Source organism: Brassica napus, chromosome C9 (genome assembly GCF_020379485.1).
Source record: "Brassica napus cultivar Da-Ae chromosome C9, Da-Ae, whole genome shotgun sequence".
NCBI classification, from domain to species: domain Eukaryota; kingdom Viridiplantae; phylum Streptophyta; class Magnoliopsida; order Brassicales; family Brassicaceae; genus Brassica; species Brassica napus.
Genome location: NC_063452.1, coordinates 21,396,584 through 21,468,672, shown reverse-complemented (window position 1 = coordinate 21,468,672; position 72,089 = coordinate 21,396,584). Strand labels below are relative to the sequence as shown.

The 72,089-nt window shown below is 35.2% G+C and overlaps 5 protein-coding genes across 5 annotated transcripts; 3 read left to right on the top strand and 2 right to left on the bottom strand.

Moving 5' to 3' along the window:
* The first annotated feature begins 16,441 nt into the window (after positions 1-16,441).
* On the top strand, positions 16,442-16,954 carry LOC106417918 (fe(2+) transport protein 2-like). The gene is made up of 2 exons (XM_048767754.1): positions 16,442-16,787; positions 16,890-16,954. Exons 1-2 carry the CDS (start codon positions 16,442-16,444, stop codon positions 16,952-16,954), a joined length of 411 nt encoding a protein of 136 aa, XP_048623711.1.
* Positions 16,955-34,035: 17,081 nt separating this feature from the next.
* LOC106416934 lies at positions 34,036-35,592 on the bottom strand. The gene has a single exon (XM_013857809.2). It carries the CDS (start codon positions 35,590-35,592, stop codon positions 34,036-34,038), a length of 1,557 nt encoding a protein of 518 aa, XP_013713263.2.
* Positions 35,593-40,244: 4,652 nt separating this feature from the next.
* On the bottom strand, positions 40,245-41,437 carry LOC106417625 (BOI-related E3 ubiquitin-protein ligase 1). Its single transcript, XM_013858403.3, has one exon. It carries the CDS (start codon positions 41,363-41,365, stop codon positions 40,445-40,447), a length of 921 nt encoding a protein of 306 aa, XP_013713857.1. The 5' UTR covers positions 41,366-41,437; the 3' UTR covers positions 40,245-40,444.
* Positions 41,438-42,485: 1,048 nt separating this feature from the next.
* LOC125592534 lies at positions 42,486-44,188 on the top strand. The gene is made up of 3 exons (XM_048767753.1): positions 42,486-42,606; positions 42,705-43,714; positions 43,805-44,188. The coding sequence occupies exons 1-3, from the start codon at positions 42,486-42,488 to the stop codon at positions 44,186-44,188; spliced, it is 1,515 nt and encodes a 504-aa protein (XP_048623710.1).
* LOC125592433 lies at positions 44,184-47,013 on the top strand. The gene is made up of 5 exons (XM_048767577.1): positions 44,184-44,489; positions 44,574-44,705; positions 45,209-45,735; positions 45,818-45,902; positions 45,983-47,013. The coding sequence occupies exons 1-5, from the start codon at positions 44,307-44,309 to the stop codon at positions 46,646-46,648; spliced, it is 1,593 nt and encodes a 530-aa protein (XP_048623534.1). The 5' UTR covers positions 44,184-44,306; the 3' UTR covers positions 46,649-47,013.
* The last annotated feature ends 25,076 nt before the right edge of the window (positions 47,014-72,089 follow it).

The following is a 72,089-nucleotide window of genomic DNA, read 5'->3' as shown; positions in this document are numbered from 1 at the left end:
TGCAGAATCCTACTACCATAATGCCGGCTTTTAAAATTTAACTAACTAGGATAAGTCGCACGTTGAGTTTATTTGTATATATTATCGATAGTTTTTTTTTATATATTTGATTATTTTATTTATATATATAAAATATTTTTTGTTGTTATTATATAATTTCTTTCCGATGGATCAGATCAATTTTAATTAAAAATAATGGAACAAAAGTATAATTAATACTTCATAGGTTGATCGGATTGGACATTAAACAAATTATGACATAAAAACCTTATTTTTTCCATCAAACACATTCTTGAAAAAAGTGAACAATATTGTTTTCACAGTTGAATTATTTTAACTTTTATCTTCCATATAGTTTTGAAAGCTTTCAAATCAACCATCGAATTGATACATGTCATTTTAATGTTTTTATTCGTATACTTAAGGAAAACTTACATTTTTGTAATTTCAAGTCGTTTTAAAAAATTCAACATATAACATATAAGAAAAAATCTAACATATAAGAAAAATATAACATATAAGGTGTCCTCATTTTTGTATTTTAAATTCGTTTTTTAAAAAAAAATATAACATATAAGGTTTCCTCATTTTTATAAATTAAAGTCATTTTAAAAAATTCAAAATATAACATATAAGAAAATATATAATTTTTTATTATATGGTTAATGTAATTGTTTATTTTTTTTAATAATATAAAATTAAACAAAATGAAGAAGGATGCAAAAATTGTTATCAAATCTTTATTATTCATAATCATTAATTACCATATATATGTAAATAATATTAGGTACTTTCGTAACTTTTATTTAGGGAAAGAATACACACTTCTTATATTTTAGGTTAATATAATGTTCTTTAGTGGACATTAAACAAATTATGACATAAAAACCTTATTTTTCCCCTCGAACACATTTTTGAAAAAGTGAACAGTATTGTTTTCACATTTGAATTATTTTGACTTTTATCTTACATATGGTTTTGAAAGCTTTCAAATCAACCATTGAACTGATACATGTCATTTTAATGTTTTTAGTCGTATACTTAAGAAAAACTTACATTTTTGTAATTTAAAGTCGTTTTAAAAAATTCAAAATATAACATATAAGAAAAATCAAACATATAAGAAAAATATAACATATAAGGTGTCCTCATTTTTGTATTTTAAAATCGTTTTAAAACAAATATATAACATATAAGGTTTTCTCATTTTTGTAATTTAAAATCATTTTAAAAAATTCAAAATATAACATATAAGAAAACATCTAATTTTTTATTATATGGTTAATGTGATTGTTTATTTTTTTAAAAAAATATAAAATTAAACAAAAATGAAGAAGGATGCAAAAATTGTTATCAAATCTTTATTATTCATAATCATCAATTGTCATATATATGTAAATCATATTAGGTAATTCTGTAACTTTTATTTAAGGAAAGAATACACACTTCTTATATTTTAAGTTAATATAATGTTCTCTAGTGAACATTAAACAAATTATGACATAAAAACTTTATTTTTTCCATCGAACACATTTTTGAAAAAAAGTTAACAGTATTGTTTCCACAGTTAAATTATTTTGAATTTTTTCTTGCATATGGTTTTAAAAGCTTTCAAATCAACCATCGAATTGATACATGTCATTTTAATGTTTTTAGTCGTTTATTTAAGGTAAACTTATATTTTTGTAATTTAAAGTCGTTTTAAAAAAATTCAAAATATAACATATAAGAAAATTCTAACATATAAGAAAAATATAACATATAAGGTGTCCTCATTTTTTTATTTTAAAGTCATTTAAAAAATATATATATATATAACATATAAGGTTTCCTCATTTTTGTAATTTAAAGTCATTTTAAAAAATTCAAAATATAACATATAAGAAAAAATCTAATTTTTTTATTATATGGTTAATGTGATTGTTTAATTTTTTTAATAATATAAATTTAAACAAAAATTAAGAAGGATGCAAAAATTGTTATCAAATCTTTATTATTCATAACATTAATTGTCATATATATGTAAATCATATTAGGTAATTCCGTAGCTTTTATTTAAGGAAAGAATACACACTTCTTATATTTTAGGTTACTATAATGTTCTCTAGGGTTATATAATTATAAAATAATGTGACACCATTAGATTAAACTATACTTTATATTAGATGCTCTAGAATTCTTTGAAATCGAATTTAGAAGGCATTTAGAGTGCCACCTAGGATTTGAGGTTTTTTTTAATTAATACAAAATTAAGGTTCTAATTTTTCAAATGTTTCTCAATTAATATATAGGGGATCTATAGATCTATTAATAACTACTAATTTTAAAATATTTATTTAAAAATCATTTAAATTTTATTTTTTACAATTAAAATAGCTAATTGCTTTCACAATGCGAAATTTATTGAAGGATATGCAATATCAATGAATTCAGAATGAATCCACTTATGCAAACGAAATTTATTATTGTAATGTCATGATTAGTACTATTGGTTATTTCAATAAAACGTATTTTATTGAAAATAATACAATGTGGAAGTTATTATTATTATTATTATTATTATTATTAATAATGAAGTTGAAAATAATGTTATAATAATAATTAAATGTAAATGTACAAAAATAAGTATCACACTGAAAAAAATTGTATATTTTAAAAAAATTTGATGCAGTAAAATTACAAAAAAACTCCAAAAAGTTTTTATAAAGAGAACAACGGGTAGCATTGAAGTTATATGTTTTTATAAAGAGAACAACAGGTAGCATTAAAGTTATATTTAAAATATTGTTTAATTTTATGTATGTACTAAATATATATTTATGATATTAATAGGAACGCTTATTTATATGAATTTTTAAATTTTCATTACCTTAATATATTATCAAATTGTTCTATTTTAAATATTTTACTTAAAATAATAATAAAAAATCCTAATCTGTTGTGCTATAAATCTGTCAGATATTAATTTATACTTTTTAACAATAATAGCTTTTTATTCGCTATAGGTTAGGAAAAAAATAGTTTTGTTTTGATATGGTGTCCACAGATTATAAAAAATAAGGACACCTGGTTATAAGCATAACCATGTTTAAACACATAATTAGTTAAAACTATATTTCTGACCAGGTGATCTATTAATTACTTGTGGAGTGGAAAGTTAAATTGTAGTTTCTATTCATTTATATTGAGTAAAACTGAATTTTAATTTATTATTACAAAATGTTCATTGAATATCCAGAAATTAAGGAAGATACAAAGATGAGGACTCACCTGGCGAGGTGTACATGACTCATCCACCTAACTGTCGACCGTTAGTATCCGGCTAATTTTGTTTTTATGTTTACTTTTTTTTTTGTCAAAGGTTTTTATGTTTACTTATCTAGTTATATTTTATAAGCAATTACATAAAATGATGCATCAAGCTTTTTCCATGTGAATTAAAATATAGTCAAACAAAATGATAGACAATAATATACAGAAAAGTTCAATAGGACAATAATCAACAGATAATATATTTGTTACATACGCATGAGTGCACCATCAAATCATAAAATGTTTATTGTTTTGCATGTTGTCCAATCAAAATCTGTTCTTATGGAGCTTCACACGTAAGCCCCACCATATATTGTCTTCTTTGCCAGACTAAACTACATTCACAAAAATACAAAACCAGACCCATTATATTTCGTTCATTTATTGTCTTTCTCGTTAATTGTTATAGCAAATGTTATATACATGAGTCTATATATATTGTCGTCTACGTACATCAGTTCAGGGATTTTCTGCTCTCGGTTGTATATTTACTGTGAACAGATATATATTGTCGTCTACGTACATCAGTTCAATGTAAACCACTCGGTCCACTCCTATTTCAATTCCAATTGATCACTGACTTCGAGGAAATGCAATGGACTTGATTGGGTTTGAAGCAATGTTTTTAAAACCGGTCTGAACCGGATTCGATCGGGTTTTCTTAGATTAAACTAAATTTAATAATATTTTATAAATAATATGCATATTTTAAAAAAAAAAAATAGTTCACATCAAATAAAATGTTTACATAGTCATAATGTGTAAAAAAACTTAAAATCTAAAATCAATATGAAAAGCACATTTAAACTTTATTCGCAGATCTTATCACTCTAAATCTTCGTCACCTTTAATAAAAATATAATACATATTAGATAAAAGTTACATTTTGAAATACAAATTTCAGAAACGTAAGTATTTCAATTATTTAAAGTCTTCAAAACAAGGGATCATGAAATAAAAATTTAAACAAGGTGAGAAGTAGACAAAAACAATATCTTGACGTGAATATTAAACTTTATGAATCTTGTAATTTATAAGTTGTAGAAACGACAAAAGAAAAAGACGAGAGACGATACTTTATTAATTTGTGATAAATCTTATTTTTACTTAAAAAGAAAAAAAATTAATTGTTTCATTAACAAAAATTTTGCATATATACGAACCGGAGTTTGGGCGGTTCATTGGGTCGCCGGTTCCCGGGTTTTTGACGTTTCGATAGGAGTTTTTAACTGGTTCGATTTTAGTTGGGTTTTAGCACTAACCCAGCCCGTATTATTTTTGGTTCATTGTTCAACCCGGTCCGACACCGGTTCGGTCCGGGTTTAAAAACACTGGTTTGAAGATTGTCATAGCTTGCAAACATTATGTCGGTATTTAGACTCGCTTAAACATTTTTGTGTGCAAACATATTTAGCTGTAAATTCATGACCACTTTAGCGTGAAACTGCAAAAGGTGGAACAATATAATCAATAACTTTTTTTAGTAAGAGTATTATTCTGATCAGAAATCCGATTCCAGATTCAGTAATTATTGTTACTTAATTTTACACCCAAACCTATCAGTGGCACATAATATAACGACGTGTAATCATGCTTTGTACGATCTATCTGCCTCAACCCTTGTCAAAACTATCAATTGCATGTCCATTTCGGGATGGAACGTTCCATCCTAGACAGTTCCAAATTTCTTGTCCTAAATCATTTTTTTTCAAATAATTTTCTGTTTAAAAATGTTTGAATTTGATATAGATATTTTTTTTAAGAATAATTTAGGTCCCCAAAAAAATAAAACCGACGAGTAACTAAATAATAAACATCTACTTCACTTTTAATCAATAAATTTCACATTTCATCAGTGATAATGTAAAATAAAATTGGCAAAAAAAATCAATTAAGATAGTACATATTATACAATATTATAAACTCTAAAACCAATAGAATTTCTTTATATTTGTGTGATTGCTAAAAGTTTATGGATTGTTAATGTCAAATTGAAGTCAAGTAGGTCTTAGTTTCCGATTGCTAAATTTTGATTGAAATCTCTAGAGTTGGACCGTGTACAAATTTCAATGTAGTTCAAATGCTGGCTTCGTCTCTCTATATCACTACAGCACTCGTCCATGACAATGTTCGTTGCAATTACACAAATTTGGACACATACTCCGTCACGTAATCATATTGCTGTATTGGCTTCCATACACATTCCATAATTCGAATTACAGCCTTCAAAGACAATCCGGAGACCCGGAGTTAAAAGCTGATGTCTGGAAACTCTAATCATCATCCCCAAAAAAAAAACATTTTATTTGGCATATTTTAACCAAAGCAACCAGCACAGAAAAGGGGTGTCATTGTGCCCCTGATCCTCTGTATTAAGATCCAGCTAGAGGTATCTAAATGGGTAATCCAACCAATACCAAACCATATCCAAATGATTTTACGCTTATATGTATTATGAATTAATATAACACATTTGACAAATGAGTTGAGTTAATCCATAACTCATTTAAGTTAATAATCTAATGGTTTTAGTGGTTAAACTATAAATAATAATTTTATAATTTAAATAGTTAGTGAAGAGTTATTATTATTATTTTTTTTTGGGAGGGGGGGGGGGTAGGTTAATTAAAAAAAATATTACTTACATTTTAGGAAAACACAAAAGGTTTTCGATGAAAATTACAGTTTATGTTTTTCGTGGAAAACACGATTTACGGTTTTAGCGGAAAAGTGCAATTTTGCAGTTTGATGGAAAATATGTTTCACCAGTTTTAGCGGGAAAGTAATATATTATAGTGTCTTCTGGAAACACCCAAATTTGTGATTTTAACTGGAAAACATAATTTTATGATTTTGGCGATTGTTGGAACAAAAACAAAAAAAAAATTGATTTTGACAATAAAACACGAGTTTGCAAATTTGGCTGGAAAACATGATTTGTGATTTTGACGGGAAAACTAAAATTTGTAGTTTGTGTAGAGAAACATGATTTTAGGGTTTTGGTAGAAATATATGAGTTGTGACTTCGGCGGGAAAATTGATTTTGTGGTTTTGATGGGAAAACAACGATTTTATGGTTTTGATGGAAACAAATCGATAAGAAACCAGAATGCCTACTTGCTCGAGTCCTCCTCGGTAAGTACTGCAAAACTGACGGTTTCCTAGATGTTGAAGCATCAAACTCCTGTTCCCATGGATGGAGGATTATCCTATGTGGTATAAATGTGATCCGAGTGAACACTACCCATAGGTAATGGCGAAGATACAAAGGTCTGGCGTGAAGCTTGTTGCTCGACAGATGCAGTTATCAGACCCATGGGATCGCCTGAACTCTCTTCAAAGGACCTCAAGGTAGCAGACCTGTTCTGTCCCAGAACAAAGGAGTGGAATAAAGAACTTATCCAACAAATACTGCCACACGAAGCTCCTGATATATTGTGCATCAAACCAAGTACAACCGGAGCATCTGACACATATAGCTGGACCTTAACTTCGAATGGAGACTACTCAACGAAGTGATAGACCATGGATTTGACCCATTTTCATCCATGGTTTATAGGTGTTTTTACTATCTATTATTGTATTACAGAGTCTGTTTATTATATTTATAAGATCAAGAGTGATTTAGAGATAAGTGATGATTTTGGAGCATTTTGGAGATACTTGGAGCAAGCACCCGAGATGACCATCGAGCTGGACCATCGGTCGATATTGGAGGAGGAATATTGATCGATGTTCACACCTGAACATCAATCGACAGCGAAGCGTGCAGAAAGCCCGTTTGGTCACAGCCGACTTGAAGCCCAAGTCTTCACCAATTTACAAGATTACCCCTGACGAGTTTTAACCTAACTATAAAAGCTTTGCCACATGTTAGAGGCAAAGTGTGCTTTTCTGTGTTTTTAGTTTTATTACTTCCAGCAAAAGGTTTTAGGATTGTGATAGATTGGAGAGAAGATCCAAAGTTATATGTGATTGGAACTACATTAATATCTATTTTACTATTCTATGAAATTTTCTAACCTAATTGCTTTCATAAATTGCTTGGCCATGTCTGAGTAGTTCCACTGTTAGATTTAGGGTTTAAATAGGTTATGAGGGATTAGCCCCAACTATAGATTGATGAGTTGTGGTAATTGTCATTAAGATTGTTCATTAATGCCTATTTCTAGATTAGCTACCTAGAACTTGCCCTAGGATTGATAGATAAAAGCGAGAGCTCCATTCTTATCCTGAAAACATTCTAACTGAGCTAAGTTTCTTGCTAAGAGTAAGGCGAGAGCTGATCTAGTGAGCTTAGTAAGCATTATTAAACTCGCGCATAAAGCTTAACTAGAAGCGAGTAGATCGATATTCATATTGGATAATCGATCGACGGAGCAAAAGATGTATCGATCGATATCCCTATAGGATCATCGATCGACACTGCTATTGATCGAACACATTTGTTTGGGTCATTAGATCTAGTTAATAGACAAGTTCAAACATGCGATAGCTGACGGACTTGTTGAATTGATAATTGAGATTTACATTATCATGCATGCAACTCATTAGGCATCTGTAGGATTATAATTCCAAGTTTCCTGAATAGAAATCCTAAGTCTAGCTATTTCCTTTTAAGCACCAAAACCTCAACTAATCAATCGAGTAATTATTTGCTCAACCAAAACTGTAAATTTACATTTTAAATCTTAAAAACTTCCTACTTAACAAATCATATTAGATCCATTAAGTTCCCTAGCTCCCTGTGAATTCGATCCCTAAGTACTACAACTCGGCCACTTATTTGAGAGAGTATAAATCACTCCTTAGGGTAATTTGAGTGATATCACGAAGTCAGGTTATTACACAGCCTTGAACATCACCTACTCTGCAGAGCCGACAACAACAAACCAAGCCCACTGTAACTGGATCACTGATATATGGACCAATACCATTACCACCAAAAATTAGAGTGTTTCTTTGGAAGGCCATTAGAGGTGCGCTACCTCTTGGATCCATCTTGGAAATGAGAGGGATAACTACAAACACAGGATGTGTTTTCTACGGAAAGAGGGAATCAGTGAATCACCTGTTTCTATCATGCCCTTTCACGGCAAATGTATGGACCATGTCACCAATCTCAGATGCTCAAACCATCTCTCCAAGCCCGACATCAGCACTCCAAGGATAAAGCAAGCTCACGAACCTCCCCCCCCCCCCCCCCCCCACTGGAGTACATCTTGTATCTTTGTTCCTTTGGATTGTTTGGACGATTTGGTTAACTAAGAATCAAGGAATTTTCGAGAACAAGAAATTTGATGAAAAGGAGACACTAAAAAGGAAATTAACGACGCTTAGGAATAGCAAGAGGCACAACAGGAGATCCCACAACCATCAGTGCAACAGACGACACCAAAGAAGCGGACGACGGCAACTATCCTCATTAACACAGATGCAGCTTGGAAGGAGGAAACAAAAACTGCAGGATTAGCATGGATCTTCTACGACAACACCGGAAGCAGCTTCAACAAGGAAGTACTACAGAGGAGTGGGTGAGTTCACCACTTACTTCAGAGGCTCTAGCTATCAGGGAGGCTCTCTCTCAAACAAAAGCGCAATGCTACGACAACATCGAACTCAGATCAGACGCCCAGGTTCTAATCCGGGCTATCAATGGACGAGATCATCTCAATGGACTTTTTGGAATTATTCAGGACATCCACAACTTAACTTGTCATCTCTCCACCTTTTGTCGCATATCTCTCGCAAAGGCAATGTTGCAGCCGACAGCCTCGGTAAGAGGACGCTGTCGGATTTTTTTATCGCCATGAAATTTATGTTGGTTTTAATTAATTTTTCTTTATTGGTTTAGCTATGTATAACTCATTATTCATTCCAATCCAAACCCTTTTAACTCAGTTCACTAAATTCATTCACCCACTAATCCATTTGCATTCATTTTTCTATCCATTAAAACTTATGATTTCTTTTTAGCAAAAAAAATCCTATGTTTTCGATTGGGCTGGATTAACCCAACAGTTTTTATCCATTTTAATACCTCTAGATCCAACTTATTTTAGAAATAAAATCTATATCTGTTGATGGTTAGTCCTAATTAACCTTATTTGAAAGAATAAATAAATACTACTTACATATTGATCAATATTATCTTTTACTTTCATTATTTTTTTTAGTTGAACTAATCAAACTCCAGTGAAGTGTTATATTTAGCTGTCCTATAAACAATAAATTGTGTATAATTTTATGTATGAACTAGGGAATTGGCCCGTCCTACGGGCGGATGAGTTTACATTAACTATTTATATTTAAATATTATAAATAATTGAAACTTTATTTTATATTGAATATAATAAATATAATCTGTTTTTATTCTAAGATCATATCGTAATTTTTTTTTGATGAAATTTTAAATTTATTGAACTATCAAAAGAATGTTATATACAAATCAGGCCCTTTTAAGAACTGAAAAACTCATCTATAGATGTAAAAATTACTCATAAATTGTTACTTCAAACCATCTTCTTAATAACCCTTCCAGCTTATGATTTGGTTTGTACTGGACTGAACTAATCATGTTCTTCATTGCCTTGTTTATTAGCCCTCGCATGTTGTATATAGAAGTTCTCGGCTTCTTGTTTTTTACCCCTCGTATTTTGTAAATATTATTTTGTTGGTTTGAGTTGACCACTAACAATATTTTTGTTACAGAACACAAAATTAATAAATTAAAGAAAATAAAATGATTTCTATTTTTTATTTGATTTCTATTTCAATTTCATATAGTTGAAAAAAATATAAAGTAAGAATAGCTATTTTTTCCTAAGAGTATCAGATTTTTCAATAACTAATTTCATATATGTGAAAAAAATATATAAAGCAATAATTTCATATTATTACAATAACTAATTTTTTCACATTAATAAATTAATACACCAACTCCAAGCCAAATCATTGAAAATCAAATATAATGTGATAAAATTATAAAATTTAACTTTTAAAATAATAGACAAATAGTTTCAACAATGTCATAAATAATAATTAGTACATATTATGTAGCAACAAATGATGTTTTATAATATATTTTTGTTTCAGTTTATATTAGATTTTCAATTTATAAAAGGGTGAGTTTATTATTTTAGTTAAAAATGACTTCTGTAATATTTAAAAGTTACTTATGTAAAATATTTAGTATACATTAATAAATCAAATTTATTATAATTTGTTTAATATATATTTAGTAAAATATTTTTCTAGTTTGGAGACTCGAAACTTACGCTTTAATCTTGTTTATTTAAATCGTTGTGACAGGTAATGAGATTGTTTACTTGAGGATTAATGATAAATAGTTGTATTGTAAAGATAACTGTGTTGTAAAGGATAATGGTCTACTCATCAATATATCATTGCCTAAATTTTAAAATCTTTTATGTTTTTATCTGGAGGTTTAACATTTTTTATTATTATGATTTGGTTGTAGCTGAAAGAGTGTATTGACAATGATCTGCAACACTAAGCCGATAAGGCAAACTTAAATCTAGTTTTGGTGTTATATTATTATTGTCTCATGTACAAACTCTGAGTCTTTTGACTTTGTTGTGTTCTTAGAGAATGTACATAATCAATTGATTCGGATACAACTGCTTCTCACAATAGCTACCTTTGTTGCTGTCATTTTTTTGGCCGCGAGTTTTTGGGATATATCTCGTTGAAACTGTTTTTAGAGATGAGGCGATGTTTCAATGGTGGCATTCGTATAATAGTTTTATTTTTCCTAGTATAAGAGAATTTTTACCATTGGTATAATGGAGCGTAAGGTTAATCTCTTAAGTCAATTCTTAAAGATAAACAAATTTAAACGTGTAACTGTTTTTTTTATTTAATAATAATATGCTCCGTTCAGATTTAGATGCACCATAAGAGCAAACAAACATTAAGAAACGGCCAGGGGAACACTTTTTGGAATGAGTAAAGCTGATAATGGTGATGCGTGAGATGGTTAGGCTGTGAGATATATGTACGGTGTAGGTCTTCATCGATTCCAGAAGACTTATTTATAGGTCGAGCTTGTATATGTTACGTAAATCGTTCGTGAACCTGAATAAATGAGGCGGAGTGGGAGGAGTGGTGAGATGGAGTTTAATAACTGAATTAAAGCTGGTGTTTAAGAAAAAAAGAGAAAATGTTACAGAAAATCTAATCGGAGACCATGGCAAACGATAGGGTTATAGGGTCAAAGATAAAACTGATCTAACCCTGCCAAAGCGGACCACAATTATGAAAGTATGAAGGACCCAAAAATAACTAAAGTCCATCAATGCTTTGCACTAAACGAACATATTCATAAAGAATAAGAAGTTGTTTATCCTCATACGTGTCGAAAAAAAGAGATATGAGGGGTGACATGGCGCATTGTAAAATCTTTATCTTCTACTTTATTATTATAGATAGATAGATATCATTTATTAATATGTTCGTATTTGTACTAAAACTAAATCATGAAAGATTTGATCGGTATAATATATTTTGGTGATATTCTTTTACCTCCATGAGAAATATATTTTTGTTTACCCATACAATTTTTTGTCAATCAAAAACCTCTTAAAATAGTTTTTTTTTATTAACAAACATCGATGGGATAGATTGGTTAGGCTGAAGATAACTTTGTATCTTTAGTTTTTATCTAAACCCTTTAAAAGTACCAATCATTCTTTCAGTCAATTTACAACCAAAAAATAAAAAGTGATTGTAGAATTCTTATTTACTAAAACAATATTTTATGTGTTGTGCGAAAATATACAGTTACATCGGCTACATCTACAGCAAAAATAATACAAAAAAAAAAAATTACAGCACAAAATTTTAAATTACATCCCAACAAATCACTTCTGATAAACCCATCCTCAATGGAAATATTTCAAGTAATTTTTAATATTAAAAAAACGTAACATAAATGTGCATTATTTCTCATAGACTCTGGACACAACTGGTCATTTGCTATTGGTTCTGGTTTATTATAAATTAAATTTATATTTAAAATTAACTTATCTTTAAAATATTGATACCACCTGTTTCAACTTGTTTGATACTTAAACATGTTTTATTAAAAATTAAGTGATATTTTCTTTATTCTAGATAAAATTAATATAGTTTAACATTTGTAATCAATTACATAATATTTTATTCATTGATTTATTTAATTTCATTTGATATTAATATGTAATCAAGATAAATTTTATGAAATTGGTATTTTTGATCTTTATGCATTGAACTTACACCAATAAAATAAAATAAAGGGAGTATTATTTGTGAGAAACTATAAATAGTCTCTTAACCGATTTCGTCTATACTCATTCGGAGTGTTTTATGACGAAGAAGAGCAATTTTGGCGCCAAAGAAGCCGAATCCAATGGCTCAATTGGGGAGACCGCAACTCTAGATACTTCCATGCAGTTACAAGAGGAAGACGGGCCCAAAACAGATTCTCCGTAATAGAGGATGCAGCGGGTACGGCCTACTATAAGGAGGACCACATCGTTAATACCATAGCGAGATTCTACAGGGAGCTGTTTAGCTCTTCGTCTACGGGCCAACTCCAAGTAGTTCAAGAGGCCATCTCTGCGAAAGTCACCCCGGAGATGAACACATGTTTAATCTCTCTGCCTGATGATCAGGAAATTTAAAGGGCAGTGTTTTCTATCCATGCGGATAAGGCCCCGGGCCTAGACGGTTTCTCAGTGGGATTCTACCAAAGTTTTTGGGATATCATAGGAGAGGATGTATCTAAATACATCAGAGATTTCTTTGCCTCTGGATCCTTGAGTAACCGTCAAAACGAGACTCATGTTCGTCTTATCCCGAAGAGCCTTGGGCCAAAGCGGGTCTCGGATTACCGACATATTGCTTTGTGTGACATACATTACAAGATCATAGCAAAAATTCTGACGAAGCGCCTTCAACCCTTCCTTGCTCTATTATATCGGATCACCAGACGACATTTGTGCCCAATAGAGCCATCTCAGATAATGTGCTCATCACCCATGAAATCCTACATTATCTACGCACCTCCGGGGCTCGTGTTCGGTGCTCAATGGCCATTAAGACGGACATGAGCAAGGAATATGATAGGATTGAGTGGGACTTCCTTCGAGAAGTCTTGGCATGTTTCGACTTCCATGATACTTGGATTGGTTGGGTCATGGAATGTGTCTTCTCCGTCTCTTACTCTTTCCTAATCAATGGAGCGCCTCAAGGTCTTGTCTTGCCATCACGAGGGCTTAGACAAAGAGACCCTCTGTCCCCGTACCTATTCATTCTCTGTACGGAGGCTCTCTCCGGGCTATGTATCCAAACGCAAGCAAACGGTTCATTACAAGGAATTAAAGTGGCCAGAAACTCCCCCCCCCCCCCGATTAACCATGTTTGCGGACGACACGATGTTCTTCTGTCGATCAAACGTCACCAGTTGATCGACCTTCCTCTCCATCCTGAGCCGATATGAGCAAGCGTCGGGTCAATGCATCAATAAGTCTAAATCGTCTATTACCTTCTCGTCGAAAACGAGACCGGAAGTGAAGACCAGGGTCCGAGCTGCTCTTGATATCTCTAATGATGGAGTTATGGGTAAATATCTAGGGCTTCCGGAGCACTTTGGACGGAGAAAGAGAGATATCTTTGCTAGCATTGTTGATAGGATCCGACAATGCTCTCACAGCTGGTCGTCGAGATATCTTTCTAGTGCCGGAAAGCTAGTCCCACTCAAAACGGTTCTTGCTGCTCTGCCCTCATACGCTATATCATGTTTTAGGCTACCCAAATCCCTATGTAACCAGATTCAATCGGCTATGACCCGATTCTGGTGGGATGCTACACCTGCAGTCAAGAAACTATGCTGGGTAGCTTGGGACAAGCTAACTCTCCCCAAGACCGATGGAGGATTGGGCTTTAGGGACATTGAAGTCTTCAACAATGCGTTGTTGACTAAGCTTATTTGGAGATTGATCAGATCTCCAACCTCCCTCCTCGGCAAAACTTTACTGGGAAAATACTGCTCCTCTGCCAACATTATGGAATGCTCTATCTCGGGCTCCATATCTCACGGATGGCGAGGCATCATGGTAGGCAAGGAAGTCCTGAAGCTGGGACTGGGCTGGTCTATTGGGAATGGCGAGAACATAAGGATCTGGAAAGACCCGTGGCTGTCTGCAAAGCTACTGGTACGTCCCATTGGGCCGCCGACTGTCATTAACGAAAATCTCAGAGTTAGTCACCTCATCTCCCTAACCTCGCGAGATTGGAACGTATGTATGATCAGAGAACACCTGCCTCAATATGAGGATTGTATTCGAACACTAATCCCCAGCAAACTAGCAATGGAGGACTGTCTCCAATGCTTACCGGGAAAGAATGGCAACTACTCTACAAAATCAGGATATGCTCTAGCTAAGTTAAACTCTCACTCCCCTGATCCAATGGACTTTGCCTGGAAACGCAATGTCTGGAATGTGAAGTGTTCTCCCAAGGTAAACTTGTTCCTTTGGAAAGCTATAAGCGGGGCTCTCCCTGTTGGTTCCGCTTTGACCCGTCGAGGAATGTGAGCAGATACAACCTGTAAAAGATGTGTGGAAAGTGAAATTCATGTACTTCTGCAGTGTCCTTTTGCTACCCAAGCCTGGGAACTCACTTCATCACTCTTCAAACCAGACTCCTCTGTTAACTCAGTTCCTCAACTACTGCAAGCGTGCTCAAGAACAATCAATCTCCCCCCTACTGGAATTATTTTCCCCATCCACCCTTGGATACTATGGAGTCGGGCCTTCTCATCTATCTCCTTTTTTTTTATTTCTCGTTTGAACAATGTAGTTGCTGATAACCTTGCTAAGGCAGCTCTATCTTCTCTTTGTAATGCCTCCTCTATGGAGTGACTTTGACCTCTTTAATATTAGGTAAGGTTTGCCCAAAAAAAAAGTCTCTTAACCGATTAAGATACCCCAACATATTTTTGTCAATGGAAAAAACTTTAACAAATTGTCAACTTGTAACATTTCTTTAAATAGTTTATAACATTCATCATAACATCTATTAAATAATTCGTATTAATTATTATGTAAGAAACGTCACAAAATTATCTAACTTATGTGCCGGCCCGGTTATTATCACGACAAGAAGCTCAAACCAAACTTATGGGGGTCGTTTACAGATATATTTATAAAAATTATAATAATATGCAAGGCAAAAAATTCGAATACATGACATGTAAACAAAATTTACCATTACCACAAAGCTAAAAAGGGATAATAAAATTCAAGGCCGGAAGCTCAGGCTTCTAAAGCTTGGTATCAGGACCTGTACTGACTATCCTTGCCTCCCCCACCTACCCCCTCTCAAATAATTCAACATATAACTGCGACCGCACGCGTTAAACGACTTGGGTAAAGGCAAGATCCGTACAATTCCATATTACGTACGTGAGCAAGAATATTTCAATTACACCAAATCCAAAACATAAACAATCGTCTTTTCACCTTCGTGTCATTCTTCTTCCGTAATAAGATGAAACCTATTCAACGTCACCGAAACTCAGGCATGGGAGTAGTATGCTAATTTTTCCTATATAAGCTTAAGTCGTAAGAAAGCAAAATAGAACTCAAGAGTGCAAAACATCTAAAGAAGACAAAAACAAATAGAAGTTTCTAAAACAAATATAATGGCGGCTCCGGCAACAACACTCATCAAGCTCTTTTTATTTGCACTAATAGTTATCAGCTTCACCGTATCTCCGGCGATGTCAACGCGCCTAATGAATGTGAAGCCGAGTCAACAAACCCATGCGTCAACAAGGCTAAAGCATTACCTCTAAAAATCATATCGATCGTCGCCATCCTTTTGACAAGCATGATAGGCGTCTCAGCTCCTCTCTTCAGCCGAGATGTTTCTTTTCTCCATCCAGACGGAAACACTTTCACGAGTGTTAAGGCTTTTGCGTCAGGAATCATCTTGGGAACAAGCAGCTCCGGATCTGGGACAGCCGGATGAAACATTGGTCTCCGCCTCCAAAATTTTTGGAGAGATTTTACATAGTTAAGGCCTCCAAATTATGAAATTTTGTTTTATAAAAGTTCTTTACAAAATGTTTCAGACCCCTGAAATCTCAGATCCGTCCATGGGAACAAGTTTCATGCATGTTTTACCTGACTCCTTCCAGATGTTGCCGTCAGAATGTCTAGAGGATGACCCGTGGCAAAAGTTCCCATTCACGGGATTTGTCGCTATGTTGTCGGTGACTAGTCACTCTGCCATAATGGCTACTAGCTTCTACAGTAGCAAGACCGGTAGTGAAATTGTGCCTGCTGCTGGTAACGGTGATCAGGAGAGAGCGAATCCGATAATAGCTCATGGTCATAGCCACCGTCACGGAGTTACTTTAACTACTAAAGATGATAGTGGCTCACAGTTATTGGGGTACCGAGCAAATGGTTAGTACACCACTTAAACTTACCTTTTTAAAATGCTATAAGTTATAAACAATTAAATTAAGCATTTCATTTCCATATCTTTGTGCAAACACATATCGACAGGTTTTGGAGCTTGGAACTATAGTTCACTCTGTGGTCATTGCACTATCTCTAGGTGCAACAAATGACACATGCACCGTTAAAGGTTGAGACCTCTTTTGTTGCAAATCTTTGTTTTCACCAAATGTTTGAAGGCATGGGTCTTGGTGGCTGCATCCTCCAGCACTACAAGAAAACAGCGGTATTCTGACGGACATTCCGACGGAAAATGAAATCGTCGGAATATACCGAGGAATTTCCGAGGAAATTCCGAGGTAACACAAAATTGGGGTTCCTCGGAATTTCCTCGGAATATACGGACGGAATTCCGAGGAAACCTCAGTCCGTCGGAATATTCCGAGGAAATTCCGAGGAACAATGTGTTCCTCGGAAAAAACCGATGAATTCCGAGGAAATATTATAGCCGTTGGAGAGCTGTTGGGGGATTTTACAAAATTCCGAGGAAATTCCGACGAACTAGCCTTTTCCGTCGGAATTCCGTCGGAATTTCCTCGGTATGTCGGCAGGATTTAATCTATATAAACAAGCACTCCTCTTCCTCTTCATTCACTCCATATCTTCATCCTCCCTCTTACTCTATTTACACACGAATTTGATTCATAAAAAATATGTCTTCTTCAAATTATTTCCGTTCTTGGATCGATCGACCTCATTTGGATCCGAACACGAGATTGCTTACGGAAGAATACCAACGAGGTATAACCGAATTCATGGGGTTAGTTCACCGACAACCGGAAGCAAAAACAGGTAAGTTAAGATGTCCTTGCTCTAATTGTAAAAATAGAAAGGTTATTAAAGAGTGGGATGTTTGGACTCATCTATATTTGAGTGGGTTTACACGAAGTTACAAAATTTGGTATCATCATGGGGAAACTGATTATGAACATGGTAGTACTAGCGAACCTCAGCCAGCGGTTAGATTAGAAGAACCAATTAGAACGGATGTAGATTATGGTGTAGGTACTGAGCAGATGGTAAATGATCATTTTAGAGGGGAAGATTTACCCAATGCAGAAGCTAGGAGATTTTATGATATGTTGGATGCTGGAAAGCAACCATTGTACGAAGGTTGCAGAGATGGTCATTCAGCTTTATCATCTGCTACAAGATTGATGGGCATTAAAACAGATTATAATTTGGCTGAAGACTGTGTGGATGCGATTGCTGATTTTGTAAAAGGTATTCTACCCGAGGATAATGTAGCTCCTGGTTCATACTACGAGGTTCAGAAACTCGTAGCTGGTCTTGGTTTATCGTATCAGGTAATAGATGTATGCAGCGACAACTGCATGATTTATTGGAGGGCGGATGAACAGCGGGTTACATGCAAATTTTGTGGAAAGCCTCGTTATAAAGATACGAGTGGAAGAGTTCCAGTGCCATATAAAAGGATGTGGTATTTACCTTTGACGGAAAGGTTGCAGAGGTTGTATCTGTCTGAACGCACAGCGCAACCAATGAGATGGCATGCGGAGCACTCAACAGATGGTGAGATCAGACATCCTTCAGATGCAAAAGCGTGGAAGCATTTCCAATCAAAGTATCCCGACTTTGCGTATGAGAGAAGAAATGTCTACCTTGGATTATGTACTGATGGTTTTAGTCCGTTTGGCAAGAGTGGAAGACAATATTCTCTATGGCCCGTCATTCTTACACCATACAACCTCCCCCCAAACTTGTGCTTGCGACGAGAGTTTTTGTTCCTCTCGATTCTCGTTCCCGGACCAGAGCATCCTAAGAGATCACTTGATGTGTTTCTTCAGCCACTAATATATGAGTTGCAACAACTATGGGCTCAAGGTGCTGAAACATACGATGTTTCGTGTAAAGAAAACTTTCAAATGCGGGCAGTACTAATGTGGACAATAAGTGATTTTCCAGCATATGGTATGTTGTCTGGATGGACAACGCATGGAAGGCTATCATGTCCATATTGTCAAGATAACACTGATGCTTTCCAACTAAAACACGGAAGGAAAACGTGTTGGTTTGACTGTCACAGGAGATTCCTACCACCTGATCATCCATATCGTAGGAGTAGGAATTTGTTTACGAAGAACAAGAGGGTGTTTGACAGTCCACCTCCGGAAATTTGTGGGAAAGATTTGAAGATACAACTAAGAGATTTTGGTGCAGAAAGGACGCCAGAAGTCGGTGGACATGAGCGTTTTCCGGTAGATGCTGTTGGAGAACTACATAACTGGCACAAAAAAAGTATTTTCTGGGATCTGCCATACTGGGAGGATCATCTGCTAAGGCATAATTTAGATGTCATGCATATTGAGAAGAACTTTTTTGACAATCTCATGAACACGATCCTTAATGTTCAAGGTAAAACAAAGGATAATTTGAAGTCAAGACTGGATTTAGTCGATATATGTGCTCGTTCAGAACTTCATGTTGATGAAAATGGTAGGGCTCCTTTTCCCATATACCGACTTGATGCAGCGGGAAAAGATGCGTTATTTGATTGGATTTCAAACGATGTGGAATTTCCAGACGGTTACGCATCAAATTTGCGTAACTGTATCGACAGAAAGGAAGGAAAGTTTACTGGCTTGAAAAGCCACGATTGCCATGTAATGATGCAGCGCCTCCTTCCGTTCGCCTTCAAGGAACTATTACCACGAAATGTTCATGAAGCAATTGCAGGGATAAGTGGTTTCTTCCGCGATTTATGCACGAGATCAGTGACTCTTGAAGGTATTGAAAATTTGAAGACTAACATAGCCGTGATTCAGTGCAACCTTGAGAAGATATTTCCTCCCTCATTTTTTGATGTTATGGAGCATCTTGTTATTCACCTGGCAAGAGAATTGGAACTTGGTGGTCCTGTGCAGTATAGATGGATGTATCTGTATGAGCGGTATATGTTCCATTTGAAGAAGATGGTGAAAAATTTAAGTAGGGTGGAAGGTTCTATAGTCGCACAGATGATCAATGAAGAAACTTCAAACTTTGCCGAGTACTACTTTCCAGCAGAAGTTCAGACCAAAAACAGAAGACCTGCTCGGCATGATGATAGAGGCGAACGGGCAGCATATCATGTTACGGTTCCAGACATTTTCACAGATGTTGGACGACTTAGCGGAAAACCAAAGGACCGTCGACTTACTGAGCAGGAGCGCAGTCATTTGCAAACATATTTGCTCACCAACTGCGAAGACGTTCTTCAATATGAGAGGTAAATAAATGAGCTTACAAATTTTTATTTTAACAAGTTGAAATTTAAATCTTAATTAATTACATTATTGTCATCATATACAGGATTTTCATGGCAGAAAAGCGGTTCGAGTATAGATACGCCACAGAGGACGAACTAGAAGAAATGAAGCAGAGAGAATTTAGTGGATGGATGTTTACTTATGTGAGTGCTTTAAACAAATTAAAATATATTTTATCACATATTTATACTAATTCACATTTATTGATATAATATATATATATGTGCTATTAATAGGTGTCTGCTGGTTTGGCCAGAGGTGAAACATTTGACGATTGGATACGTGAGATGGTCGTTGGACCAAACTTTGTTGTGAAGTCATATCCGAGATTTTGTACTCGAGGATATGCATTCACAACTCAGAAGAGGAGACGTTCGAGTACGACTTATGATGCTGGCGTTTGTTCTGCATCAGGAGATGATGTATACTACGGACACATACATGAGATTTTGGAAATTAAGTATTTGGGCATGGTTGGATTGCGCTGTACTGTTTTCTATTGTGATTGGCACGACAACACCCCAGATCGAGGTGTGAGAACAGATGCATTTGGTGTTACATCAGTAAATTCGAGGCGAAAGCTGCAATATTATGATCCTTTCATTCTTGCTTCTCAGGCCGATCAGGTAATTAAATGTTAATTATTCAGAATGATTCATCATCATGTGTATTAATTTATAATTTTTCTAAATGTTACAGGTTTGTTATATCAAGTACCCCCGGGTAAGAAACAGAGATGATCCATGGGTTACTGTTACAAGACTCAACCCGAGAGGCCGAGTTCAGGGAAGTTCTGAGCTGGAAGACCCACTACAACCAAGCACATCCGGCAACTTAAGTGCAGCAGAAGATTTAGCTGGAGTTGGCCTTGTAGTCGATTTAACCGACTTTGGAGAGGAAGCCGTCGTTCACGTAGAGGATGAACCAGTGATTGGAGAGTTTCACGAAGATCCAGATTCAGATTCATCTGGTGATGATGACTCGGAAACAGACTACCATTGAACTTATTTGTTTTTATTTTTAAAGAAATACCGAGGAAATTCCGAGGAACACTTGATATAACCTCTTTCCTCGAATAATAGTTATTTGGTTTATCTAGCAAGGCAAAGCTGAATACGAATTAAAAACTACTCAGAACACAACCAAATAAAACGAAGAAACCATGTAAAAGAAATACGAACTCATAATTAAGAAACCCAAAAAAAACTCAGTTCAAAATTAACAGAAAATAAGACCATAAAACGTTAGAATAGAAAAGAAAATAAAATAGATGGTGATAGCTCCTACTCCTCGTCTCCTGCTCCAGATGTTCCTGCATCGTTGGGTCTCTTGGACCTCTTTCTTACCCTGTGTGTACCACTCGAACCCGAACCAGAGGTGGATGGAGAGTTGTCCCGATGAACTACATCATCCTTTTGGCAACGACACGGCCTGATACGTGAAATGGCAGCCCAGATCTTGTGTAGCATGTCGTTGTTTGTCTTTATGCTCTGATCTCTCCAATGTTGTTGCTGGCGCGAAGTGGCGTTCGGTGGAAGCTCTTGCAGCTTGTACTGGCTGGAGTCTGATGGGAGTAGCTGATGGGGTTGTGAATCATCTGGAATGGCTTGTGCAGCCTCATCTTCTCCTTCTTCATCAACCACGCCCTTGCCTTTGGTCTGATATTTTGGCGTGAAGAAGGATGGCTTGTCTACTAGTGCGGTAGCAGGGGGTAGGAACTCAACTGCAGCCTCTGAAAGTAGAGAAGTGAGACCGATCTGAGGTAGGTGGCAGTAGAGTGTTTTCTTCGCTCGGTCCTGGAATACGTAGACGTAAGGACCATCCCGATGGATCCTCGAGTGGGGACCAGCTATGAACTCCTTACTTACTAGAGAAATGACATCCAGGTAGTTCCAAGCAATGTTGTTCGATCTGTCCAGTGCTACCTCCTGGTTCTTGCAGTCTACACCCACATGTCTAAGGATCCGAGTAATCACTGCACCAAATCCACATGCATTGCTCTTTTTTTTGGTTACTTTCCCCTTGTATCCTGCTAAGTTTGCGGCCAGCACCGCTCCCATGTTGAAGGCAGTAGCAGGTGGGAATGTAGAGTTTCCAAATGCCGGTAGCAAATGCCTCACACCTTGGTACAGGAGGCACAACTCCCATTGCGTGACTGATGCGGCTGTGGTTGTCCCGTATAGCAATGAGCCAATGAGGCGTGTGGCATATCTCAGTACTGGGCTCCGGATAAGTGACTCCTTTGCCTGAGAAGATCTATAAACCCCTGTGCCAATCGTTTCCCAGAAGTTCAACAGCTCTGAAGTCCAATAAAGACCAGATGTCCTCTCCCCTGCACTCAATCCAAATAGTCCGCAGAGGTCTGTGAAAGTTACCTCATAGTATACTTTCTGCACTACGAATGCCAGAAAACCTTCCTGATGCCTATCATCGGGACGGGTGACGTATGCGGATGCTATGAACTGGCGTACCAACTCCGGATAAGTGGGTTCGTTGAGGTTGCATAGTTGGCCTAGACCCATGTTCTGGAACAGTCCTTCAATGTCTGCTTGGATTCCCAATATTGTCATCGTCTCAGGACATGCTAGTTGTGTAGCCGGAACGGCTACCTTCTTCATGTTGTTGTAGTGGGTGGTATCAGACTTATCCCACTTCTTTGGCCTTTGCTTCTCCAGATGAGACGAACCCTCTTCTTGTGGGTTCTTCTTTGCTGACATTTTTGTGCGCTTCATTCTCTACAAAATAGAATCATTGCTCTCAACATGGTTATAATCAATTAAGAACTCAAAGCAACATGAAAATGAAAAGCGAAATCGAGTTGTGATAAAAAAAAAACCAAATTCAAAAAAATTGTCAATCCGTAAATCATCTCAAATCCTGTTACAAACTCGTTGATCACAGACAATTGTGTTCTATTCCATGTTTAAACATCTGTTTCATGCATATTTGATCAAGGAATCAACACGGAAATAAGAAATACACAAAACCCAAAAAATTGCTCAAGAACACGATTTCAGAATGTGGAGATTCGCGGAGTATACCTGTCTTAGGGTGAAAACGAGTGTAGGAATCAGGTAGAGCTCGAAAAATCAAGGGGAATAGAGCCCAAAATTGTTCAAATCGGATGATTATAGAGAGAGAAAAAGGGGGGGGGCGAATTATAGGGGAAATCGGAGGGGATGAGAGTTCTGAGGTTTAGATCCAAAAAGGTCGGGTTTTGCCTTATAATTCTGTTCGCACACCCATCGATCGATGCGTTTTTCCACATAAACGCATCGATCGATGCGTTTATAAAAAAACATACAAGATTTTCCGAGGATATTCCGAGGAAGGCTTCAGATTTTGTTCCATCGATCGATTGTTCAATCCAATCGATCGATCACATTCTTACGGCTTTCGTCCATCTGGTGATCGATCGATGCGTTTTTCTAAACAAACGCATCGATCGATGCGTTTATAAAAAAACATACAAGATTTTCCGAGGATATTCCGAGGAAGGCTTCAGATTTGTTCCATCGATCGATTGTTCAATCCAATCGATCGATCACATTCTTACGGCTTTCGTCCATCTGGTGATCGATCGATGCGTTTTTCTAAACAAACGCATCGATCGATGCGTTTATAAAAAAACATACAAGATTTTCCGAGGATATTCCGAGGAAGGCTTCAGATTTGTTCCATCGATCGATTGTTCAATCCAATCGATCGATCACATTCTTACGGCTTTCGTCCATCTGGTGATCGATCGATGGGTTTTTCTAAACAAACGCATCGATCGATGCGTTTATAAAAAAACATACAAGATTGAAACCCCAAACACTAGTTCCTCGGAATTTCCTCGGAATATTCCGACGGAATTACGAGGAAGACAAGGGTTTCCTCGGAATAGTCTGAGGAAATTCCGAGGAAATAGGGGTTGTAAACCAAAAAAAACGTTTTGCGGTTTGAATAACACCTACATAACCCTTATTAAGTGTCTTACGTTACTTATGAAGTCTAAAATTTGTTCCTTACCCCTTAATTAACACTTTTCCGATTGTATGAACGAAATCCCACAACATAAGAGAAACACTTATACGTTTTAATGAATGGTATAGGGAATACTTTCAATTAGTTTTGAAATTTGTTATTTCATGGTTTATGCTAATCTATACAAAGAATCCTCAATGGTATACATTACAATTGTATAACAAATGAAAAACCCCAAAAAAATTGATGTTTTGAAACCCCAAACACTTGTTCCTCGGTATTTCCTCGGAATATTCCGAGGAAATTCCGACGGATACTTTACTATCCGTCGGAATTTCCTCGGCATATATTTTCATTTTACCGGGCAAATATTTCGCGAAAATTGAAATTAAATTCCGACGGAATTCCGACGGAAAATGTCCGTCGGACCCTAGGTTTTATAACCACGAGCCACTTCTTCTTCCCCATTTCTCTCTTCTTCCTCTGCGCGATTCCTCTCTTTTTTTCCGGCGATTTCCCCCTGAAATCCGACGATATCTCCGGCGATCTCCCCCTTTTCTTACACAAATCATGTAAGGACCCTATCCCACTCTCTTAGATTCTATTTGTTAGGTTTTTGTGGAGTTTTGATAGATTTTTGTTAAGGTGATTGGTTAGGATTGTGATTTTTGGTTGTATAATAGGTTTAGAATTGTGATTTAGTTGAATAATTTGTTTTGTTGAATTGATTTATAATTTTTTTATTATTTTTTTATTTTTTTGTATTTAGAAAATCGATTTTAGTATATAAAATCGATTTTTGTATTTTACAAAACGATTTTTCTATATAAATTCGATTTTTTGGATTTTACAAAAAAATTTTTGTATATAAATTCGATTTTTTGGATTTTACAAAACATTTTTTAATATCTATACAACTTTTTTTTTGATTAAAAACTATTATTTGGGATTTAAAAATATTTTTAATATATATATATATATTAAAAATATTTTTTGTAATTATTGAACTATTTTTTATTTATTAAAACTATTTTTTTTATTAGAACTATTTTTATATATTTATTAAATATTTTTAATATCTATAAATATTTTTTTGTGATTAAATTATTTGAGACTTTTAAAAAAAAATAATAATTATATATTTCTGTATTTATTAAATATATTTTTTTTAATTTACAGGTCTCATGATGATCAGATCCGGCCTCGACAGCGTCGTGGTCGTGGTGGTACGGGGAGCCAGTCTCGGGATTCCACCCATTTTCAGGATTCCCCTTCGCCCCACAGCTCCTACCATACATCTCCCTCTGCTGCACCCGCTCCTGCTCCTCTCGCTCCCGCTGCTGCACCCGCTCCTCCTCCTCCGGGTCCTCCAGGAGTGATGAGTGTTGCGGATTTGGTTCAACAGCCCGGTCGTGACCATCTTCCGTATCTCACTCCGTATCCACATGGACATGGTCAAACATGGTAATTAAACATTTTTTTTTCTTTAAATTTTGATTCATTATTAACCGTTTGTTCTTTTTATTAGGTTCAACCGATCCGGGAACGGGATCAGCGCATGGATCAACCGTATGATGTACTCGGCCCTCGACAAGGGACATCCGACTTTCACTCACTTCCCTACCGAAAAGCAGGTTCTGTGGTTTCGTCAGTTTGCGGTAAGTATTCTAATTTTTTACTTATATTTTTAATCTTTAATATTAATTTTTTACTAATTGTGTTTTTTTTTCAGCAAGAGTTCAACTGGAATTCCGATGAGACGCTCTTTATCTATCACCACTTCGTCCATAAAGTTATGGACAACTATGGGAAGCAGATCCACGAGTGGAAGAAAAAGTGGGAAATCAATAAGGTTCGATTTAATTTATTAAACAATTTTTTAATTTATTAAACTATTTTTAAATTTAATAAACTATTTTTTTTTATATTAAAAGGTACCAAAGTCGATGAACGACACGGTCTGGAAGGAGTTGTGTGCGCATTGGGATAAGGAAGAGACGAAAGAAACTTCTTCCACCAACTCCACCAACCGCAGGAGCGACCGTAAAGGGAAGGGCATCTACAAGCATAACTTGGGTGCTCAATCTATTGCCACTCTGGGAGATCGCATGGTAAGTTCAAATGTTTTTTCTTCAATTATTTGAGTTTCAGAATTTTAATTTATTGTGCATTTCTTCTAATTTCTAATGTTTCTTTAATTTATGTTTTTTTCAAGGCGGAAGAAAATGATGGCGAGCCGGTTGATGATCTCGCCCTAATGAGGAGGGCGTATACCAACAAGAAGACCGGCCAGATTGATGACGGTCTTGTGAGGGACGTGGTCGACCTGGTCCAAACTCAGGTGGTAGACGAAGTGTCTCAGCTTCAAACCGAGGATGACGCTTCGACGGCTTCGACCAACTTGTCTCGGTGTCGAATCAACGAAATCGTTGAATCCGTAAGTTCTTTTTTTTTTAAAGTTCAATTCATTTATTTTTTGGTTTAAATTTGTAAATTTGGCTATTTTCTATTCAGTCGGTTCCAAAGAAAAAGGGACGTTTGGTCGGTTTGGGTCGTCGCACCCGGTCGGTTCCTCCTTCTTCTGCACCACCGCCCTTTGTTGATCCAGAAGTACTTACGGCTCAGTTGAAGGACAAAGATGATCGTATATCTTTGTTGGAGACCCAGATGGCGGCTCAACAGGCGGGCTATGAGGCACAGAGGAGGCTGAACCAGCAAATGATGGAGATGATGCAGAGGATGTACCCGAACGAGGTGTTCCCGGACGTGCCAGACCCGTAGATTATTTTTTTTTTTCCAAAAACTCGGAATGTTTTATTTTTATTTGTGAAACTTTGAATATTAATTAATATGATTTTAATTTTAATTTTAATTTCATATTTTCGAATTTAAATTTCAGAAATTTTATTTTTTTAAAAAAATTAATATTTTTTACATTCCGAGGAAATTAATTATATTTTTCACGCGATCGATCGATGCGTTTTTGGACATAAATCCATCGATCGATCTGTTTACAAAAAAAACGTTTGAAATATACCGAGGGACATGTTCCTCAGAATATACCGAGGAACGGTTCCCTCGGAATATTCCGAGGAACGTGTTCCTCGGAATATTCCGAGGAAGATGTCCCTCGGTATAATCCGAGGGAACAGTTCCGTCGGTATATTCCTATCGATCGATGTATATATGTCTAAAACGCATCGATCGATGAACGTCCGAGGAAATATCCCGACGAAGTTCTCCCTCGGTATATTCCGAGGACATTTCCGACAAAATAATGGTCTTCGGAATTTCCTCGGAAATTTGTTTCCTCGGAATTCCGTCGGAAAATTCCGAGAGATTTCCGACGAAAGAAGAAATTCCGAGGAATTATTTCCGACGACTTGTTTCGTCGGTATGTCGTCGGAATAACGGTATTCCGACGAAATTCCGACGATTTTTTTCCTCAGAATCTTTGCTGTTTTCTTGTAGTGCAGGTAATCTGGAAGCTACATATTTATTGAGTTTTGATACAATACATATTTATACAAGTACAAATGGAATTGAGATAATGGTTTAATTACTCATGTAAATCCATTCTGTCTTTTAGATATAGCACATGTTTATACTGACAAAATATTGTATATTGTGACTAGGCGGAATATACAACTGTGGAAAAGTTGGTGATCGCCTTTTTCGCGGTTAAAGCATATTTTTATTGCTGACTCTTAAGTATCTTAAGATAATTATAATTAAAAAAAAAAAAGGAAGAAAACACAAGAGATAGCCAAGCAACGTCTCATACTGCACGTGTCCCAAATCAGTTGACTAGAGGAGAGATGTGTGGTTGCTTGTGTCTCCTTTCTTCTTTTCTTTCTCTCTCTCTTTCTTTCCTCTTTTCTTTTATGTTTTTTTTAAACTAAGAACCGACTTTAGGGATTATCCCAATAAACATACTCTTACAACACCATTTGGAATCGTTTTAGGGATTGCATTGTCAAGTATTTATAGAGATAACAGCCCGGCTGCATTGATCACTGTCGGGCTGTTCAACGCCTGCTCTCTACACGGCCCTCGTCAACCTTCTAGCAGCCGAGTTCATGGGACCAAAGCTCCAAGGTAGCATCAAGCTTCAGATTAAGTGTTTCTTTGCCGCTCTGCTTGGCTGCGGTGGAATGTCAATCCCCGCCATAAGAGCGTAAACAATGTTGGTGTTAATATTCTAAAAGAGTTTGGTTAATTAAGTTGGGTTTTATGAGAATGTTGTTTTATCTCATTGGGTCTTGCTGGACTCGACCGTGTGAAGTACTGTTTTCTTCCTTTGTTGTTTGTTTGTCATATTAATTACGTCATGCTGTGCGATGAATATATTGTGTAATGGAGTTAAAAAAATTGTGTAACGGGATTTATTGAAATGAAACTTCATGATTTTTAGTTTTACACAGTAAAACAAGCTTGAATGATTATCCCCTGCACATTAGAAATGATTTGCCACATAATAACTTTCAGAAAAAAAATTCTGACGTGATTATTAAAATTGATGACAATGACATAAAAAATTATATTTAATATTAATGTATGTATTTGATAAAAAAAATTAAAAATATGGTAATAAATCATACATCACCGTTAAAAGAAATATATTCAAATATGACACTATAAATTTTGAAATATTTTTTAATAATATTTTTTATAATTATACAATTTTTATTACGTAAATTTTATATAATTTTTTAAGAAAATTATTAATTTTTAATCGTAAAATTATTAGTTTCTTTTATATTTACATATTTTTAAATAATGTCTAGTTTTTTATTTTTTGATAATTATATAATTTTATATCAATGTTATTAATCTTATATAAGTTGATTTTATATATTTAACCAAAAGAAATAGATGTAAAAATGTATAAGATTATAATTTTAAATATATGCCTATATTATTAAATATAATTTTAAATAAAAATTTATTTTTATCTTAATTTTATGTTTAACTAAATAAAATTTATATTAAAATATTAGTAAGAAAATAATAAAATATACAATATTAATAAAAATTTATTTTTAAATTCAGAAAATTATACTACACGGGTGCAGGAGAACACCCAGTTACCTATGGAAACATAAACATTAAAACTGATTAAAAAAAGTGTATGGATTACGAAATTATAACGTCTCTCGGAGGCAAACATAAAAAAATGTGAATTTAAATGGCGTTTTGATATGCAGTTAAATGTAGTACATATATATTTGAATTCACTTATTTTATTATCTGATCCAGTCGTATCAATAATGATGAGGGCTTTTGTCTATATGCATTGCACAAGATACGACTCCAATTTTAAAAGTTTACACGACAAATAATAATGATTTCGAATTGTAAATGTCGTTGAAGGTATCAAATTCAGACTACTGCTTTTTATAGTTGGGGATAGCGAGATTTGATTCGTGTTAGAAAATGAATATATTTACGTTTTTGTATGTTAAACATCACTGGACAATTTCATTATTGGTGATTGGGACATATATACATTACATTTTAGAAAGTAGCAATTTAGAGGATTAACATCATAAGTTTCTCATTATAAAAACAATGTTCAAATTGGTATCATACTATCATCAGTGTGCATAACTCGATTTATATTAAAAATAGAAGCCGGAGAAGGCAGAGATTATATCATATGGGTTCCTCGACATTTTAATCAAGCAGCTGGTCGATTAGCAAAAGTATTTTCAGTTTATCCATCTTTTATATAGTTTTATGTTCCTTTTTCTTGTATCAGTTTTACATGAGGTACAGTCTTGATTTAATGGAAGTTGGATGATGTTAAACATAAAACAAAAGAAATAAAAAACGTTTTAGTTTTGAAAGATTCAGGCAATTTATAAGAAACGTTACATACACTTGTTATGTTATAGATTTTAATGTCAAATTTATGAAATTTTAAAACAAGTATTTTAATACTTTTAAGTATTAAAATATATTATCAAAAAATGGAAAATAATCTCTAACCAAAAATGATGCTCGTATTCTTATTTAGAATTTATCAATGAAATATATGAAAAATACAAGTAAAAAAATACTGAAAAATCAATATTATTAGTGTGTTTCTGTATAAGTACCATTATACATTTTTTTTTTTTTGTGAATACAAGGGAGGAAAACCTCCCAAGTTTAATTTATTTCAAAAAAAAAAAAAAAAATGTACTACTCGACCACATGCCTCAACTTAGGCGGGTCTGAACCATCTTCAATCAACAAGAGACTAACTTCTACTTGGAACAACATCAAAAATATGAAATCCTAACACTAGAGAAAAAGCATAAGTAGCCAAGCCATCTGCAAGACCATTAACTTCTCTGTAGACGTGTTTAAAGCGGACTATCCAGTCCCTAGAGATAAAGCCATAGCACAATCGTACTAGGAAGGACAAAGGATGCGTCTCCGCAATCCCTGTCTGAAAGAAGCCAACCACCACAGCAGAGTCCACTTCTACCTCCACACACCTCACTCTTTTTTGCCAAGCAATCAACAGACCATAGTAGACACCCCAAAGCTCAGCCAAAGGTGCAGAGCAACGCCCGATATTCAGACCAAAACCACAGAGCCAACTACCATTCTCATCTCTCAACACACCGCCAGCCGTAGCAAGCCCTAGATTCCCACGCAAAACCCCATCCGTATTCACCATAAACCATCCTGTTGGCGGTTTCTCCCACTTAATCCACCTCTCTACTCTCGTTATCCTCACCGCTTCTTTCTTCGCACTGCACATGTTGATTTCCTTGGCCTGTTCTTTAACAAACTGCACTCGGTCCCTACACAGTCGCTTCACCCCAAAGACGTTCCCACACCGCCACTTCCAAGCCCACCAAATTGCTACTGCAAAAAGAACTACCCAAGGACCCGTCTCAGTTTTAACCTCCGAGCTCGAAAGGTTATCATAAGTCCATTCAAACAGAGACTGCTGAAAGAAACTTTGCCTCTTAACCCTCGGTATAATACGGTCCCATATACCTTGCATAGCTGGACAATCCCTATGAACATGAATTATCGACTCCACACCCCCTCTACACACTTGGCAGACATTAGAAACCCCAATATGCCTTTGAAATCTCTCCTCATTTGTCATGATAGCTTGCTGAGAAACCAGCCACAAGAAAACGCGTATCCTCTCCGGTACTTTCAGCCTCCATATACAGTTATAAAACTGTTCCATATCCTGTGTAAGGACATTTTCTCTTGTTAACAGTGCGTAAGCTGATGCAACTGAGAAACTACCATCCCGAGTCTCTCCCCAGACCAACTTATCCTTAGCTCCTGTTACTGTGTCGAGAACCACTGATCTAAGTTCCAGCCTCTTATCCTCATCAACATACTGCCCAATAACATCAAAATTCCATCCCCTATCCGCCTGCCACAACTCATTAGCCTTGATATTCATGAGCGCGTCTGGAAGATGTCCATGCACAGAATCTACCAGAGCTTCATTACCCAACCACTTATCCGTCCAAAAACGAATGCTTGCACCATCACCAACAACCCAAGCATAACCCTTTACGATCACCTCTAAGATTCCGAGCCCCACACTCCGCATAGTCGAAGACCATGAGCCAGTAGAAGCAAGCCAAGATAAATCTTGTAGATCACCGACGTTATACTTACAACGCAGAACTTGGGCCCAAAGGCTAGTTCTATCATTCAACAGTCTCCAACTTACCTTTGCTAGTAACGCCATATTCATCTCCTTAGCATACCTGATCCCCAAACCACCGTCCTGTTTTGGTTTACATATTCGATCTCAGGCGACCAAATGCTGCTTTCGTTGTTCACTCGTGCTTCCCCATATAAAATCCCTTGATAACTTATCCAAAGCATTAAGTGTAGATACAGGTAGCTGAATATTGCTCATACTGTGAACTGGGGTAGAGGACAACACAACTTTAGTTAAAGTAATCCTACCAGCCCGGCTCAACATCTTCCCTTTCCACCCTGCTAACCGCGAGGAGACTCTCCCAATAACTTCACTAAATGTATCTTTATTGATCCGTTTATGAAGGATCGGCATTCCCAAGTACTTCCCAAGATCAAGTGTGGATTGAATACCGCTCTCAGATGTGATACTATTACTCAAATCCAGAACCACATTCTTGGAGAAAAAGATCTTGGACTTCTCTAAGCTCACCTTCTGGCCTGAGGCATTGCAGAACCTCTCAAGGACTCTGCGAATCACTCTGATCTGCGCTACAGATGCCTCCGCAAACAATATCAAGTCATCAGCAAAGCAAATATGAGAGAGTTTAGGACCTCCACGAGAGAGCTGAATCGGTTTCCATATCTTCGCTCCCACCGCATCTTTAATAAGGTGGCATAGTCGCTCCATACACAGCACAAACAAATATGGGGATAAGGGATCTCCTTGTCTTAGGCCCCTCGCTGGTTTAAAAGGCTCTGTCTTCTCGCCATTCCAGAGCAAGCGCATAGATGGTCCTGCAACACACTGGATGATCCAGCTTACCCATCTGTCTGACAAACCCACAGCATGCAAAGTATCTTCCAGATAGTCCCACCTAATCCGATCATAGGCCTTTTCAAGATCTAACTTTAACATCATCCATCCTTTTTTACCCTGCTTATGCCTCATTGAGTGAATCGCTTCTTGCACAACCACTATATTATCATTGATCAGCCGCCCTGGAATAAAACTCGACTGAGCCGGTCCAATCAATTTCACCATCACTTGCTTCAGTCTTCTTACCATGGCTTTTGTAATTATCTTGAAGAGAACATTACAAAGGCTAATTGGTCGGAATTGAGTAATCTTCTCTGGACTTGCTACCTTGGGAATGAGTACGATCAGAGCATCGTTAGTCTCCTGCGGTAACTGGCCCGACTCGAGGAATTCCAAAGCAAATTGTATCACTGATTCACCCACTACCTCCCAACTTCTTTGATAGAAAATGGGTTGATATCCATCCGGTCCCAGAGCTTTAAAGCTTCTCATACTTCTCACTGCCAGCTCTATATCCATCCCAGAGAACGGTCTACTCAATTCCACCTTATCATCTCGAGAGAGACTCGGGAAACCTTCCTGCGGAAACTTCTCAACAACAAGATCAACATTTTCCAAAGAGTCAAGGCGAGTGAAATACTGAACCGCCATACTCTCTAACTCCTCTGTATCAGAAACCCACTTATCTTCATCATTCCTCAGAGTTTCAATACGATTCCTTCGCCGTCGAATCACTGTGGATGTGTGAAAGAACTTGGTGTTTCTATCCCCAAAATTTACCCATTTTTCTCTTGATTTCTGAAACCACACCATTTCCTCCTGTTCGAGAATAACATCAAACTCCTTTAATAACTCATCCTCCCTGCTTAACAATTCATCCGTCTGGTTCCTATCAATTTCCTCCTGCACTTCTTTGATCTCTTTCATAGCTTTCTCCTTCCGAACTTGAATTTCTCCAAATACCTCCTTGTTCCATTTACGCAAGACAACTTGAAGATTCTTCAGAGCAGCCTTCGTGTCTATGTTCCTATTCCATGAATTCTCCAACAAATCTTTAAAACTCGGATGCTGCAACCAGGCAGCCTCGAACCGGAAAGGCCGTCTACTCGCATCCATTCTCACCGGTGGTTCAAGTCGGAGGAACAGTGGTGCATGGTCTGAAGCGAGAAATGGTAGGTGAGAAACTAACGCACTTTGCCACTTCAAACGGGTTTGAGCACAACACAACACCCTATCCAAATGCTTAGCTACAAAGGAACTCCCCTCTTTCCCTCGTTTCCACGTAAATTGATTTCCAGTGAAACCCATATCAATAAGAGATAAGTCATTAATCCACTCCCCAAAAACCAAAGAATCATCTGAGAGCTGCCCATTACCTCCTGTTCTTTCATCCAATCGAATAATTGTATTAAAATCTCCTCCAATCACTAACGGTCCATCTATTCGAAATAACCGGGGAAGCCTGCTATTCGAGATTCTCCCTCACCTCCAGCTCCATCTCGGAGTGCCCCAGCTTCTCAGTGCACTCTGTATGCTCAACAGCCACCGTCGGAACCAGAGGAGTCTCCATGCCCTTCGCCTGCTCATGTTGACTCTCCTTTCCCGATACTAGGTTCTCATTGGCAAAGCACCCTCCTGAACGGCCCACATCTCCAGGTTCCACCCTCATCCTCTTCCCCGTCGACGAAAGTTCTGAATCCTGATGTGTTGGGCCGTAAACCAGACCCCTAACAGGCTTCATTTTCGCTTGAGTCTGGACTCGATTGTTAGTCTTTGTCGGCCCATTCTTCCTCCACTTTCCGTTTCTTTGATTTCCAGCAATGGGCTTTAATGGACCTGCCTCAAACACAACAAGCCCTGTTTGCGAAGCACGCTCCACATTCACATCTCGATTTTCTTTATTCCCATCTCTACTCTGTGTATCTTCACGAGGATTGACCGAATCTAAATCCTCCCTTAACCGTTCAAAACTGTTGGAAACAGTAATATTCTCCATATTTTTCTCCAGCCGAGAATCACGGCCACCAAGATTCACATTTCCTCTTTGGCCCCTAGCAGCAACTGCCACATCCATCGACCTCACCGGCTTCCAACCCGATCGCTTCACCTGAGTATAACCATCTTCCACTTGACTTGGATGCATCTCAGCCACATTACTCTGAGCTCGAGGGGCACTCATCGGCTCTCTTGCTCGAGCCGACGACGGACACGTATGAATCATATGCCCATAAAGACCACAGCCCGAACAAATATTGGATAATCCCTCATATGAGACATAGAATCTTGCACCATTAACCATAATCGAACCCTTCAATGGTTTCTTAAGGTTAACCTCCCCACAGACCCGTGCAAACCTTGCTCTCTCCAGGTTTGACGTGGTTGCATCTACCCTGATTGGCTTCCCCACTCCTTTAGCAATACCAAAAAGAATTGCTTTGTGATAAAAGTTAACCGGTAGATCAGAGATACGCACCCAAACTGGCGTTGTAGTTATATCATCCTTAACTGGATCAAACTCTGGGTTCCAAGCCTGAACCATAAGATAGCTCCCAAACGCTCTCCACGGTCCTCCTGTTAAAGCATTCATGTAATCTTCCTCCTCTCCAAAACGAATCATGAAGTACTGACGGGGTAGGTCCATAACGACCATCGCTCCCTTAGGTTTCCATAATTCTTTTAGTCGCCGATGCAAAGGCATAAGCGGCACATTCCGTCCAAGGACTTTGACGATCATGCACTGCTTCCATAAGTCATTCATAGCCTCCAGCACATCCGTTCCTATGGTAATCACTGGTTCCCCATCCACCCCATCAGGGAATTCGAGAGTAACCCTCTCTGCCACAAACTTCTCATCTAAAACATCCTCCGGCCTGCGCATCCCACCACCACTACTCCCTACCAACTTCCTTGCCCATGAGTCAGGGATATCCGGGGGATCACCCAGAGGCCTCCCCTGCCCTCCGGAATCATCCATCATCACATCCTGACTCGTCACCCCTAAAACCCTAGTTTCGCTTAACATCGCCTTGCGAAAAAAAAAAACTAGGTACCATTATACATACACTAACTAGGAAAATCCTTAATGACATTTTGAGTGAAAAATAAATCCCAAAGCTTAAATGTAAACAATCCGTAACCAGAAGTGAATCAAACAAAGATATTTCAGGAATAATATTCAATTAAGTTCGATTTAAATTACTCAATAACTTCCTGAAATTAAAAGCAATATATGTTTTTTTCCTATTTTTGTTATATGTAAATGCAATTGATTGGCCAGAGAATAAGTAAAGGGCTAAGGACCACCGGTCCACCAAGCATGTTTTGGAAAAACTTCAAAATTTCGTTTCCCAATTCAATTATTGTGTCGTCTTTTGCAACTTTCATCTTTGGCTTCCATTGAAGTTTCCAGGAAAATAAGCATAGATATTTTCTAATATCAATAATAATGACGATAATAATGTCAACAAATACCCCTATAGCACACGATGGGACGTGCTTTCAAGTTCAAAACCAAACCGATAAAGACGATTAATTTCAGCATCGAATTCTGTTTAGAATAAACCAAACCAGTAAGACTGTATCATGATTTTAACCAAAAATTCGAAAACAAATTAAGAAATCATTTTTTTCTGCCTAATGTACAAACTAGATTTTGATCTGCGCAATTGTATTGGGTGATTTTTCATATTGAATTTACGAAGTTGTAAACTATGTTGGATGCGTATTTCGGTTTTGCACGTTGAAACAATCAAATTGATATATTAGATAAGTAACTTGTAATTTGATAATTTTATACAAAGCAGAATTTTTTTTAATGTTTTTGTTTGAAAAATATATTTACTTTGCTTTTAATATATGACGTTTTAGAGATTTTTTTACTCCAAATTAGATGACATTTTCAAATTTTAAGGCAAGTTTATTCATTTTTCTTTTTATATAACTTTTATATTCTCCAGTTAGCATTTTTATTTGTTGAATTATGATTAGGTGAATAGTTAATGATGTTTTTGGTTACATAAAATAGAAAATTAATTTTTTTCTTTAATTTCTCTGAACAAATCAAATTCAAAGTAAAAAAAAATGAAAATATTGTCATTTAGTTGATTATATATATTTGTAAATACATTTGTTTCACAGACAAAATATGCTATATTTTCTCTATTATATAAATTAAATTCATTTTATATTTAAAATTATTTTTCAATTTAGATTTAACGTTTGAACAGTATTCTAGAGAATGGTATTAAATATATATTATTAAATATATTTAAATTTAGTTATATAATTATAAATGAATTATATTAATATGATAAAAATTGTTCAAAAATTAAAGAACAATCACTTGTTGTGATACCTTTTTGACATCATCAAAATAATAACATTAATCATATGTTATGGTTGCATAACATAATACTAAAAATAATATACACAATCATACGTATCTATAATCATATGTTATGACTGCATAACATATGAATTTGTTTTTGTTAATGACCTGACCTACAAAATAGTTAATGACTTACAAAATAATTATATATGTTATTAATAATTATTAGATTAATAGGTTAAAATATGTTTTATAAATCAGTTGGTATAATTAATTATATTTTATTGATTGGTCTTGAATACATATTTTTGAATTTAGCATATTGTTTATTTTATTAAGATATTAATAAGATATATTTGTGATTATATTTAAATGTGATGATTTCTTAAGAGATTGCCCAAAATAAAATCTCACACATGAAAGAAGTCATGACTTTTATTTTAATAAATAATATTTTTAAATTTAGCATGTATTAACAGTAAACAAATTTGAGATTCTCTTTAAAATAGTATATTGTTGATGTTATTAAGATATTAATAAGATATATTTGTGGTTATATTTAAATGTGATGATTTTAAAAAATTATCAAAAATGAAATATTACACATGAAAAAAGTTATGACTTATGTTTTAATAGATAACTAGTCTTTGACCAGCGCGTCCGTGCGGATGTAATTTTTTGTATAAACTATATAAAACATACATTTAATACTATAGATATATAACGTTTACTATATTACATATTTTTATATATAACATGTCTACACATAACATTCTTATTGTATTTGGATCATCAATATATTATTTTTGTTTATTAATCTTCTATATTAGTAGGGTCTATATTAGTAGGGTGTCAAAATGAGTTAGCTCGCTCAACTCAGCTCAGTTCGTAGTGAGCTCAGATTTTTCATGAGTTAGCTCGGCTCAGTTCATTTATTATATGAGCTTCCATGTGAAATCGTACTTATATCATCTAGAGCATGAGTTAAATGAGCTAACTTGCTATCCAATTTAAAAATAAAAAAAAAAAAAAAATTATATAGAATGTAGAATAACATAATTTTCATAATATAATTAAAATTTAAATGTTAAAATCCAAAACATTAATAGTAAATACTGAATAAAAACAAAAACTAATAATAAATTAAATAAAAGTTAAATTAGTGATCCAAAAATCTATTTCACATAAGAGTCTTGAGATGATTCATCTTCAAAATCTTCATCTATTAAAATCATAAAAATATATATTCCACATGAGAGTCTTACGAATATTTTGTTTTACATTTTAATTCTAAAGATATATGACAGGAGGATTGATATCAATATTTTTAAACACTTTTACGTATATTTAAAACATTTTGGTTTTACATTTTAATTTGAGAATATAAATATGATTAATATAGAATCTATTCATAATAAAAATAGAGGTCATTTACACACACACACACACATATATATATATATATATATATATATATATATATATATAAAGTATAAAAACGACTAAGCTCATGCGTTAGTTCATGTTCATAAAAAATCATTCATATAACTCGTGATCTAATTTAAGTTCGATCATTTAGTTCTTTTACTAAATAAACCTAAAAAACAGAGTTCATGCTCATGAAAAATCGAGTTGAGTTGATCCAGCTCATGAGCTTTAACTCATTTTGACATCCCTGTATATTAGTATGGTTCTCTAAATAACCACAATTTACATTTTTCATAATGTAAATTTATATTGGTTTGAACATAAATATTTATTTGAAAATGTACTTTTCTTGAAGTACTTGTTCTACAAGAAATTAATCATAATGTAAAAATATGTATAACATACTCCCTCCGTTTTATATTGTAAGTAGTTTTAGCAAAAAATGTTTGTTTCACAATATAAGTAGTTTTCATATTTCAATGCACATTTTCTCTTTATTGGATATTGTGTAACCAATCAAATAATGCTAGCTTTTTTATAATAGGTTGAGTTTATTAATTAAATAATATTTTTTACAAAAACAACAATTTCTTAATATTAGTGCTTTTAACTAAAGTTACTTAGAATATGGAACAGAGGGAGTATTTATTATGATTACAACGAAGTGAGAATTAACATTATATATATATATATAAAATATAGTAATATTTAAAAGAAAAGGATGGATCCGTTGAAATCATTTTTTTTGGAAAAAGTTTGGCCTAAAATTTGTCTTAACTCTTAATGTTAAATCAAAAGGTCTGTTTAGGTTCACTCCGGTTTTCTTGCGAGTTAAAAAAGGTAGGTTGGTCTAATTCAAGTCGCACGTTTAGTACGAAATAAAAACTGATGTGTTTTATCTCAATGACGATCCCCTGTTGATATTTAGGAAAAGTCATGGTTAAATTCTAATTGTAATTCTGTTTTAATAGATTAGATGTGTTTTATACCAGTGATAATCCCTTGTAAATATTTAAGAAAAATCGGGGTTAAGTTCTAATTGTAATTCTGTTTTAATAGATATAGATATATATTGTTAATGTTGTTTCAAGAAATCCACACGTTTTAAAACAAGCTTTCTTTTTTACTGTGATTCCACTATTCAATTCTACACATTTCTTTATTTTCACATGCATACAACGTTAAGAATTACAAAACATGATATACATTCTATATTTCAAATTTTTATTTACAACTTATGGCGAATCACTCCGTTATGTAACCTTGCATGCAGTGTTAAACTGTTAGTTTGCTAAGCGTGTCATTATCCGGTTGGCAAGTTCGACTATAAAATTACGAGAATTGCATCATTCTGCGATTTGAACAAGATATCCGGTGGCGGTAACTTAACATATTATTAATTTTAAAATACACTTTACTAAAAATAAGATCGCACTGATTATTAAAAAGTATATTATTTCCATCTTTTCTGGAGTATATAATAATTTTTGTTAGTATTTTATTTGTTTTAAAAGATAATTTAAGAGATTTTTTTTTGAATTAACCATGACAACCGAGGTGAACCGACTATTCTGTGGATTTTAAAAATGCAATGTTAAATTATCTGGTGGCCAATAAAAATCAAACTGTGAATTCACCGCATTGGGGTTATCCCTCATATGCTACTATCAGTCAAGGTAGGTTGGTTAAATTTTTTTTTTAAAAGATTTTTAATAGACATATTATTAGTTTTTTTTGTAAACTAAAAAAAAAAAAACTAATAATATGTCTATTAATAGTAACAGATTTCGAATATAAAACAAAATTCACTTCTATTGGTTAGAATCATAAGATATTATTTAACTGAAGTTGTATACATTATAACTGATTAAACATTATAATTTTTTTAGATATGGTCGTATGGATGATTTTTCTCTGAACAAAAATGTCTTTGGAAACGGATAAAGAGTAATATACTTACGTACGAATGAAGAAATTACTAACGGTTGTACAAAGCTTTAAGCAAATAAATCAATTCCATAATTAAATATCCCAAAAAATTATAATAGTATTACTTTTACTATGCTATGAAATCCTTCACTAAAAAGAAAATTAAAAAATTAAAAATGGGTCATGAGTCTCATGACATGTTAACATGAACACTAGCATTCATGACCGTATCGCATACAGGGCACGCCTGTAACAGAGCCGATCCACAAACTGTACACAAACACAAGTGACGGCAAGGCAGCACCAACACACTAGCCGTCCTTTCACCGCACCGTTTACATCCTCCTGTCCCCGCCGTGAAATCATTACCATCAGCACCGTCGCAGCTTCCGCAGCTCGATACAGCATCCTCTTCTAGCGGAGGATGAAAAACATCTCCGCCGGTTGCTGCGGTCGCCGGTAACTCGTCGACCTGAGCGAGAACATGTTCAAGATTTGACCGGAGAGTGTTAGCTGTAGCTTCATTGGTCTGAGCGAGGTCACGCAAGATCTGATTCTCGACGTAGAGACTCTTCACTCGCTCTTGCAAAACATAGTTTAGTTTACCCATTCGGACAATCTCGTCGTCTCTCTGTTTAAGCTTTTTGACAATCACGGACTGAACCGCTGACACTAAGGACAACGTTTGCGTTCTCTGCCTCGCTTCTAACTCCAATCTGAGCGTTTGCGTTTGCTGAGCGACGAACAGATCGATATCTGTTTGTTGCTGCTGGATTTGAGAAACGAGTTGTGCCTCAATTAGAGACTGCGGCGGGACAAACGCAACGGACCTACGTTTCCGAGCTGTCATTAGAGCGTCGGAGTCAAACGCATAATCTCTCTGTCGTTTTAACATCACTGGAGATTGGTTGAAATGATATTTATTGAAGCTCGGTGCGGTTTGAATCAGATCTATGGCGCGAGACTGCATGTATTGTAACTGCCGGTCTCCCAGTGTCACCGGAAAATCGTCGGCGATGATTTGGTTGTTCATGTTAAGAGATGTAGTTGAGAGAGGGTTGTGGCTACGATAACAAAGGAAGATGGTTTTATATAATGAGGAGAGAGACATAAAAAGGTCAAAATATTTAAATAGAGAGATTTGTTCATATTATTTTGTTTTTAGAAACAGAATAATTCATGGTTTCCAACTTTACATTATTAAATTATTTATTTATTAGTATAATCAGAACAAGCACCAGCACACATATGACCATATATATCATTTTGGTTGACTTGACTTGTAGTGTTATGGACTTATCGTGCGTCCATAGAATATGTATGTATATTTTCTTTGTCAATAATGTTCAAACAAAAAAAGTGTTACCATAGGTATTGAGAAGACTTTTTTTTTTTACTCACATTTGAAATATGATATGTTCCCATGTGTAGTAGGCATGATTATTGGGGGTTTTTGCTCTTAGGTTTTTAATACACATATATTTGTATGTATATATTCGGTTTGGGTTTTCGTAAAGTCCTTAACCCGTAATTATATACACATATATAATATATACATACAAATATATGTGTATTAAGGATTTGAGAACAAAGACTTCCACTAAACATGCTCTTATGCAATTTTCAATCTTGTTATTTTCTAAGGCATAACATAAGAAAATTAAATCTGTCTAATTTAAAGATTTTATTTCAGTTTTGATTTGACTACACGAAAATTAGGAATCATTAAGCAAAAATAGTTGAGAGAAAAATTAAAACGCATCTTGCAGAAAATAAAAGAATGATTTATTTTACTAACCAAATATTTGAACAATGATATGATTGGTTAGTGTCCATCATTTCAGAATCTTAAGGGGTACTTCCGTAAATTTCCTATGTTTCCTTTTTAATTAAGGAAAAATTGGCAAATTGGGGAAATTGCAAGTTTGATATTAAGGAGTTGGGCGACCTCGAGTTTAAATTAGAAGATTGGACGAATCGCCTTTTCCAGACTTGTGAAATGTCGACAGAGGGCGCGCGTGGTTCTTGATATTACGACCGTGCCACCTCTTGATTTTTTATTTAAAAATCAAAAAAAGACCTAATAAAAGAATAAAAAAGAAAGAAATTAGAAAAACCAAAACATCCCTTATATCAAAATATACCAGAACTACCTCTAAACAGCTGCAATTGAGAACCAAACATAAGAAGAATCCCACATAAGAACCACTCTCGACTGTACCCAGATCGGCATGGTATCCCCCTCCAGCGTAACGCCCTCGAGGAGGGTGACTCGTAGTCAATGCGCCAGTGATAGAGAAGCAAATCCCAAGAAAATTCCCCGACTAGGCAAAACTGCGTCTCGTTATGCAGGTATCTCCTTTCGCTAAGCTTCGCTGTGAAATTCTTTGGAAAAAGTTTTTAAAAATAAAGCGTTGGGTAAATGTCTGGATTTGGTCATTGTATTTCAGTATCTAGCACGGAGTCCGAACTAGAGGAACCTGCATCCACCGACCAAGAAGAAGCTGCATCCACTGAACAAGACGAAGCTGCATCCACCGAGCCGGAATTTATTGTCACCACGCCGACTTTCCCGGAAAGACTGTTCGCACGTAATTGCTATCCTGGCAAACCTCGACTGAACATCTATTCAAAGGCGAGTATCATTGGATCGTTAGTGAAGTTGCTAAGAGGCTCCCCTGAAATGAATTGTCTGCTAGGAAGTCAGTTTGGAGCTCTGTTCCACTTACCTGTATCGCGCTGCTCAAACTCTGCGAAACTTGTACATTCTCTCCTCAGCCGTCAGCTGGTTACGATGCGCCTATATGAGCTCTGGTTCTTGTTTGCAGACAAGCCACTACGCTTTTCTCTGCGTGAGTTCGGAGACATCACGGGGCTGAAATGCGAGCCTGAAAGGGAAAAAGTTGGAAACGGGTCAGAATCTATCGATGCCACACCTGGACGTATGTGGAAAGAGTTGTTTGAAACTGAAGATGAAGACGTGACTGTACCAGATGTTCTTCGTATGCTTGAACAGCCTAGTCTTCCTGAGTGGAAGCGGTTGCCACTAGCTCTCATTGCGCTTGTAGATGGGCTCCTGGTTTGTGGTCACAAACTTCTTCGTGTGACGCCTGCTTACGTCGAGATGCTGGAAGACACCAGATCATTTCTTCAATATCCATGGGGGAGAGAGGCATTCGTCAGCACTCTGTCTAGATTGAGACCACCTCAACCTTCTGATCCTTCTAAAATGGATAAATCCCTTTCGGTCATGCGCCTTCGTTTGAAACAGCAGTCAACAGCGTGTTATGGGTTCCCTCTGGCGCTGCAACTTTTTGCTTTTAAAGCTATCCCCTCATTGCTTGAGAAAATTCCCGAACCTAATAAAACCACTTCTTTCTTGCAAGAACCAGAAGGATGCGACTCAACAAATGCACTTCTGAATTTTGAAGACATACTTCTGGTGGAAACCCAAACTGAGGTACAATGCTGTTGTCTATCTTATTTGCAAAACAGAAGTTAAGACGCTCAAACTTTGTGTACTTATGAATGTTTGTGTTCTTTGTTTGAGGTTATTGTTACGTATTCAATCCCAGATGAAGGTGGGGATCCAAAGTGGAAGAAAGAAGTAATCGATCCCCAAATAGATAACTTAGTTCGTCGAATGCGGGAAGGGCACGAGTTCAAAGCAACAGACTTTAGAGGAGGTGATTCATCCCTTCCACCTCTGAAGCCAGCCGAAAAGGCTGAAGGTGTTGGTGTCAAAAAGAAGTGTCAAAAGCCGTCTAGGCGGTTTGGGAAAGCATGTGATGAACCTGGAAGTTCGACTCAGGCGCCTCAGCGTCCTATTCGACCTCGTCGTGGGATATGTAAACAGGCTGAACCAGGAAACTTATCAGATAAGGAGCAAGAGCTGAAAGAGTGGATACGAGTTGAACTGAAAACAGTTGGGTAAATTGCGGAACGAGATTTTTGACTGGTTGCATCATGATAGGGGAGGCTCGTTCACGGTTCCGCAAAACACAGCAGCCGGTAAAACAAACAGAGACAACAGTCACGCTGACCCTACCGGCATGGAAGGTCCAAAGAAGCGACGTCCGTTCAGTGGTGATGGTAATGATGAAGCTGAAATATTTTGGTCTGATAGTAAGAAACACAAGAAGAACAACGGCGATGGGTTTAGCGACGATGAGACGATGAGAATGCATGATAATCATTGTGATGGCCGTACGCCAAATGCTCGCTTCTGGGAAAAGGTAATCAAACTGCTCCTACAATTTTTAATGATAAACAATGCCTGAATCCCGGTCTAACTTTTTTGAGGAAAATTCAACGTGTAGGTAGATTCAATGGCGGGCGAAGGCCCCTCTTTCTCGAAGTCGGCAAACATTCCAGAAGTCGATGTTTCAACGCCGATTGGACCAGAAATTGTATCAAAGCCAGCAAAACCGACTCTCCCGGAACCGTTGGAGGTAAATAGATTATAACAATGAATTTATAGGCTCTAGATATATTATGTTTTGCTGTTCAGCTTGGTTTGGCCAGGTATTCAGCGTAGATTATCAGTTGTTCGTTTTAGTTAGTGAGGTGTACAGGAATACTGATTTGTTTGGTCAGGTATTCAGGTTATTTAGTTAAGGTATTCAGGTTAATTTTTGAGGTGTACAGGAATACTGATTTGTTTGGTCTGGTATTCTGGTTAATAGTTCAGGTATTCATGTTAATTTATGAGGTTTACAGGAATACTCATTTGTTTGGTCTGGTATTCAGGTTAATTTAAGAGGTGTTCAGCTTAAGTAGTCAGGTATACTGATCTGTTTGATAGTTTTCAGGTGAGAGATCAGAGGTATTCATATTAGTTAGTCAAGTGTTCAGATAATTTTGCCAGGTGTACAGATTATGTTGATTAGGTATTTTAATGTTAAACTACATCTGAATCGAAGTATTTGAATGAGCTATATCTGAACGTTGTCAGGGCGAGGGGGGAGATGAGTCTCCAATATCAGGGCTAAATTTGTTAGCAGAAGAGGTTGAAAAGGGGACACGGAGTGACAATGTCTATAAAGATCCACAGGAGAACACTTGTAGGATGCTTACCGTTTGGTCTCATCCTGAATCTTACGTCCTTCCGCCGGAGGAACAAGGTGGTAAAGCGTCACCGACAAATTCTGAAGATTACAAGACACCGCCAGAGGATGATCCGATGACTGAATGTCGCACACCAGACGTTGGGAATTCGAAGCTGAGTCGATATCTGACTAGGTCATTAAAAAAAGCAGAGCTAGAAGGGAAATGTATTCCAATAAGCTCAACCAAAAAAGATGACCTCCAGACGAAGCGTATTCCGAGACGTTCAACAAAGATTGGAGGAGTGTACACCCCAGACAAGAGATTGAAGAAGCTTTTCCAAAGCTGCAAGAAACCCAAATATACGCCCTTAGCAGACTTGGAGAAAGCGCAGTTTCAAGAGTTTCAGTCAATTCTCCGCGAGAAACCGGCACAGTAAGTTGTTTGGATATACTGTATAAATTTCTTGGACTGTCAAATGTTTAATATTGACTTTTGGTTTGTTCTCAAATTTCAGGGAATTCGAAATTGTTATTGGGATCCATGTCTCAAATAAGTTCTTCCTGTCGTTGGCGCGGCCAACAAATTGGGTCAGTACCGAGGTATTCCATTCATCAGAACTTAATCCGTTTTTTCAAGTGGTTTGTACATATTTTTCTAATGGTTTGTACATATTTTTCAGCACATTTCTGTGCTAATTAGTATGCTAGTAAGGCGACATGGACGCAATTATCTGAGTCGGAGGTGCAGATTTGTAGACTACTTCAGTATTGCGGGCATCATATCAAAGTTCGCAGAGTTCGAGAAGGCCTCAGATAAATTGGGATTCAACTGGGGAGGGCTTGTCAGTTTCAGTTTCACCGGAAAAACGCCGCGTCGGAATGACAAGAAGGTGTTGTTGGTTGATGTGGACAGGGTGTACGCCCCAATGATGTGGGGAAAAGATCATTGGGTTGGTCTTGTGATCAACTTGACATGCAGACAAGTGGAGATTTTGGACTGCAACATTCCCCTTAATGAGTCCGATAATGAGGTGAACAAGCACATGGCTTATCTTCTACGCGCATTGCCTCATGTCTTAGCTGCGTTTTCGCCTCCTTCCGATAGTAGTCATCCTGAAGAAGACCAAGCATTTTCATGGGTGCGTCCAGACAATATTTACTTCAACGAAAGGTCTGGCGACTGTGGACCATGCGCGGTCAAATTTCTGGAAATGCATGCAGCGGGATACTCCTATGAGGATATGGGGCAGATCGATGACAAAAAGGTGGACATATTCCGTCAGAAATACGCGATGGATACCTATGAAGAATTTATTGGAAACGCAAAAGTTCAAAACGATGGTTGAAGACGTGTATACTGCCTGCTTCATTTCGTTTGTTAAACCGAATTGTTAACGGTTATTGTATCTTTTCATTCATCCAGACACTATAATTCAAACAGATCAGTTTATCTTTGAAGGTTTTATATCGTATTTCTTATATATTTAGGGTTTAGGGTTTAGGGTTTAGGGTTTAGTGTTTAGGGTTTAGGGTTGCATGTTTAGGGTTTAGGGTTATTAGAGTATAATATCCATGCAAGATCTCACCATAGTGTGTTAGTTATTTGTTTCAAAGGAAAACAATTTCAGAAGTAGTTGGTGTTTTTACTGTTTCATTTAATAAGTATTAGTGTAAAATTTAAAAATTGATTGCAATAACTATTTCTCTGAGAGTGTTAGGTACAAAATGTGGGAGGGGACAATAACTTTCCTAGTAACTCATAAGACTCCTTTGTTTATTTCTTTATTCTATATATACATATTCAATGCTTCTGATAAACATCTCCAACAGAACTCAATAGTATGGCATCTCTAAACATCCCCAATCTTCCAGAAGAAATTTTGTGTAAAATAATAGAGATGGTGGGAGTGGATTCATTCTACTATCTTGGTGGTATTTTGCAGGCTGGGGTTATGCATTTGTCCACGAACCCTCCGTCTTAAGGAAGTGTAATGTTCAGCCAATGGTCACCTTTGCAACATGTCAAATCTGCACTGGTGGTCAGTTTCGAGAGTTTTTCATCAAGTGCGTAACAGCTGGCAACACAAACGCTATCTACTATGAAGGGCTCTATGCAGCACTGATCGTAGGTCCTGAGAAATGTATTAGAATATTGCAACCAAATGTCCCAAATCATGATTTATCAACTTTAGCAGTCGGCATTTTCAACGTGTGTATTGGCAATGACAAGGAAGCCAGTAAACTGTTTCAGCAGTTCGAAGCTAATCACTATGACCTTCGCTCGGATGCGATAGTTGGACTGGGAGCTGATCTAGAGTGGCGATTGATATCATTTGGAGCGCCATACATGAACAGATATGGTGCATCTTTCAAATTTCCGGATGATGAGGTAATCAAGTCACCAAGCTGCCTTTATGGCCATGATTACACAGTCGATTTTGAAGGTTCTTGTAAAAACTGCAGGCTATTTTGGATATGCTGCAACATTTCTCACATCCTCTAGGACTTTATTTATGTTATCCTCGATGTTATCTGTTTTCTATCGTATAGCTTAAGTATTCGTAGACCTTAAGTATTCGTATACCTTAAGTATTCGTCAATGTTATCTGTTTTCTCTCGTAGACCTAAAGTATTCGTCAATGTTATATGTTTTCTCTCGTATACCTTCAGTATTCGTATACCTTCAGTATTCGTATACCGTTTAATCAATGAAAAGTGAGTAAAGATAAATATTAATGGAATTATGAAGAGATGTCAATTGGGCCTAATATGGTCAGACCATTTGGGGTTGGTCTTAGTTAACCCATGGTCATTAAGCCCATTTGACATCCCTAGTTATGAATGTTGAGTAATAAAAGTGGGTAATTAATGGAATTATTCGTAGACCTTAAGTATTCGAATACCGTCAGTATTCGTAGACCTTAAGTATTCGAATACCGTCAGTATTCGTAGACCTTAAGTATTCGAATACCGTCAGTATTCGTACACCGTCAGTATTCGTATACTGTCAGTATTCGAATACCGTTAGTATTCGTATACCGTCAGTATTCGTTTACCGTCAGTATTCGTATACCGTTTTCTCTGGTATACCTTCAGTATTTGTATACCTTCAGTATTCATATACCGTTTAATCAATGAAAAGTGAGTAAAGATAAATATTAATGGAATTATGAATAGAGATGTCAATTGGGCCTAATATGGTCAGACCATTTGGGGTTGGTCTTGGTTAACCCATGGTCATTAAGCCCATTTGACATCCCTAGTTATGAATGTTGAGTAATAAAAGTGAGTAATTAATGGAATTATTCGTAGACCTTAAGTATTCGAATACCGTCAGTATTCGTAGACCTTGAGTATTCGAATACCGTCTGTATTCGTATACCGTTAGTATTCGTATACCATCAGTATTCGAATACCGTAAGTATTCATATACCGTCAGTATTCATATACCATCAGTATTCGTATAATTAGCAATTCCTAATTTTACCAATATTAAACATGCAATAATAAACAGAAATCATAAATTTTATTATAAAATATAATAAAGAGTTCAAAAAAAAAAAGAGTTCAACATAATTACACAAAACAATAAAATTCAAAATATTTAATAATATTAAAAGAGGAGGAGGTTTCCAGTCGGAGTCGGAGGTGCTGGAGTCGGTGCCGGAGCTGTCTGGGTAGTTGTCCATTCTGAACTGCCCAGAACCCAATGTGTCGTCGGTCCAGTCGGAAGCGTCGTCATCCACGTCCGTGTCCATCTGCATCCACTCCCAGTAGTCACCTTCTTCATCGTCCTTTAACCCCGTCTCTCCTTCGCCGGGGTATCCATAACCCTCATCCTCCGGGTCACCTTTTTTCTCCGCCTTGCGAGCACGTTTGCTACTGCGGTGATCGGGGCTTGTGCGGCGGTGTTTGCCAGGGCTGGATGGAGGTGTTTCCTTTAACCCCTCCTCGACTTCCTCCGCATCCTCGAACAGGGCCTCGAGTGTGGCGAACTCCTCAGTTTCCAGACCGTCGCGGATCTCTTCCTTCAAACCGGCCTTGGCCAACAGGATCAACTGCTGCTCGGTGCGTTCGCCGACTATAGGCAAACTGTAAAAGAATTGTTTGTATTTTGCGACGGTCATTTTGCCCTGGCTGATATCAGACACCATTTTTGGAATGAAAGAGTTTTGCAGAGAAAGAGGTTTGCAGAGAATGTGTTTAGAAAGATGAAAAAGATATTAAATGACAACAGAGTAGTATATATATTACGAAAATAATTAATTAATTTTTTGGTAACAGACGCGGCGTTCCATTACTACTCCTCGGTTTAAACCATGCAAATTAAATCGTTGCGACTCCTCGGTAGAATTAAATCTCCGACTGATTAGACCATATGAAATGAAGTAGGAAACTTTCTTGTCATAGACAGAGTTCACTTAAATTTATTTTCGTGTTAAAACCATTAGTGTACGCGTGTTCGTACACCAACGAAGAGAGAGATGAGAATACCTTAAGTTCATACATTAATTAGTACAAATATGTATAAAGAAGATGTATTTTCCGTGTCAGAAGGTAGCCCTAATTTCAAACTATGATATGAAGCTTACGTAACCGAGGGGATATAATGATGACTTCGTACACCTTCACCGAGGGTGTATAATGATGACTTTTGTACACATTATGAAATTACATTAATTCAAATGGGTTTGCTTCTTAATTGGATATGGATAGGCCCATTATGAGATAAACAGTTAAAATTTGATAGAAGAGTACAAATTAACCTTCAAAAGCATTTCTACTTAAATAGTAGAATATAATATTGAGAGGGATATATTCACCATTTTTTTTTTCAAACGTGTTTATTGGTTCATAGAATTTTAGTAGAATCATAAAAAAATGACACATTACAAAAAACCACATCAAGAGTTCATTACTCATCCGATTTATTACATTACAAAATAAAGAGTTACTTGAATATGATCACCAACCCAAGTAAAACTAATATAATAACCATTCCACCAACAAAGTATTCGAAGCCATTGGTTAACCTTGTTCTGTTTTCAGCTAACTCAGACACTATCTTCTCTAGCCTAACCAGCTTTTGCTCAGTCTCATTCTGGAGATCCTTAAACTTGTTAAGTTGTGGGTCATAGTCATTCCAAAAGGTAAGATAATCTACCTTTTCAGACAATTGAAGTGTGTGCGAATCCCTGGCTCTCATCTCCTCCATAACCGCCTCATCCCACCATTTATGAACATGACAGTCTCCATCATTAACATAATCACACGTGTAGTATCTTCTACCTGGATCATTTACAGTGCGAGATGTTGCTAGCTTAGGCCGACCACCACAGTAGCATGTCTGCGGGAATCCAAATTCGACCTCGGGTTGCGGAGGGTACTGAACCGTCGCAACATAATTATAATTTAGCTCAGCTTGGTCCCGACGAATAAGATCTTCAACCTCATGGTCTTCTGTGTGGCTGGAGTCATTCCCACCATAGTCCTCTGATTCGGAAGGCTGGCTATAGCTATAATCAAGTCCCATCTTTAGTATAAAAATAGAGTAAAGAGAGAATCGCTAAAAATCTGAAATATAGACGACACAAGCAGTCATACTTAAATAGATTGAGATTGTAACGGCTATATTATTATTGGACCACAATACAACGGCTACATTGTATTTAAATGTCTTTCTAACGGCTAGATTGGCTACACAGATATCGTACACCTCAAGTTATAAACAAGTTACATCAAATCATAAACATGAACACCATATTTAGGAATGACAATAAAACCATACATATCTAATAAATTCAAGAAGAAGCACTGCGTAATCCATATCTCATCAGTTCGCAAAATAGCATTATAGATGTGTTATTAGGAAACACCTAAACAATAACTCCCTTGTCAACAATACATAAAATCTCCTCCATCCATAACCCATCATTGTAGCGGTTCTTTACAAGACTTTTTGTTGTGACCTGAGATATGACATCGACTACATGTGTTTAGTTTCTTCTTCTTCGGCCCCTCCTGAAAAAAACATAACAGCCTTTATTCAGAAAATATCCATGACTACAGTCAGATGAGATTAGGTCGTACCGGTATTTCTCCTGCAGAACGTTTACGCTTGGTCGGTGGACGTCCTGGTGGTCTCTTCGTCTTTGGTGGTAACATGATAAGGTCACTAACCTCCGAAGGTATGAAAAGATCTTGCGGATCTGGAACCGGGAGTGTAACACCCTTTGTTGTTTCATTCCATGTCTTTTTTAGATAGGCGTCTGCAACGAACTCTGAGTGCTGCAAGTCCCGAAACATAGCCGCAGCAATGGCATGTCGACATGGTATTCCAACTTTCTGGAATTCAAGACATGTGCAAGACCTGGTTTCCAAATTAACAGAACTCCCGAAGCCGGTTGTTTTTAGAGTTACCTCAAATTCAAAAGCAGACAGAGGCATCACAGCGTACGCTCTTGCGTCTTCTAGATTGTTCTCCATCAACTCGTCAACAGCCGGGGGGATCTCACCACTCATTTTCGATATCTTTCGCTGTCTACTCACAAACCAACGACTAATCATGCGTCTGATGAACTCAAATAGCGCCATTATCGGGGAATCGCGCGCAGGAACTAGTGCTTTGTTGAGAGACTCAGCTATATTCGAGCTCATTAGATTGTACCGCTCGCCCTCAAAGTGTGACCTTGTCCAATGTCTAGGATCGATCTTCTCAAGATAATCCCAACAGCGCTTATCTGTAAGTTTGATCTCCGCGTAAAGTCTCTTAAAGTGGGATACCTTGAATACCTCGGCTGCCCTGCCAACCATTTGCTTCTGATTCCTTTTCTTGAATTTTGCGTCGACGTTTCTCTGTAGGTGTACGAGGCAGCACCCATGGTGTGAAAGAGGATACCACTTATCTTTAGCAACACATATTTGATTTGCTCTATCAGACACAATAGATAAATCGGAGCCATCTTCTACGATCTCTGTCAGCTTCTCAAAAAACCAACTCCAAGACTCGTTTGTTTCATTGTCTACAACAGCAAACGCTATAGGGAATACCTGAAAATTGGCATCTTGCCCACTTGCAGTTAGTAAACACCCTTTGTACTTCCCAAACATATGAGTACCATCCACCACAATAACCTTCCGTAGATGCTTCCACCCGTCAATGCAAGCTTTCAGCGCCATGAACGCGTACTTAAACCTTGTCTGACCCTTATCATCTTTTTCAGTTTTGATATTAGTAATGGACCCAGGATTTGCATACTTTACAACATAAAAATATTTCGGCAGGAGCTTGTAAGAGCTCTCTTCTGTTCCTTGTGCAGCCACAGTTGCTAACTCTTTTGCTTTCCAACATTTCCAATATGTGGCCGTAAACAAGAACTCACTCCGGAGCATCTCGGGTAATTCAGATGCGCGCGGTCCAGCTTGGAGCCTTTCATACTTCGATCTCATTAGTGCAGCTATTACTTTCGACGTCGCATGTTTCTTATATTGCGCTTTAGCATCAGATGTGCAGACATGCTTCAGTTGCGCCTTCCTCACCTGATATGTCGAAGATTCCCCCAATTGCTTAGCCATAACATAAAATTTGCAGTTTTTATCAATGCATTTCGCTGCGACGTAGTTAAACGCATGTTTGTGGAACTTGAACCTGAACACCTGCTTTAAGGCATAAATGTGCAAACTGATCTTGAATTCTTGCTTGCTACTGAATAGCTTCCCAGTGTACATATCAGCATCTGCTAGAGTGAAGTCAATATCATCGACGGTATAATCGTTAACTGCTTCGTTGTTAGACGAAGCTTCTACATCCTCAAATCCATATAGCTCAACGGCTCTAACGGATTTCATGAGTGATTCGTCATCAGCCTTATCCTTTTCACGACGTCTTCTTGCGTCTTCCTCACGGCTTCGAGACTGAGGTACCGGTTCGATAAAGTCGTCATCCTCGTCTTCTCCAACCAGGGTTTCATGTGTCTGACCACCCGAAACACACTGAGGTACCGGTTCGACAAAGTCGTCATCCTCGTCTTCTCCATCAGATGTATCATGTGTCAGTCTAGACGAAACACATTGAGGGACCTGCCCAACGAAATCATCACTGTCGTCAACTTCCCGAGTATGCATGTTGAACGGCTTTGGAGGAGTCTGGAGAACCAACATTTGGGAGCTGTTGTCCAAACTTGGGTCCTCTTCTTGATTTGGATCTGAATGATTCTCAGTGTCGGCCACTTGATCACTTGACTTGACACCTAAATTATTACTTGCTTCTTCAATATTCTCCATCGAAATCCTAGATGAGCCTATGTAATCTCTACCCTCATCTACGTAATCTTCAAAAGTTGATGGTGGGTTTGCGGTACGCTGTTTGTTTGTAGATGAAGAAGGATTAGTTCGTCCACTCCTCGTTTTAGTCACCACCTCACCACGTACACCTCCATATGTTACGTTAGTTCGACCACCACCACCTACCCCTCCATCCTCATCCTTATCATCGTCCCATTCGCAATTTCGTCCAACAAAATCATGCCATAAATTGTAATCATAATCCTCATCGTCGGCATCTTCGCATTCCCCTAACGCAGCATCTTCAGTCGTCTCCACGTTATTCTGAACTTCACATGCAGTTCCATCCACTTCACGCATCCCAAAACCATTTGAGGCATAAACTGCTTCAATTTCCGCAACTCCCATCAGAATTATTTCATCTTCGGTCAAATCAGTCTCACCGTCATTAACTTCATTCCGGGTGTGCACTTCAGCAGACGTACTCCCAACTTGCATTTCGTTGCTGCTGGCAACTTCTTTGGACTTCAAAAGATTCCCCATTGGCCTCAGAAAATGGATTTTCCCATCTATTTCCTCTTTGAATGTGACAAATACGTTGATGTACTTGTCCACCTTACGTGCCGAAGTAAACAAGTCGAAATCCTTATCTTTGGAAATTTGAACAGGAGCTTCTCTTTCACCAACAGCACAAGATCCGTGTTCACCAAGCCAATATGACATCTCAACGGCAACAGACATTCCAACTAGACCGTATGACTCAATAATGGCCCGCTTCAAGTCTTCAACAGAAGTTATCAACTTCGCATAGACAGCCCTCCCCATACGGTCGCTATCAAGTTTAAAATCCCAGTCACCAGTGTCGTACATAATCCACCGTCCAGAGATTACAACGATGTATGAATCGTGAACACCTACGAAAAATAAAACATAAATTTATTTAAAAATTCAATGTGCTAATCAGAAGCAATAAATATAGTTTCGCACAAAAAAACACCTGAATTCCGAACACCCTCAAATCTGTAATAAATGATTTCAGCAATAACTATAATGTCATAAATGCAATGGTGTACGGCTTATATATGATTTACCTTCGATGCTAGATACAGAACACCCACCATCCGCCATACCCTTTCCTCCCTCACCATATCGGATGCAGCTCATGCCTCTGTGTGTAAAATTCGCTGCCTCAAGTTCCCTTGTTCGGTAGCCTTTTTTACTCCTCAATAAGGAGACATGCAAAGAGATAGGGTTCGTACGTTTTTGTATTAAATAATTAATAGTTCTCCTGTTTTTAATTAATAAATTAAAGTAAAACACATTTTTTCCTAAGTCACCAGTCATTAATGGCCATTCGTCCACCTTGGAGCCGTTGTTTCCCGCGAAAAATCATCACATATAAGGCCTTCAAGTTTTGGGGTCAAATAGCCCAAAAACGAAGCCCAATACCATGTTTCCTTCTGAAATTAAAATAATATAATATTCAATTCGTCTCTTACACGCACATCCGGCGCGCGTGTGTCGGTATTCCTGAGGCAAGTTTTTCTGGGCAAAAGACAGCCTGGTCCCACGAATTGCAGCTCAAGGTTGTGGGGCAAAAAGGTTAAAACTGTCCACTTTTTCTTCTCTCTCCTACTAGGTTGCCCAACAACCTAATTAAAACATGGGTTTGCCCAAATTTCTAATTCAAACTTAAAAGTTGCTCAATCTTCTAATTTTCCCTTTAATTAACTCTCTGAATGAAACAGTAGACAACAAATAATAAGGTCAGAGGCTGGCACGTTGCAAATGCTACACGTGTTAGTTCCTCTTCACGCTTGTCACATCATGCGAGCCTTACTGAAAAGATTGAACTGTATATATTTTGGGTGTGATGGATGACCAAGGGAACGAAGAAAAACACTATGTTTCTTAATATTTCTTAAACTCTTTACCATTCACGAGTAATAGGTTTTCCTTCTCATTTTTTTATTTGTAGAGAATTATAGAACAAATCAATTTCTCATTAATTTTGATAAAGAACTATCATTCTTCAATATTCCTAAAATTTTATTTTTACTCATTTTTTTCCTTTCGTTCTTATCGTTTCTATGATGGTTACCAGTCACCCTCGAATGTTCTTTACTTTTATTTTCTTTCTTGTCTGTCACTCAATTGTACTTTTTCTTTCTTTATACAAGACGCAATACATAGGTTTGAATTCATTAATACTTTTGAACGATATCTAAAACATTAATTAAAAGTACAAACATCGAACGATAAGTACACATGGTTTGTTCGATAATTTAATAAAATAGTTTTTTTTAAACTCATGGTTTTTCGATTTTATACTTTTTAAACTAGTATTTATACTTTTAAATAGTGGATAGTTTTAAATAATAAGGCTTAACTCCGAGAAAACGGCATGGTTCAAATCTAGAACACAAAGGCAAATCTTCTAAATAACTCTTTTTTTTATCCCCAAATAGTATTTAATTTTTAAAGTAATTAAAATAGATTTTATTAATAAATGAAAATTTTATCTTCATTAATAATTTTAATTAACTAATTATTATACATATAAAAATAAATATTAAAAATTAGAAAATAAAAAACGATTTTCTTTACAATTTTTTTTCAAAATATTTTTGTTTCAAAAATAAAATTAAGACATTTTTATCAAAGCATTTTTTCCTAATAAAAGTTTAGAAAAACTTCTTTGAGTATGTATAATATTCAGGTCCGGTCCTGCACTAAAGCCCATAAAACAATGGATTTAGGCGCGAAAGATTATAAAACTTTTAGGGGCGTCAAACACAAACCAGTTCACTTTAGTCTGGTGTCATGTTAACTTATTATCGTGACTTGCAGCAGCCTCGTTCGAAGCCTCTGTTCTTTTTATTTGATAACAATAATACTTTTTTTCTTTTCTGATAATCTCCAGTGATACAATAGATTCTATTACGGGTTCTTCCTTAAGAGTAATAACTATTTTTCTGTTTTTATAATCGTCAGCGATAAAGTAGATTTTGTAACATCCCTAAACATTATTAAAAACAACTATCTTCCTGTTACAAAAAAAAAGAAAAGAAAAAAAACTATCTTCTTTCTAGTTTTTCTTATAACAAGAAATGTTATAACAATTAATTTGAATTATAAATTGTGCATATTCCACGTTTAATTGCTATACTGTGATTGATTGTAGTAGGAATATTTGCATATCCTATTATATCTTTTTTTCTTCTATTTTGTGAATTTTTAGAAACTTTTGAATTTCAAACAAACATAAATTTTTCTTTATTTTATATATTTTTTTGTTGATTTCATTTGTAATAAAAATGTAGCAAAATATAACAAAAATTAGCCAAGTGAAACGGCAAATACAAAAATACAAAAACATATAAGATAAGCTACAAATAATGCTTTTTTTTAAACAGCTTTAAGTTTTAATATTATTTGGTACTATTTTACATATGTACTTAATATATAGTAAAAAAATTAAGTATCATATAGGGGCAAAAATATTTGGTCCGCTTTAGGCGTCGCACAAGTCTGGACCGGCACTGATAATATTATATCCTAAATTTGAGTTCAGGAAAATTTTCATGAACATGTAGGATATTTTTCTGAATTTGTAAAATAAACTCCCAATTTAAGAATGCTTTAATAAATGTGTAAATAGACTTCTTAAATTTAACTTGTAGGTCAATTTAAGAAGTTCTTCCTAAATATGTGTTTTTTTCTTAAATTTAATTTATATGAATATTTAGAAAATATTACTCAATATATAATTGAAAATATAGAAAGATGTTTTTAACTATGTATATTTTTTTATAAAATTTAGATATCAAATTTATGAAGTTCTTCCAATAATTTTAGGAAGATATTATCAATATATAAGAATATCTTATTAAATAGGCATACAATTAAAATTTAATAAGATATTCATAAGTATATATTCATAATTATCTTATTAAATCCAAATTTAAGAATTTATTTAAATACACATTTGTTATAAAAAAATTATGAAGATGTTATACATATTTCTAATATCTTTCTAAATTTTATGAAGATATTATATTTAACATGAAGATATACATATTTAAGAAGGTCTGTCTAAACTCAAAATTAAAAATATATAAATGTAACGCTCTGATTATCCACGGATAATAGACCTCTCATGCCTGATTACTTGGCACTTGGGCTCTATTCCGTGCGATGTACAGTGCATTAGTTTTTACGAGCTTTGAAAATTTTGTTTATTGACCATACAATCACCACATGAATTTTCTCAGCGTGTGGCCTTACTCACACGATATCACAAATTATTTTCTGATAAGTAACACATCCTTCCATTACTCTAGCTCAAGTATGTTTAACTATGAAGTTCTTTTTTGATGTATCAAGTGCACTTTAATGACTTAAATATTCAAATCAATTATCTCTTTTTAAAACATATACCACAAACCGAGATGTTATAATTCACTCTCTTTCAAAGAATACAACGTTCCCGTTGCGTTCAATGATCATAATCCGTGTTAGTATGAGTCCTCATAGGACCCCACACTTGTCTGGATTCGCTTAAGGTACCAGTTATAACTCTCTGTCCGTCCATGGCTAATAGTTCTTCCACGTCCATTCACTTGGGATGTGGTTACGTTCCGTGCAACGGACGGTGCTTTAATTTTTTGGAGATTCGATTGTCTTGTTTACTAACCATGTAATCACCACATGATATTTTTCAGTGCACTTTGGTTTCACTCGCACGATATCAACGATCACTGCTCTGACACGTTTAATTCTGTTTTTCTTTTTTAAATGTGTGTCTATAAAATAAAATGCACTTTGGTGACATAAATAATCAAATCAATTTTCTTCAATCTTTTAACATATACCACAAACCGGAATGTTATAATAACATACATATTCATGAATGTTTTACTATATTTTATCTAAAAAAAAGTTGTTTTCAAATTTTTTTTGGAAAATTACATTTTAAGAAAGAATTATTTGATTTTTTACATATTTTAAGTATATCTATAAAATAAGAGTAGAATTATTATTTACATCTGTAATAAAACTTATCAAGAGAGAAATGCCATTTATAAGATTTAAAATAAGTGCAAAACGTCATACAAATTTTATGCTATTTGGAAATTCAACAGATAAGTGATTTTTATCAAGATAATTTTTTTATATTTCACATATTAAGAAAATATTCAAATGTAACTAAATGTGGCCTGGCTTGAAGTGTCGTCAACTAGAATATAATTGTATGACACAAATAGAGAAATATTTTAGCGAGAAACCTATTCTTTTTCCTTCAGCTGTTAAAGTTAAGTCAGTCAGGTGAAAAAGTTTTGATATTTTAAATTGGTTTTTATTTAAAAAGTGTTATATTTTTTTCTCATGGCTTTTGAAGAGAATAATGCTTAACCCAACTCTATTTTTTTCTTTTTTGAAAATAATTTGTTTACTCTACTACTTTACTCTCAGTTACACCACTTTTGTTATTCTCAATTACGTTAGCAGGTGCCAATCACACCCTATGTATATATTAAACCATTTTATTCTTCAATTAAATACTATTTAAACAGAAACGAAAAAGAACTTTCTTTTCATGCTTTGCTGGGAAAAGATTTGTCTTCCTATCTCTTTTCCTTCTTTTAATAACCATAAATAAATCAAAGTAATCGCTTAATAAATACTGAGAATTATCCGATCATGTTTCAACAGTACGAAAAATGTTATAAATCATGGAGTGGATTGACATTAACCAGGTCCGGTCCAAGACCGGCCCAATACCTAGAAGATGGAGAGACGGGCGAAGCCCTAGAGAGAGGAGAGAGAGAGCCGACTTTAGGAGAGAGAGAGACAGCCACTAAGCTTGGAGAAAAGAAAACCCTTTCCTTTTTCCTAGTAGATGTAATCTTTCCATTATTATGTATTAGTAGTTTTCCTAATCCTAGTGGGTTTAGGTTTTGGATACTTTCCATTTATCTTTATCTTGTAATCATTATATAAAGGAACCTCTATTGATCATTAATAACATAGAAATATTCAGTCTCTAAACTCTCTAATTACAACACGTTATCAGCACGATAGACTCCAAAACCCTGAGACAAAACCTAACCTAAAATCCATCACACATAAACCCTAATCCAGACACAACTTAAAATCGATCTATCTCTCAAACCCTGAGGAACCAGACGTCGAGCCACATATCAAATTGAAGCTCTTGACGATACGAATCCATCAGCGCAAACCGGTCGTCGATCCGATCTCAGACGCGCCCACACTCGCAGAAACAATACACGGCGCCGCCTTGGTCTTTTGGAACCCTAACCCCGAAGAACCCTAAATTATTCTTGCTTGCGTTCCAGCTCATCAGCATCCGATGAGCTCCAGCCCTAAGGTGTTCCTGATCCTAGACGACCTCAGATTCCAGTTTGTATCACGGTTAGCTTGAGTTCCCAATCAACCAACTCGAGACCCGATAGGTAGAAGACAGCTCGCGTCCGCGTCGCAGCTCGCGTCCGAGGTTCATCCATTCATCTTGGAGGTCCGGTTTCTACAACCTGCAAAACAAAGGTAATCCTAAATTCTGAGAACATGAATCGAACCTGATTGTTTGTAAAGATTGAAACCCTAAAAACTAATCTCTAAGATGAAAGCCTTAAGACAAATAGATCAAACCCTAAAAGAGTAAATCGGAGCTCGAATAAGTCCGGTCCCCTAAACCATAATTCGAGTTTGATCCATTGATCAATTAAAATCAAAGTCTTAATGATTTTAAATCTCAAATCAAACTCCCTTGATCAAAGATCAAAGTTTTCGAAATCCCTTGAAACCCTAATTTGGAAAAACGATTTTAAAATTGTTTGATTTGAAATTTGATTGTTTGTTTGATCACCTAGAGATATTGATAGGATTGTTTAAACTCGAATCTGTATTGCTTGACATGTTTAAACTAAAAATCCTAATTAAACTTGATAAAGATCTTGATTATATCATCTCATGGTCGTATTTCATAATCGAATTTGATCATACCTGATTGATTGCAATTGAACCTAGATATTACTCTAAGGATGACATTGAATTGAACTAAATAGCTGTGTGGCTCATACTTGGCCGTAAGGCATATACCTTGACCGTGAGGCATTGTTTGAAAGTTTAAATGTTTAAAACTCTAAATCTCGTTTTAAATCTTAAAAGGCCTTGAAACCTTAATCTTAAAACCGAATCCTACTAGTGTTTAAATCAGAAACCCTAGGATTGATTAAGGATTTCTTGCATACATATGGATCTGAATATGGATTGCATTCATACTGTTTAAATAAGAATCGACCAGCATGTAGTTTATACAATCTTGAAACCGGTTGCATTAGATATAACTGCATGGCCGAGTAGCTTGATGAATTGATCGCACCATGGTCGTTTCTAGATTGATTGTTTTTCATAAATGCGTAAGACATGTTTGTGGCCGAGCTTGTTAATATATCTTGCGGCCGCATGATCACATTGTGAAACTCAATTTTAAATGATGATGTGATTCAGATGTCGAAAATCTCAAACAGAGACTATGCGACTCTTAATCTCTCCGGAGATAACTACTTGCAGTGGGCGCTAGATACAAAGATCAGTCTAAGGTCAAAGGAACTTGGTGATACTATCATCAAGGGCAACAATGAGACCGATAAGAATCGGTACATGGCTATAAGTATTATACGCCATCACCTCATTGAAGGTCTAAAAGATCAGTACATCACGATGGAAAATCCACTAGAACTTTGGGATTCTTTACAGCATAGATATGATCACCAGAAAACAGTGTTACTTCCAAAGGCTAGAAACGACTGGAAGAATCTCAGATTCTTGGATTATAAGTCGGTGGATGAGTACAATTCAGTCTTATTTAAGACGGTCTCGATGCTGAGACTTTGTGGTGAAGTAGTAACCGAAGAAGAGTTACTTGAGAAGACTTACTCTACATTCCATTCATCGAATGTGATACTGCAACAGCAGTACAGAATGAAAGGCTTCGCCACATATACTGATCTGATCTCGTGCCTACTTCTGGCCGAGGCAAACAATGAGCTCCTGATGAAGAACAGTGAAGCTAGACCTGTTGGAACAGCACCATTACCGGAGGCTAATGAGGTTGAAAGGAAAGATCCCAACGAGTGCAATTATGTCCAAAATGACAAGAGATCACACGGTAAAGGCCGAGGTGGATACAAGGGGCATGGCCGTGACAATTACTCGAACAGCCGAGATAACTACTCGACCGACCGGAAAGGAAACCACAATAACCGTGGTCGTGGTTCCAATTATGGCCGTGGCCGAGGTAGTTATGGCCGTGGTCAAGGCGGCATATCCAAACCGTCTTACTCGACCAAATCCGTTTGTCACAGATGTGGAATGGGAAACCATTGGGCCAAGAACTGTAGAACCCCTAAGCACTTATGTGAGCTCTACCAAGAAAGTCTTAAGAACAAGAACCCTGAGGCTCACATGGTTCACGATTCCGGATATGAGGCCGATAATGATTCCGACATTGCTAAAAATGACTGGATGGACTTTGAGACTTCTAATTGTCTCAAGGACTAAATTTTCGATATGACTTGTCTTATTGCTTTATGATTTGCTTTTAACCTACTTGATGATTCACAATTTTTATATATATATAAAAGAGTTTGCTTTGATTTCATTATATCTTGCCTGATCTTACTTGAACATATGAATGTTTTTACTGATAAAGAATTGCCTAAAGGGCATAATATCTAAGTAAGAAATCGTGAAAGTAGTATAGTGAGCCTAGTAAAGAAACTATGGCTAAGGCATTGTCTAAAGGACATTAGATACACCCAATAATATGTGACCCATTGAGTTATGATAATATGGTTTCTAAATAGAAACAATGGGCAAACAAAAGGAAACAAGTTCCTTCAGATTTTGAAAGAAAAATCGCCTAAGACCTTATAAGAAAGTGGTCGAGACTATACCTAATGATCTCTACTGATTTAAACTATGCTATAAGATCAGTATGATGAGAGGCAAGAACCGTGGTGACCATATTGAGATACACCACGAAAATTTACACTATATGGCATGATAGGATTAGCCATCCTACAGTCTAAACTCGATGCAAAGATTGAAAAGGCACAGAGTTATCCCGTAAATGATCTCACGTTGTGAAACATGTACACAAAGGGAAACTCATTAGGCTTAATTGTCCCAAGCACCACGACCTTATAGTATGGTCATGAGGGGGAGAGAGGATAAACCCATGATCAATACTACAAGTTCGTGTACCACTATGGTCTAAAGACCATGTTATAAATGGCTCGGCCATAAAAGGCCATTCCTCGGCCGTAGAGGCCATGTTTTAAAACGGCCAAACCATAAGGACATTACTCGGCCAAAGAGACCATGTTATGAACAGGTCGGCCGTAAGGGCCATAACCGGCCAGAGAGTCCATTACCATAAAAGGTTTGGCCAAGTAAGCCATTATCTATAAGACTAAGATTTTAAAGTCTATAAGCTTGGAACATTATGATTTTACATGTATAGAATGATAATATGATCATATGCATCAGGCCATATAAGTGAGCATAGATATTCCCATCTCAGATTGAATACAGGTCATAAAACCAGACATACACCATCTTAAGAGATTTTGAATAAACCACCACATACATATATGTGCCGTCTAAGATGGAACCTCAGAAGAGGATTGGGAATATATAAGAATAAGATCTTCTCCACGAAATCAAAAGGACCGAGAGCCAAAACATGGGTGATCAAATAGTGGCCAGGTACGGATTGCATGAAACAAATGAATCCAAATATTAAAGGAGAAAGATTATAAGCTGGATAAAGAATGATAAGAATGGTTTTAAACCATCATTGTCTTGGCAAAGATCCTCGGACTAGAGATTATAATTTAAGACGTCCAAAGAAAGATTATATAAAGCTAGCTAATTGAGAAGCTAATCGAAATGCCAGACACTGACCCGAGAAATGACTAACCAGCTTAGCACCAAATGAATGTCCTAGAAGAGACATAATCAAGTTGCTATAGAGTCTATACAAGATAAACCAAGTGTTCCATAAGATAAAGGGATCTTGGATAGAAAGGAATGGTGCATGGAATGATAGATCCGAGATCATACTAGAAACCAAACAGACATTGAAAAAAGGCTGCGCAGCTACACATCTAAGGTACCAAACCATGTAGTCTTAGGACGCCAAGCTACTAGGTAATAAAGGTCCTGGATAATAAGATCTCAAATCTATAGATCATGTCTGGAACATAATGGAACCACATGAAAGTGTCGACACACACACACACACACATTTGTATAAAGATACATAAAGTTATAGCACTTGAACATAAAGAGATGAACGAGGATCATGAACCCACGAAAGAGTACTCATACAATCATAAAAGATCATAGAGATTAGAAAAGATAAAAACGTGGAGGTTCAAAGTATCTATAAGAGAGATGGGCGTATTGGCCATATACATATACATAAACGCCATCTAATAAACCAGTGAAATAGATGGATCTTGTGAGATAAAGAAACCGTGAGAGAAGGCACATGATCACGAGGTCTAAGAGTGTTCATGTCTTCCTACTTAACAGCATTAGATCATAGCTTGTTACACAAGGTACTCACAGAGATCAAAGGAAGAAAATATGAGGAGATAAACTCCTATGTGGTGGATGCTGCTACAAAATTTTCGAAATTGACAATGGTCTGGTCATAAGAAAAAAATTGGATACAAATGATATAGTAAGCAGCATATGGATCACTGGATAAATTGAAAGAACAACTTTGTTCCTAAGCTGATTCATGGACTGAAAAGTAGCTGCATATAGTATGTAAAATAAAGTGATCACGCATGATCTTGGAGTTGTATAAAAGACAATCCAATACAGTCCATATATTTGAAATTCTTTGTGATTATACTAAACCTAAAAGAGGCATAGAATATATCTATATGGGTGTCCGGCTAAATGCGTCCAACCCTCTGGCTAAAGGCGTCCAGCACTCCGGCTTAAAACGTCCGGCCCATCGGCTAAAAGGCGTCCGGCCCTTATCCCTTGATCACGGACTAGTAGAAACAAAAGATCAACCATCAGGTTGCAATCCGACATCAGATCCCCTAAGTAAGGATCCGACATAGCAGAACGGTCTGCTGCCGTATAAACTCCACAAGGAAAGTAGTGGACACTTATAGACGAGGTCTATGACCCGGTCATGATTCGGCCAGATTGATACATGGTCGATGGTAACCATAAATCGCCAAAGTAAAGAGCAGTTGATAGTAGACGATCACGTCTAGACTATGGACACATGCAAACACGATTTGCAAAGACCAAATAGTGATCTCTGAGGACAATATGGTTCGTATTGTTTAGCACACATGCTTTACCGAGACACTTAATGTCAAGAGACATGAGAAACGACCTGAGAAGTCGAAATGGTCTAATTACGGTTCAGTAATGAAACTGGCCGATTACTCCCATCCTATACATACAGGAAATATTACGCACCAAGATGCGTAGAATGTAGAACCTACAGTGAGGTTCACATCAGGGGGAGTAGTGCGTGTTGTACTCTTTTTTCTTCATTATGGTTTTGTCCCACTGGGTTTTCCTGATAAGGTTTTAATGAGGCAACATGAAACGTACTACGAATCCTGTATGGTTATGGCATCCAAGGGGGAGTGTTATAAATCATGGAGTGGATTGCCATTAACCAGGCCCGGTCCAAGACCGGCCCAATACCTAGAAGATGGAGAGACGGGCGAAGCCCTAGAGAGAGGAGAGAGAGAGCCGACCTTAGGAGAGAGAGAGACAGCCACAAAGCTTGGAGAAAAAGAAAGCCTTTCATTTTTCTAGTAGATGTAATCTTTCCATTATTATGTATTAGTAGTTTTCCTAATCCTAGTGGATTTAGGTTTTGGATACTTTCCATTTATCTTTATCTTGTAATCCTTATATAAAAAAACCTCTATTGATCATTATTATTTATTTTTTTTGTCATCACCTCTATTGATCATTAATAACATAGAAATATTTAGTCTATAACTCTCTAATTACAACAAAAAATAGATTTAAAATTAGATGTTGGGATAAATAGGTGGACGACGGGAGAAAGGTCTATCTTATGTCCGTAGACTCATTCATGCGTGTCCCTGTGTACTAATATCTTTTTTAGTCCCTGTTAGATATACATAGCTGAATCTATGTATCAATGGCTCTTCTTTGTCTACGTATGTGTGTATATATATATATATGAGATTTTTTCGTGCTTATGCACGGATATAAATATTTTTAAAGTAAACATATTATAATAATTGATTGATATTTATTTTTAATTTTAAATTAATTTATAATTTGTAGGCATCATTTATATTAATAATATTATATTACTTTATTATACATATGATTTTATATATATTATATCTAATCGGTTTTATTGTTTTTACAGTCCGGTTTAGTTATTATTTGGGTAAATTAGATTTCATCTCTGAATTGAAATTTTGTGGTTGTTTTCTTAGATATGTAAATATATTTACATTTAGGCGGTTGTTTTCTTAGATATGTATATATATTTTATGAAGATTTTGTATAACTTATGATATATTGTGCTTACAATGAAATAAAAAATAAATTAAAGTGTCTGATTTCAAATTACATAAATTAATATAACGATAATATTCTGAAGTATCATGAATATATATATATATATATATAATTATATTGTGACAATTAGTTAATATTTTATTTTTAATTAGTAATTTGTTTTGAGTCATCATGTAATTTATATGTATAAAAATAAATAGATTCTTATTATAAAATTATTATTTTTTAGTGTAGTTAGATCTTTGATTTTGAATATAAGTTGGATGAGTTGAGTCATTCACGCTGTGAGTATATTGAGTTATATATATTTTTCAAATTCAAAATTAATTATAGTTACTTATAATTAAGTCAAATGAAATCAATTTTATTTATCATTTAAATGTGCATTTATTTTCATAATATTTATCAAACTGTGTTGATGTTTTTTAAAAAAATATTAGAAAATAAAGCTATGATCAATAAGAAGTTACATGCATAAGTAGTTGATACATTTTTGGAAGCTCATGAAGACATATCAATATTTACAATAATTAATTTTTTTTATAAATTCTAAATAATTTTTTGCCTTTGATTTATTGAATGTAAACTGAAATTTATTTTAAATAATTTTTAAAATGAGAATTCAGATTTGCTTTAGTGTTTTGATTATGTATTAAGTTCCACAAACATAAAAACATAAAATTTAAAAGCAAATTTAATATTAAGAAAACAAATAAGTTTAATAATGATAAATATAGTATATCTATCTCATTAAATTATTTTGTAACTATTTGATCAAATGATGTTTATTTTTAGTTTTTAATATCTCTTATAAGTAAGCAGTAAACAAAATTGTGATTGTATTTAAAAATAATATTATATAAGTAAAATATAATTTATCGTTATTTTTTTGCTGTAATTAAAAGATATTATAGTCAACTAAATATATGAAAAATAAATAAAATATTTCAATAATACTAATTATACTATTTCTATTACTTTAAATTTTTTTTATTGTTTAAAATTATGTTTTAAAAGAAATAACTAGATTGTGACCCGCCCTTTAAAGGGCGGGTATATTTTTATGTTATTTTTTTAAATCTAATTTTTACAAAATGATATATGTGTTTAATATGAATTTAATTTTATATAATGTTGGTAGCAATATTAATTATATAAAGTTGCATAATATGTGTGCCATATGCATTTCAGAAATTATTTTTAAATTTTATTCCTAAATGTTGCAACATATTATATTTTCTTAATAGTTAACTTACATGATTAGTCAAAAATATTTGTACTCAAAAACCCGATTTAGAATCGACCAAAAATCAAAGTCTCATACTCTATTAAACATGACTTATATACTCCAATAGTTCTTAAAGTGTTATATCTAAAAACTAATATCAAACCCAAGCCGTTCCGAAAATCAAATATTTTTTTTTGAAAAATGTTTGAAAAAAACAATTTTAATATATTATGTAAATTGGTTAATATGGTCTACACTAACTTTAAATAAAATCACATTTTAATCTAATATATTCTATTAAAAACCCGTGAAACTAAATGAGTTTATATCAATATTTAAAAAAATTAAAAGTCCATTTAAACTCCATTAAACCTTATTTTAACATTATATGCTTTGTTAGCTGATAAATTTAATACATGTATAAGATATTTAAAATTTGAATAAATTAATGTCTGGTTGAATAAATTATAATTTTTTATGCTGAGATGTAAGTTATGTTATTGTAGCGTGATAAAGATTTTTGAATAAATGTATCAAAGTTAATTATAATTAAATATTATAGTCGGTGAAAATAGTATATTTTCTTTCATAATATTAGGAGTAAAAATAAAACTATCATAAGTGTTTTATTTTGTATTTCTTAACAAATATAAAGTATCTATAATATAATAACTACATTTATACTTTTTAACCGATATTATAAGGAATAATTAGCACATCATTATAGAAAGATGTCGATATGTTAATAATGTAACTGTATACATAATTATATTATTATAAAAATTACTATATTAAATAAGGTGTTATGTTAGTCAAAAGGTTATAACTTTAAAAAGTAAATATATTTTGTAACATATAAAAAAGAATAGAAACAGTAACGTGATGCAACAGTTATTAGAATTTACCTTCTATTAAGAATATTTATCTTCTATTGGTTAATATATAAGTGTTAAGTGTTGGCTTGGCTAATATAAATATTAGAAAGAGGTGGCCACGAATAAGTTTGGAGAGGAGGTTATAAAATCTGTTATTGACCAATAGAAGATAGTTATAGAAATACAGGTTGTTTAATTTCGATACATTTAAGAAAGGAAATATATGGTTTATTTTTAAGTAGTTAACATGACAAAATAATTGTTGGACATAACTTTTATCAATTGGTCATGTTGTTGTTTTAATAGAATAGATGCATTTAAGAAAGGAAATATATGGTTTATTTTTAAGTAGTTAACATGACAAAATAATTGTTGGACATAACTTTTATCAATTGGTCATGTTGTTGTTTTAATAGAATAGATAATTGGTAAGTTGATTATTGAATAAAAGTGTAGACAAGAACAAGACAACGAGTACTAGAGTCGTTTCCAAGCTCATTCTTTCACCCTTTGTATTTGCGAATACGCGCCCACAAGATAATAATTATGATGACAGTGAATTGTCTTTAACAAATTGTTGTTCTTTTTATTATGAATTATAATGTCAGTATTTTAAAATTTAGGTTCCTTCACATCGTGGATGAGTTGCTCATCACATTTCTTAACCTCGTTGTCTCTTTCAATATTTAATGTTTTTCTTTTCTTTTGTGATTAATAGAAAAAATAGTCTCTGTCCTTTTTCACTATTTAATGTTTTTGGATTTTACAAATTTTCATTGATCCTAAAGCACAGTAAAAGGAAATAATAAAGAATTCTAAATGATTAAAGAAATTCAAAATAAAGAAAGTTATGGGAACAGTGATCCCCACTAAGATAATGTGTCTGAGACTTGCTAGCATTGTCTAAATTCCCTAAAGCACTGGCAAAATAAAGATACTCACCTGTATATATACATAGTAATTTGTATAATACTCCTTTTGTTTTCTAATTTTCATTGTAAATTTTCTGTTTCAAATACAGCTAGCAGTAAAGTTTTGAAAATTTTTTTGTTTCAAATTACATGACATTTTATATTTTCACATTGTACATTTTTTAAATTTTTAATAAAGCTAACAGTAACGTTTTGAAGACTTTTTTGTTTAAAATTACATGACATTTTTTTATTTTAATGTAAAATTTATTAAGTTTTATGCTATATGACTTTATATTCTGCAATTTAACTTTCATTGGTTAAAATATTGTTAGAATTAATGATATTTTTGTTTAGAAGATGCATAAAAATAAATATTTTTTAATCTGTACATAAAATTTTGAAATGTGAAAAAAAAAACAGATGAAGTATATTATAAGAAAAAACAAAATTGGTGGAAAATCATAAATGGAGATGCTATCAGAAAAGGTGGCATATATGAAGATTGATGGATTCTCGGTATTCCACCACCGTCTGTCTTCTATATACTAGTACAGTATATAATAAGTTTTACTCAATGGGCTTAGGCATTTCGCCTTGGGTATGTGCTATATATATATATTTTTTTTTTTTGAAAATGCTTTCAAAAAACAATTTTCTGGAGTTTATACCACTAGACTAAGGTAGTTTTTTTTTTGCTATATAGTTTTATTATATGCCATATTTCACTAATCTACACATATTAAAAATTTGCTATATATATATATATATATTCATTTTAGATATTTTTTCATTTTATATCCAATAGGTGTTTCAAACAAAATAATAGAAAACAACTTTTCATCCACCAAAAGAAAAAAAGCTTTAGACTACAACCAGTTAATATTAGATATACTATTTTTTTTCAAAAAAACTTGATATTAGATGCTATGCAATATGGGATTGTGGAATAGGTTTATTTGTAGAATAACCATAAAAAGGGGGAAATTAGATTTATAGTAAGAAGGTAAAGAGAGATAGGAAGAGAAAAGAGGGGAGAGGGTGGAGGTTGTGGTTATTTAGTGAATTGTAATTTTTTTGTTTGTCATTTGGCCTAATTTTCCTTGTGGAATATGACTAAAAATAGTTAATATCAACTCGTTCTTGCGGTTTTTTTGTTGTTTTATAGTGTGAAGAAGGGTTGATCGGTAGATGCTGTAGTTTTGGACTTTTTGCTTTAAGATTTAAACTGTAGATTTTGTGGTTTTAGCTTTAAATTTTATTGCTGTAGGTTTATTTCAAAGTTTTAATAGCACTAAACTTAAAGCTGTAAAAAAAAATTGATTTCTATAGCCATTATATTTTCTTTTAAAGATTTTGGGCTCTAACTTTAGTTTTAATTAATAAAGCTTGATTGTTTTAATTTTATTGTTCTAAAGAGAATTATGGCTGTGTAGAGCACTCACAACCAACACCAATCACCTCCATTGGGTATGATTGCCATAAAATAAATATATGCTCTAGCACGGTGGTTGGTGTTGGCCGTGAATGCTCTACACAACCATAATTCTCTCTAAAGCAATAAAATCAATGCAATCAAGCTTTATTAATAAAAACTAAAGTTAAATCTTTAAAAAAAAATATAATGGCTCTAGAAATCAATTTTTCTTCAGCTTTAGGTTTAGTGTTTTTAAAATTTTGAAATAAACCTATAGCAATAAAATTTTAAAGCTAAAGCAATAAAATCTACAACTTAAATCTTAAACCAAAAAATCTAAAGCTATATATATATATTGTGTATGATTGCCATAAAACAATGTCGGAAGACAGAATAATGGGATATAATATATGTATACTATAATCACCAAATAATCAAAGCATCTTCTTAAATTAATCAAGATATTACAATCTAGGTAGTAATCTAGACTTTCCACTCACTGTGTAATATACGATAAAATGTACTATATCAAATTAGTGTCTTAGTTGGAGAACTGAGAGCATATTAGGTAAAGATTTTGTGTACTTTTAGAAACACATGCAAGAAAATAAAAATAATATAATTAGTGGAGACTGATCAGAACTTAAGGGGTCTTTTGTCTCTATGATTGTGTCAGCATAATGTTTAATTAGTTACTTATTCAAAGGACCTGTAAAACTTAATCATATGACCAAATTGTCTTTAATTTCTGTAGGTTATTACTATTTTATTAGGAGAAAGGGAAGGATATGGATAGTTTAGATATAAATATAATTAATCATCACATTCACATGCCACCATTAACGAATGACAACGAAAACACGAATACAGAGGAACTTGATCACCACACGCACGCATTGTTAGAGTTGTACACTTGTACTTACTAATAAATCATAAGAGTTTGCTCGTTCATATGCATCAAATTAGGATCTCCAAGAAAATTCGTGTTTAAGTATCTTATAATTTCTTGCTTTTCTTGAGATTGAAGATAGACTCGTTTTGAGAAACTGATACCTTAATTTATATTTTATATAATTTAAAAACTTTTAAAGTGTTGAACAATAAAAGCTAACCAAATTGAAAACTAATTGAGGTTGCATCAACATTATTATTGAACAAGTAGAGCTTTTAGTCTAAAATGTGTAAAGCATATATTCTGCTTCCATAATCGATATATCTCGTAAGAGGGTAATATGGGATAGATGACATAATTGGTGATAAACACTTAAAACAGTTCATTTACAAAAATAAAAAACACTTAAACAGTTTAGTACATATGTAGCTAAGAAGATATGCAAATTTAAAAAACAAATATAAATGAAAAAATTTCTCATTCTAGATGACTACTATGAATCAAATATAGTTAATAGTCCCAAATACAAAAACGTACTTCTG

What these genes read in the sequence shown, in the direction of transcription:
- LOC106417918 (XM_048767754.1), top strand. Translation starts at nt 16,442, where the DNA reads ATGTTTCAGACCCCTGAAATCTCAGATCCGTCCATGGGAACAAGTTTC. An exon ending in ATTGGGGTACCGAGCAAATG is followed by an intron (nt 16,788 to 16,889) that starts GTTAGTACACCA and finishes ACATATCGACAG; the next exon opens with GTTTTGGAGCTTGGAACTAT.
- LOC106417625 (XM_013858403.3), bottom strand. Translation starts at nt 41,365, where the DNA reads ATGTCTCTCTCCTCATTATATAAAACCATCTTCCTTTGTTATCGTAGC.
- LOC125592433 (XM_048767577.1), top strand. Translation starts at nt 44,307, where the DNA reads ATGGAAGGTCCAAAGAAGCGACGTCCGTTCAGTGGTGATGGTAATGAT. An exon ending in CTCTCCCGGAACCGTTGGAG is followed by an intron (nt 44,706 to 45,208) that starts GTAAATAGATTA and finishes GAACGTTGTCAG; the next exon opens with GGCGAGGGGGGAGATGAGTC. An exon ending in CTCCGCGAGAAACCGGCACA is followed by an intron (nt 45,736 to 45,817) that starts GTAAGTTGTTTG and finishes CTCAAATTTCAG; the next exon opens with GGAATTCGAAATTGTTATTG.
- LOC125592534 (XM_048767753.1), top strand. Translation starts at nt 42,486, where the DNA reads ATGGTATCCCCCTCCAGCGTAACGCCCTCGAGGAGGGTGACTCGTAGT. An exon ending in AACTGCGTCTCGTTATGCAG is followed by an intron (nt 42,607 to 42,704) that starts GTATCTCCTTTC and finishes ATTGTATTTCAG; the next exon opens with TATCTAGCACGGAGTCCGAA. An exon ending in TGGTGGAAACCCAAACTGAG is followed by an intron (nt 43,715 to 43,804) that starts GTACAATGCTGT and finishes TCTTTGTTTGAG; the next exon opens with GTTATTGTTACGTATTCAAT.
- LOC106416934 (XM_013857809.2), bottom strand. Translation starts at nt 35,592, where the DNA reads ATGTTAAGCGAAACTAGGGTTTTAGGGGTGACGAGTCAGGATGTGATG.